The sequence below is a fragment of the Talpa europaea genome, assembly GCF_964194135.1.
Source record: "Talpa europaea genome assembly, chromosome: 6".
In the NCBI taxonomy this organism is placed as follows: Eukaryota; Metazoa; Chordata; class Mammalia; order Eulipotyphla; family Talpidae; genus Talpa; species Talpa europaea.
Genome location: NC_140072.1, coordinates 54,627,771 through 54,699,859, shown reverse-complemented (window position 1 = coordinate 54,699,859; position 72,089 = coordinate 54,627,771). Strand labels below are relative to the sequence as shown.

At 41.6% G+C, this 72,089-nt stretch overlaps 2 protein-coding genes across 2 annotated transcripts; both read left to right on the top strand.

Moving 5' to 3' along the window:
• Window positions 1–6,066: 6,066 nt before the first annotated feature.
• On the top strand, window positions 6,067–13,298 carry LOC311172392 (uncharacterized protein C2orf78; the record flags this gene model as incomplete). Its single annotated transcript, XM_084235773.1, has 3 exons — window positions 6,067–6,163; window positions 9,554–10,315; window positions 11,416–13,298. The coding sequence occupies 3 exons, from the start codon at window positions 6,067–6,069 to the stop codon at window positions 13,296–13,298; spliced, it is 2,742 nt and encodes a 913-aa protein (XP_084091899.1).
• Window positions 13,299–22,861: 9,563 nt separating this feature from the next.
• On the top strand, window positions 22,862–50,339 carry STAMBP (STAM binding protein; the record flags this gene model as incomplete). Its single annotated transcript, XM_084234601.1, has 10 exons — window positions 22,862–22,912; window positions 24,723–24,939; window positions 35,146–35,221; window positions 36,090–36,185; window positions 37,766–38,132; window positions 41,346–41,470; window positions 42,292–42,429; window positions 47,921–48,033; window positions 48,589–48,688; window positions 50,283–50,339. Exons 2-10 carry the CDS (start codon window positions 24,737–24,739, stop codon window positions 50,337–50,339), a joined length of 1,275 nt encoding a protein of 424 aa, XP_084090727.1. The 5' UTR covers window positions 22,862–22,912; window positions 24,723–24,736.
• Between the last annotated feature and the right edge of the window lie 21,750 nt (window positions 50,340–72,089).

The window sequence follows — 72,089 nt, the reverse complement described above, 5'->3', positions numbered from 1 at the left end:
CAGTGGGGTAAACAGAGTCAGAAAAGTCAGAGTTATTGAATGAATTAATTAATGAATGTGTTAAAAGATCATTAGCTTTAACACTTCTGGGGCAGTCAAATTCTAAGTTTGAATACATAAATATTTAGAACACTAAAAATGTCCACATTAATTTAAAAAATGGGTCAATATTAGAGAATTGCTATTTGGAAAAAAGAAAGAACAGTAAAGTTTGTAAACTTATGTACATTCAGATTTGGGGCTTACTCATAAAATATTCTATTGGAATTCCAATAGGTGTGTAGGCCAATAGGCCAAAAAATGCAAATGTTACAAATATCTATAGACACAATATACAAAATGTGCCATAAATCTATTAAATAATGGAAAGGATATGTTGGTCATGCACATCCAATTTGCTATAGAACACAAGCTTCAGGGGAGAACAAAGTAGTTGACACAAGAAAATCCAGACCTAGGCATTACAGGGTTTCCAGAAAGTAAGTGAACTAGCAAAGAATAGGTCTTTCATTCCAAACTTGGGTAAAAGAATGTCTTATAGGTATGCAGTGCCCTGGAATGGAAAGTACAGGAGCAAGGGAGCACCAAATAGCTAAGTAGCTGACACTAACAAAATCTACCAGATTTCATAGGACTCCAGGTACCATGTGGGGGTTTAAGGGTTTCTAGTCTTTAGCAAAATCAAAAAGTTACGAAGGAACAGACTCAGGGAGTAAATAGAGTAGGCACATGATGCCAAGACAAATTCTATCCCCATGGGTACAAAATGAAGGAAATGATCCCTGGTGGATTCCATTCAGCAGGACTGTTCTTCAGGACAGTAGTCATTTATTTCTGTCTGCCTTTTCTCCCATCTAAGTGTGGTCACTTAGGTTGAATGGACACGAGCACCCTGAGGCCCCAAACTATCTTTTAGTTGTGAACTGAAGGCCAACAAAAATTGAGACTTTAAGGTGGTTAATGATGAAAATAAGCACCAGTTATTTTTTTTTAAAGATTTATTTATTTATTTATGCAAGCACTGGGTACAGTCAGAAGCAAGGGAGGGTGTGAGAATTCACCAGAGCCAGAGCGGGGAGCAGAGCAGGCAGAAGGACTGAAGTACACTGCTGAGGGGAGCAGCGAGCGGCAGGAGAGGTCTGCGCGCCATGTGGGACCCTCACCAGGTGGCCGGGAATCGAACCGGTGCTGCAGAGGCTGCGGGCAGCTTCGCAACCCAGCGCTCAACCGCTGAGCCACCGGGGAGGCCCCAGTACCAGTTATTTTTAAGAACAGTCTGTTTAGGGACTGGTGCAAAGGATGAACTGCTTATTGTTGGAGCAGGGGCAAAAAATTAGGAAGGCATCCTATTACAGTAACATTTTCAACTTTGTAACGTGTACAGCCAATAGTTTCCCTTCATGGCTTTGAAATTACACCATCTATGGTCTTACAGTTGAAGTGTGGTTTGGGGCCCATGCATGTTAGTGGATTGCACTAAGTGGAGGAAGATGCAGTCAGAAGATGATGAGAAGGTGGATGTGAAACTCCTAAGTATATCTGGAAGCATTCTGCCTGTGGAAGTGGTAGCTAGTTTCCACAGGAATAAGTAAAACTTGCTGAGGGAGATGATGACGATTTTGATGATGATGGTGAAGAAAAAGCACCAGTAACGAAACCTATGCAACACTACAGCCAAAAATGCACAGAAGTCAAACCAGAATGGAAAAGAATCAAAAACATCAGCACCTGGAACAAAAGGTCGAGAATCCTCAAAAAAAAAAAAAAAAAAAAAACAGGAAAAAACTCTAAAACACCAAAAGAACCTAGTTCTGTAGAAGACATTAAAGCAAAGCTGCAAGTATACAAAAGGTGGTTCTCTTTCCAAAGTGGAAGCCAAGTACATCAATTAGGTAAAAAAGGAAATGTTTCCAGATGACTGATAAGGAGTCATTTCAAGATCTCTGGCAGTGGAGGAAGTCCGTTTAGGAAAGTAGGTGGAACAGTTTGCTAAAATTTTCCATTTTATTTCGTTTCTATAACAGTTTGTATCTGGCTGTCCTTTACATAAGGCAGTGAGAACTTCCTTACCATGTCTGATAAATGTTGTCCAGGTTCCAAAAATGGGTTTTTCAAAATGTGTATTTAGTTTTTAAAGATGGAACACCACTTTTTATTTGGTTTTAAGTATGTATGGAATGTTATGATAGGACAACGTAGTGGTGGTGACCAGAAAAATGGAAGTGGTGGGGAGACAAGAATATACATGTGAAATAAACTCAGTATTTTAATAAAGTAAAAAAAAAAAAAAAGGAAATGGGTCTTCAGGATAAGACAATTACTGCAAAACTAAAGATACAGGTCAGGGGAAGACTTGATGCTAGGTTCCAAAATATTAAACTTCTTTAGGTCCTTCTCCCTACATTTAAGATTCTTTTAGAGGTTAAGGTGTTGCTGAGCCAGCAAGCTAGAATTAAATAGCTGGATGTATGGAAAGAAAAATAGTTATAGAGGCTGGGAACCAGGAAAAGTCTAATTGAATGCTGGAAGTATTCAAAATGTAATATGTAAATATTTTACATATATAAACATTTTACTGCTACCAAAATTTGTTTTAACACAACCCCGCACTTTCATACCACCCAGCCTAGCCTCCAGTGATTAGGGATTCCTTCGATTTCCATGAAACACAGAGAAAAGTGAGCTTGGTCTGGCTTGCAGATATTTAGAATATGTTATCAGACTCACATTACACACAGGAGCTAGCTGGGGTATGAACTTTAAGTAAAAAAAACCTACAACACCCTTCACAATTTATGCTCAGATAAATGTCACTCCCCCATCACTTAAAAATCTCATAATAAGCACTAAAAGCATTATTGGAAGAAATAGGAAACATAGCTCTGTAAAAGAAAAAGATATCTTTGGAGATGCCGTCTATGAACTGTCTTCTTGTGGGCTCTGGGCACCCCTATTCACTGGCGCTAGAAAAGTGTCCAGATGGACTGATCCAGGCAACCCTTTAAAAACTTAACAAAAAAGGGCCTCCCCTGGTGGTGCAGTGGTTGAGCGCTGGGCTGCGAAGCTGCCCGCAGCCTCTGCAGCACCGGTTCAATCCCTGGCCACCAGCGAGGGTCCTACATGGCACGCAGACCACTCCTGCCACGCCCGCTGCTCCCCTCAGCAGTGTATTTCGTCAGTCTGCCTGTTCTGCTTCCTGCTCTGGCTCTGGTGAATCTTCTCACCCTCCCGTGCTTCTGACTGTACCCAGTGCTTGTATAAAAATAAATAAATCTTTAAAAAAAAAAAAACTTAACACTAAATAACCAAATCCATAGATTTTCTCCCCCAAACCAACTTATTCCACATACAAATCATTAGCAACTCAGCCCTAACTCACATTATCACAGAAGAGCAAGAAAAGCAAATTCAGGAGATCAAAACCAGAGCCAATCCAGGAAGATCATGCTGAATGCAGACATTTTTTCCTTATGCTTGGATGCACAGTGTAACTTACCACAGATCTCTTTTTCACAGACTTCTTTTAAGTTTCTTCACAAAATCCATCAAATTAGTTCTTGATGCTTCAAAACAAGCATGAAGAGAAAAAATTGTAATATGTCTAACAATGCTGGTTTCTTTTTCTTTTTTCTTTGTGGGACCCTCGCTGGCGGCCGGGGAACGAACCGGTGCTGCAGAGACTGCCGGCAGCCTCGCAGCCCAGGACTCAACTGCTGAGCCACCAGGGAAGGCCCAACAATGCTGGATTCTTTAAAAATACAACAGGGGAGCCTCCCACGTGGCGCAGGAGTTAAAGACAATGTTATCAAGCTGTCACCAGCCACTGTAGCATGAGTTCAATTTCCTGGTTGGCCAGGGAGGTGACACACATGGCGCAGTAGACCTCTTTTGTCTTGCCCACTGCTCCTCTCAGCAGTATATTTCAGTAGATCTGCCTCTTCTGCTCCCCACTCTGTTTCTGGTGAATCCTCTCACTGCTCCCCCCACACAATGCACCTTTGGTCTACACCCCAGCTCTAGTATGCATAAATAAATCTTTAAAAAATAATAAAAATACAACAGGGAAAAAGCATGTAGATAACCCACAGCATTTCAAAGTGATCTATATTCTATAAATGTGGCAATATGTGATATAAATGAGTTAACATGACATAAAAACAAAATGAGAGGGCCTCCCTGGTGGCGCAGCGGTTGAGCGCTGGGTTGTGAAGCTGCCTGCAGCCTCTGCAGCACTGGTTCGATCCCCAGCCGCCGGCGAGAGTCCCACATGGCACGCAGACCTCTCCTGCCGCCCGCTGCTTCCCTCAGCAGTGTACTTCAGTCCTTCTGCCTGTTCTGCTCCCTGCTCTGGCTCTGGTGAATTCTCTCACCCTCCCATGCTTCTGATGTACCCAGTGCTTGTATAAATAAATAAATCTTTTTAAAAAATGAGAAAAACATGGGCTTCCCCGGTGGCGCGGCGGTTGAGCGCTGGGTTGCGAAGCTGCCTGCGGCCCCTGCAGCGCCGGTTCGATCCCCGGCTGCTCCCCGGCCACCAGAGGAGGGTCCCACATGGCGCGCAGACCTCTCCTGCGGCCCGCTGCTCCCCTCAGCAGTGTACTTCGGTTCTTCTGCCTGCTCTGCTCCCTGCTCTGGCTCTGGTGAATTCTCTCACCCTCCCGCGCTTCTGACTGTACCCTGTGCATGTATAACCAACCAACCAAACAAACAAATAAATAAATAAAGCATGCCTCTATAAAAAAAAAAAAAGAAAAACATGTAATATTATTTTCTTTAGATACAAAATTGGTGGCAAGTTTTATACTACCTAGCTATGTTCACAACATATTTGAATATTTATTCTGTTAATACAAGCTAAAATGTATCAGATTTTTCTCACAGAAACCAAAAAATTCACCTGAATCTCTTTTTTTTTCCTGTACACTTCACCTTGTTTATTCCTATTTGTCACCAATATCCTCTACTTTCTCTGACTATGCTCCTCTTCTTTTGCCTGGTCCTGCACCCAAGAATGGCAGACAGAGAATCCTAGAGGCCCAAGATTCTACAGTGGCTGTTTGCAAGGGGGGAGGAGGCTACAGCAACTGCCATGCTGGATATACTTATAAGAGAAGGAAAAGGGGGAGCATCCTCAATGCCTCTCATGTATAAAAGAACTAACAGAGTGGGGTGGCCAGATGCTTGTGTGGCCCAAGGAGCCAGAGATAGCAGATTATGGACAAAAGAACTACAATCCAAGGCAGGAGGAGAAAAAGTATGCAGTTATTTGTGTCTTCTTGCTCTCTGGTGTTTAATTCCAATGGACAGAGTCCATTCTGTGAAGCAGCAGGCTCTGAAAAGAAGACCCCTGAGGCTGGAAGTAACATCAAGGATTGTTCCAGAAACAATGCCTGTAATGAAAAGGAAAAATGGAGAGCAGAAGAGGGATACAAATTCAACCTGGTTCAGTCCAATTCAGCCCAAGGAAGATAGGATTCAAGGAGAAGAAACCACAAGAGCCGAGGACCACATCATTCCCTGCAAGGTACACTCAAGAACTTCACCGTACTCTTCAACCAAGTTACCAAAGGAGCTGCTTAATCCCTTCCTGTGGTCCTTAATTTAACCAGTCAGAACAACTGTAATTGTTTAACCAAGATGTCTCTTTCCTTCCTCTCTAAGGATATTAACTGTATTTGTATATAATGTTACAAAATATTATATAGGAAACATAAATTGCTATCAATTAATGAACATCTCTAAGAAACTGGGATCATTACCCTAAGAGCCTGGGGAAAGTAAGACTATCCCATCTGTCTTGGAGGATTTTACCTCCCCAGCGCTCAGCCACTGAGGTGGTATTTTAACTCTCTTACACTCTCCATCCATCTTTCTGGGAATCTGACCTCCTTATTGGCTGTTTTGTACCTTTAAACTGCCTGCATTGTGACATCATTCTCCCACCAAACCTACCACCACCTGGTAGAATCTTGGGGTTTCCATGGAGTTGTCAGTAAATAAATTTGGATCATCGCAAGTGACCAGTGACCAGTGACCAGTGTGACCAGTGACTTTCATACTGGACACATGCACTCTTTGGTTTCAGCCACTCAGACATCCTCCAGTGTCGCCTCCTCATCCCTTGTATCTGCAGTCGATGTTTCCTCTTCTTTAACAATGTCAGGTAAGGAAAGAAACTATTAAATGTTTTGCATATATATTTCTTGTCCTTAACTTTAGCATTAGAGTCAAAATAGCATGGAATAATGGGGGAAACTATTGAATTGGAAATCTGGAGACCTACTTTCAGTTTTGACTTTGACTTTGACAGAGATGAGTGATCTTGAACAAGTCATTAACTCTCACGAGATCTGATTTTCCTCTACTGTTACATTAGGATATTGGTTGATCATTCTGATTCCCTTCTTTTCTAATAGTCAGTCTTAATGGCACCTATAAAGATGAAACTGGAGGCTTAGAGTGTTTAAACAGAAACACAGAGAAAACCTAGGTAATGTAGAAAACTACCAAATGTTTAGACGAATATGTTTCAAATAGACGAAAATGTTTCATCTGTAAAGGTCTCCCTCCAACAATATTTCAACTCCATTCTTTACAATTTAATGTGCTGTCCAAGAAGTAACATTTGCCTGTGTTGGAGTTTTCTATCTAAAAAGTAAGAGGACATAGGGGGAGAGGGTGGAGAGTGCTGGGTCATGAGGAAGCAAGTATTCAAAAGTAAGGCAGTTTAGGGTTGTTTTTCATTAAGCACAGGCCCACAAGAACCAAGGAGGAAAAACATATAAGAATGAGGGAGGAGAAAACATAAGAATGAAGAGGAAGAACATGGAGGACTTAACAAGAAAAAATAGGTGGTGTGGGACAGAATGTTGAAGAGAAGGATTTTAAATTAAAACAGAAGAGCTCAGGGTGAAATCTGCTCAGAGCAGGGCAGAGCAAAGTTGATTTTTGCAAATGTTTAAATTAATAGAAAGGAAACTGAGACCAGAATAGGGTATCAATAGGAAAAGCACATAACCAGTAAAGTCATCCTTGGTTGGTTGGTTGTTTTTTTCTGTTACCTCTCAGAGCATAGATGGCACTTAACAGTTTTGAATATAGACATTTTAGAAACATGTTTTAGAAATGGTGTTTACTATAAATAAGAAGCTAGTAAAAGTGGTCATCTGGGGGGCTGGATGAAACAATTTTTAGTGTTTTATTTCATTCTGATTTTTAAAGTATGTAGATGTCTTACCTGTTAAAAATAAAATTAAGTTTAAAAAGTGGTATATCCTAACTGAATCTGAAGGGCTAATCCCTTTGTGTGATAAGTAGATTCCAAGTCAAGGTTAAATGTCATCTTTACAGTTATTTTCTTCCTAATTCAAAGAGCACATTGGTAACAGTCAGATGTGTTTTGAGTAAACAGATCTGTTTTAGTAAAACTCAAGACCCACATCTCTCAATTCCACATGTATGTAAAACAATTTTGTGAAGCCATTGGGTTTTCCTCATAAAAAAAAAATCTTTCTCCAATTGGATTCTAGCAATGATTTCTTCAGGCTTTGGGGATGACATTTTCCTGGATGTTGAAGATGATTTTAATCTATATTTTAAGATAAACATAAAAACCTTCATGATACCCAAGAGTTATTTTCTGCCTACTATGTGTTATATTCATTGATATATATTTTTCTACTAGGCTTAATATCTGTTATTTTCTGAGTAATATTCCAAAAAATATGAATGAGCACACTAATGGAACTCCTTTATACTTATTATTTTGCTCTCTGCTCTCTGTGCCAGTTTTTATTGAAGTATTTATTTACATATATTTTAGCTACTTATAAATTCACATTTTTAAAAAATATTTATGTATTTATGCATATAAGAACTGGGGAACAGGCCAGAGGTGGGGGGGGTGAGAGGATTCAGCAGAGTCAGAGTAGGGAACGGAACGGGCAGACTGACTGAAATACACTGCTGAGGGGAGGAGTAGGTGAGTCAGGATAGGTCTGCTGTGCGATGTGAGTAGCTCCCTGGCTGGCCGGGGATCGAACTCGTGCTGCAGAGACTGCAGATGTCTTCACAGTGCTGTGCTTAAACCCTTGCGCCACCAGGGAGGCCCTAAATTCACATTTATTGCAGTTTGCTGCTTATTATGCAGTTTTTACTGACATATCTCTTCTGCCTATATGTACTGGCGAGAAATTCATTCAAAATTACTTTTCTTTAAAAGATTTATTTATTTATTTATACAAGCACTGGGTACAGTCAGAAGCCCGGGAGGGTGAGAGAATTCACAGAGCCAGAGCAGGGAGCAGAGCAGGCAGAAGGACCGAAGCACACTGCTGAGGGGAACAGCGGGCGGCAGGAGAGGTCTGCGTGCCATGTGGGACCCTCCTCTGGAGGCCGGGGAGCAGCCTGGGATCGAACCGGCACTGCAGAGGCTGCGGGCAGCTTTGCAACCCAGCGCTCAACTGCTGTGCCACCGGGGAGGCCCCAAAATTACTTTTTATTGTGAATTTTGGTTAACAATAGTCACTAAAATAGAGTAGGTAATATTCACTTTCATAATATTGCACATATGACAACAGAACTTTGTTAGTAAATTTATGTTCTGATGCTTGTTACATGCTCTGGTTTTCATTTTTACATATTTCTTTTCAGTTTTGCAACATATGCATTTTTCATGATTTTTCTCTATTTCCAAAATGTATTTTTTTCCTCCATATAAATCATATGTGATGCATTAACTTTATTCACATATGCATCATTACTGTTCTTGTTATACTCACTGTACAGATAAGTAACCTGAAGCTCAGCTTTTTTCTTTCAAAATGTACTCTTTTTTTTTTCCCCCCCAAAAAGTACTTCTTGAGAAAATGACTCTCAGGTAGTCATTTTGAGATAGGATCAGAAACCAGGCTGGATTGAGTTTAATGCGTATGAACTCCACAAGTAAAATCACAGTGGTAATAGCTGAACTGCTTTCTAATTAACCCCCAAATGCCTTATTAAAATCTCTATGTCTCCCAGTTTCTGGCAGTGTGAAGCTCAGAGCAGAGACCTGGCAAGGAAGTGGGGATACCTAGGTTCTGTCACCCAGTAATGAGAGTGACATAATGGGAGAACTTGAACACATTTACCTGACCTCTCTCAGCCACCATTTCCTCACTTGTAAAATTGAATATTAGAACAAGAGTGTTTAAAGGACTTCCCAGCTCTAAAATGCTTTGATTTTAGGAAATAACATATGCACCCATAGTGTACAGGTTCTAGGGAATAACAGGGCAGGAGAAGGTTGCTTCTAATCTAGAGAACAATGAATAAACCAGTACACTTGTGGCTTCTGCATGTCTGTGCCCAAGTTGGGAGCACAATCCCTTAGTACAGAGGAGTACCAAATTGTTCCTGCCTTTACAATCACCGTAAACTGATTTTTGGCATCTCAGCGAGTGTTAGTATTTAGAGGCTTTTTAAGGGCAATGACCTTAAATTAATACTGTTCCTCAGACAAAATGGGAATTTATCAGTCTCACTGATTTTTCATCACTCTTGTTCCCTACAGAAAATTTCCAAAATCTACCTTTACTTGGAACAACAAATTCTCTGCAGCTCTCTCTTCCTGTGGTGAGCAATGCAGCTTCCCTAACAGGAAGTGCCTGCAACTTCTCCAGAGTCTCTACTCCAGCCGTCAGCTCGGCATGGCTTCTACCATCAGCCTCATGTGCCTCTTTTCAGCCACTCATGGGTAGTGCCTACCTTTACCAACATTCTAGCACAAGTATGTTGTCTGGAGTTTCTGGTCAGAGCCAGATTTCCACCTCAACGGCTTCATATCCAAGTGTTTTTGAGTGGGATATCACAGGAAGCACTGAAAAGTGCTCATCTTCACTTGGGGACTTCACCGTGACTGTCATTGACCAGGACACCTCTGTTTCTTCCATGTCAATGGCAGCCCAGTATGATAAAACTTCAGATGCCAGTAATGTAGTCCCTCTGTATCCATCATTTTCTGCCAACCTTGTTCAGGGAACACCATCTCAGATTCCAAATCAGGGACATGGCCTGTCACTCCCCTATCAGGAGGGAAGCCAGGTATATTACTATAATCAAGGCACACTGGGGCCTCTCCTCTCTGGAGAACTTGGCCCTTGCCTACAATCCTATGGCTCAGTGTCATACACAGGAAGTAGAGGTTCCGCACCTCAACCAGAGATGGTGATGGTCCTAAAGGAGGTTCAGCCCACAAATATTCTACCATCAGCCTCTACCTCTGGAATGTACTACTCTGTGTCTGCTCAACCCATCTCAGAAACGAGTTTTCAAGGTGAGTACAAATAGCAAAATAGGATCAAATCTGCACCTGGGAAGTGATGAGTCCACAAATAAGTAGAATTTAATTCCTGATACTTTAATAACCACTACCTCACTCTCACTCATGCTCTCCATCTGAAAAACGGAGAAACAGGTGGGAAGGTGGGATACTGTGATGGCCATCTAGGCTGCATCTGAGAACAGCAAACACATACCAAGGGAGACCACACTTTTCATCAGCTGGTTGATCAGTCCCCCTGTACCTCCTCACTGAAATGAACTCCCTTCCTTGCTCGATTGCTTCAGAACTCTGATTGTGATAGTGCCCGTTTAACCTTCCCTCATTTCCTTAAATTTACACCAGAATTTAAGAACTTGCATTCATAGATTCTGTTCAAAGCAGTCAGGCTCAGAATCTGTCCTTGCTTACATATTTCATGAGGAAGAGCTCCACTTCCTTTCTTGTATGTTCTTATTCTCTCAAGAAAGTAGAGAGAATTGGGTCTCCCCTGTGGCGCAGCGGTTGAGCGCTGGGTTGCGAAGCTGCCCGCAGCCTCCGCAGCACTGGTTCAATCCCCGGCTGCTCCCTGGCCACCGGCGGAGGGTCCCACATGGCGCGCAGACCTCTCCTGCCGCCCGCTGCTCCCCTCAGCTCCCCTCAGCAGTGTACTTCGGTCCTTCTGCCTGCTCTGCTCCCTGCTCTGGCTCTGGTGAATTCTCTCACCCTCCCGCGCTTCTGACTGTACCCAGTGCTTGTATAAATAAATAAATAAATCTTAAAAAAAAAAGAAAGTAGAGAGAATTGAGAGGACACTTTATGAGAATACTATGCTTTAGAAAACAATTCACATTTTGAAAATAATTTTCCTTTTTATTTGACTTATAACAACTATAAAATACAAAAAAAAACAGCAGAAAAAATACCAAGGTCACCAGTAAGAAAGAAATAGAATAGTCCCCTTCTTGCTCCTAGCACAGAGCCTTGTCCATGATCCTTTAGAAAAGCTGGTGGAAATACCTTACCCATTGCTGGAAGGTATATACTTGTTGCACTGGTGTCTGGGAGAGCATCTCACTTACCAGAGACTGACTTCTTCTTTGACTCCTTTGTAGTGATGGAAACTTCACTGGGATTGCAACCTTCAAATCAGACATTTTTTCTGTCACAAACTCCAGAAGTCCCCAAGTCCAGTGGTAGCAGGATCCAGATCCTTGAGAATGACCCACCATTTAATTTGGGGGACATTTCAGTGATCACTCCAGTTCAGAGTTCTAGTAATCTCTTGGCTCTGCCTCCAGCTCCAGACCAAGAACAAACAGAGAGTGAGAATTTGGATGAGATTGAAACCAAGCTTTCAAAACCTCTGGATGCCTATCAGATCACAATAGAAAACCAAGATCCTCCACTACTACCATTAGAAATCCCTGATATTCAACAACTCTTGGCCTGCATTGATCCCCTCGGCCCCGAGAAAGAGACTACCTCTAAAAACACTGATCTGGGAAACAATAGCCTGAGTCTTGAGGACCAAGAGATACTTGACAGTGAGATGGAATCTAACAATAGTTTTGCAGACATTGCTACACTGGTGGAAGATATTCACCTTCCCCAGCTCTTCACTTGCTTGAAAGATCTTGATCAACCCAAAGATTCCAGTGTGATCCAAGTCAAAGATAATGGAGTCATCAATTTGAATCAGCAGCAAGAAAAGTCAAGTGTCATAAAAGGTCCCTCTGATAATGCCAAGAAGAACAAACACAAGGCCTCAGAGCCTATCAGTGGTGCTCCCAAGGCCAAAATCCACGCAAAGAACCCAGAATGCCTGTTAGGGGGAGAAGTTGTTATTTGCAGTGCTGCAGTCAGTAACAGGGCTCCCGTAAACACAGCTAAACACTCTAATAGCAAACCTCAGAAAGCTGCATCCAGCAGGATCAGCAAAGCTAAGAGCCATGGGCAGGAAAAGACCAAAAGGACCAGAGAAAACAACTCCAAGAAAGCTGAAGAAAATAAGCAGGTAGGGAACAAAGTCAAGGCAGAAGAAAAGCCAACCATTCCCAAGATGAAGCGTAAGAAAAATCAACCTGACCTTAGCCAAGAGGCCTTTAAAAAGCCTCGAAGCTGCTTAGGCATGCACATGCTGGAGTCTGTACAGGTCTTTCATGCACTAGGGAAGAAGAGTGATAAGAAAACCGGATTCTCTTCCTCTCGGGCCCTGGGAAACTCAAGAAACCCCAAAGACCCCGAGCCATCCCCAGTGATCAAACCATGGCTAGATACCCCACGAGAAGGAAAAGGTCCTGAGAAAACTCATGTCAAAGCCCAAAAACCAGACAGCAGTGCTGAAAGAGAGTGTCCCTCTCCATCCCAGTATGAGCTACCACCTCCTGGCAAAGTCAAGTTGGTACCTTTGCCTTTTCCAACCTTGGACAAGCCTCCAGCTCGACCTGTATCTCGGAGGCCACAGTCTCTGGCCTCACATCGGCCTGCACGACCTGGTTCTGCTAATTCAGTTCAATCTACTGCAGTCAATGCATCCCGGCCAACGCCTGCAGCTATGACAGGTCCTGCCAGACCACCTCAGCCAATTTCGGTCAACCCGATCCGACCGGGTTTGACCAACCCTACCCGGCCAAGTGTCCCTCAGTCTGCTGCTTCTAGGCCTGCACCCTACAAAACATCATCTTGCACTTCTCTCCAGCAGGAGCCTGTTCCCCCTGCTATCACCAAGCACCAGTCTCCACCTAAGTCTCAAACCCAATATCTACTCCAAGACTTCTGCTTCCAACCAATTCCATGGAGAAAACCCAATGTTCCTGAGCCAGTAATGTCAAAGCCTATCACAAAAGAGCAGAGACCAGAGCGGGAGGCCATGAAGAGGCAGGCTCAGCAGGAACGTGAGAATGCTGCCAAATACACCTCTTTGGGGAAATTGCAGTTTTTCATTCAGAGGGAAAAAGATATGGAAATTGCTCGATACTATGGCTATGCAATATAAGAGTTTCTAGGATTGCTGGTGCAACTTAGGGTACCAGCTTGGTTTTCCATATATAAGTAGATATACATTTCTTTATTTATTTGGGTATTTTTTTAAAACTTAGCAAAATTGAATAAATATATGCAATAGAATTAATAATAAAGTGATCTTTTGAGTTTTGAGATACTGTTAACCGTGGTTTTTCTTTAGTGGGTATGGGAACCAAAGGCTGCATGTGAAAGAAAAAAACTGAAAGTTACATGGGAGAAAGAGGGAAAGGTGGTGAGAACTGAGGAAGGGGGAAAGAACTTGGTCCAAGGCTGGGAGGCCCAAAGGAGAGGTTTTATAGGATCAGAGAATAAGAGGCTGAAGTGGGGGAAATAGCAGGGTCTGAGATAAGGGTCAAAAGAATAAAATTTAGGGTCTTAGATGGCAGATGAAGCTAGGTTTTACAAGAGAAATGTAAAAAACCTTTCATGGAGGTTGGTCTTAAGTCTCAAGACTATCTGATAGGTAGTTTTAAAAACAAGAGATACAAAACACATCTCCCAAAGGTTTGGCTTGCCCTACCATGAAGGATCATAGCTGGGGAAGGTGAATAGAGACCACAGCATCTACCAGATGCTGGTGAGGGCTCAGAGTTATGCAGGGGCAACATTTAACCAGGGCCTAGCCAAATGGACTGCTTGCTGCAGCATGATGTCTGGTCGGGCCGGGCCTGGGTTATAAGTCCCCATTTATTCAGTATCTATACACCAGGCCCGCGAGGCATGCTACTTAATGAAACTTAACACACAAGGTTAGGGTCAAGATGCCACTTTACTAGTAAGCTTCAGCAGTGGGCTGTCGTCACACTGCTTTGGCAGGGGCGAAGCCTCAATGTGAGGAGGCCCATGTGCCTCCAAAATCCTCAGAATTTGCAAGTTCTCATAAGCGGCCAACCTTGCTTTCAGAGCACTGCATCCGGAGTTTACTGGTGAAGATCAAACTGCTGCAGGAGCCTATATTAACTTAAGGGGCGCTCCAGGGCCCCTTCCATAGACGCAGGCGCGTGCCACCTGCTCCAAAAGTCGCCATTAACTGCTGCGCAGGAGAAAAGTCCGCTCAAGTTGTCCTTGGGGGGGCGGGGTGGGGGGCGCAGGCAGAGCGTGCACACCGGTGCTCCTCCTGCGGCAGTTGAGAGACCCTCCTTCCTCCTTGGAAGGTCCTCCGGAGGCAGCTGGATAAACTGGGGGAGGGGGAGGGCTTAAGGGACGGTTGGGAGTCTGGTGGGGGGAGGGGCATGAAAGAGATAAGTAAATCAAATGTGGGGAGAGGAGCGATGGGGTGGCAGATGACAAAAATTAATGTACATTTTAAAAATTATTTTTAATTGAGGTGTAATTCACATGCCATAAAATTAACCTTTTTTCCTTTTTAAAAAAATTTTTTTACATCATTGTTCAATTTTAAACATTACTTGCTTCCCCCCACCCCCTCAGGTGCAGTCCCCACAGAGTTTCCTTTCCCAATGCACCCGTGCACCAGCACCTCAGTCCCCTGTGCTCCTCCCTCCCTCCCTCTGATCCCTCTCCTGCCTCCTCCCCTGCAGGATGTCTCTGATTTATAACTGTCTGTTTTTACTGTGTTTTGTACTGTTATTATTTTCTTACACTGCTGTCTTACTTGGTTCCCCTATATTCCTGCTATAAGTGAAACTATCGATATTTTTCTTTTTACTTTTGGCTTATTTCACTGAGCATAATTCCTTCTAGTTCCATCCACGTTGCTGCAAATGGCATGAGTTTATCTTTTTTTGATTGCTGAATAATATTCCATTGTGTATATATACCACATCTTCTTGATCCAGTCATCTATTTTGGGGCATTTGGGTTGTTTCCAGGTTTTGCCTATTGTAAATAGTGCTGCAATAAACATAGGTGTACAGATGCTCTTTTGAATCAATGTTTTTGTGTCCTTTGGGTAGATCCCTATGAGTGTAATTGCCGGGTCATATGGTAGCTCCATTTTTAGTAGACTGAGGAACTTCCAGACAGCTTTCCATAGTGGTTGGACCAGATTGCACTCCCACCAGCAATGTAGAAGAGTTCCTTTTTTCACCACATCCTTGCCAACATTTGTTGTTGCTTGTTTTTTGTGATATGTGCCATTCTTACTGGTGTAAGGTGGCATCTCAATGTGGTTTTAATTTGCATTTCCCTGATGATAAGGGATGTTGAACATTTTTTCATATGCCTGTTGGCCATTTGCATTTCCTCCTTGGAGAAATGTCTTTTAAGTTCTTCTGCCCATTTCTTGATTGGATTGTTTACTTTGTTTTTGTTGAGTCATGTGAGTTCTTTGTATGTCTTTGTGATCAGTCCCTTATCAGTTGTATGGAGTTCAAAGATTTTTTCCCAATCAGTGGGGTGTCTCTTTGTTTTGGTTAATGTCTCTATTGCTGTATGGAAGCTTTTCAGTTTGATGTAATGCCAGGTGTTTATCTTTTCCTTGACTTTCTTTCCTTTGGGTGGTTGAGTCTTTAAATACGTTTTTGAGATGTGTGTCTTATAGTGTTTTACCTGTATTTTTTTTCTATATATTTTATGGTTTCAGGTTTTATGTCCAGTTCTTTTATCCATTTTGAGTCGATTTTTGTGCACAGTGAGAGGTAGTGGTCTAGTTTCATTTTTTTGCATGTGGTGGTCCAGTTTTCCCAGCACCATTTATTGAACAAACTGTCCGTGTTCCACTGCATATTCTATGCTCCTTTGTCAAAGATCAGTTGTCCATATAAGTGTTAAAATTAATCTTTTGAAACTAAATTCAGTGGCATTTATACATGCACAAACCATCACCACTCTAGCCATCTGTTCTGTTGACCTGTCTTTTTTGTCTGACTTGCTTTCATTGTCTGAGGGGATGTTATTCTGCTACTTATGCCCTTGTTTCTTATGATACCAGGGAGGCCCCTGTGTCCTCTGTTTTTGTGGTAAGCATTATCCATGGCATTGGTTTGCATTGATCTATTTCTATGAAAGGATTTGGGGAGATCCAAAAACTTTGCTGCTACTATCATCTTTCTGAAATTCTGCTCTATTATTTGACATAATTATTTAAAATTGGTGACCCTGTAATTTTTCAGTCTCTAGAAGGAGAGTCCTGTTTGCTCTACCCTCGTTAAGACTCTTAGTCGATGAGGCTTTCTGAGTCTCCTCTAACATGGTTCCTCTGTATATTTGCCGACTCATGTTTTTAAAAAGAAGTCAAAATACTACAACTTTAAGGACTTGTGGGTGGAGGGACACATAGCTGCCATGAGAGCTAGAATCAGACTATGGACAAATGGAAAGTAGAAGCCGGTTCTGGCTAGGAAAGCGGCCTTTTTTCCTTCCCGTTCTTCTCCTCATATGTACAAAATGACTATATTCTTCCCTCTCCCCTGCCTCCTAGTAAAAACTTGGTTGAAGCTTGGTTTTCTTTATATCCATTAAGGTAATGCCATTTTCCTAGTTGCTCAGTCCAGAAACCTTTGGCTCCTTTCTCCCTTTTCCAACTGTATATCCAGAATATCAGCAGATTCACCTGTTCTGCCTTCAAATTCTATCTAGAACTTTATCATTTCTAACCACTTACCTCCGGTTTCCACTCTGCCTCAAGCCCCCATCTTGCCTGGATTATTGCAATAGCCTCCTAACTCAGAGGTTCCCAAACTTTCTAGATTCACAAAACCCTTGGTGTCTCACTCCTAGAAATACTTACCAGTCCCATTAATTATATAGTTAAGCACCAATAACTTAATAAGTATTTATGCCAGGAGTAGGCTAAATAATGGCTACCCAAAGAGTTCCTAATCCCTGACCCTTATAAATGTTACCTTATTTTCAAAAAGTTTTCTTCTTTTCACATCAGAAGGGTAAAGTACCAGCATTATTAACAAGGTTTAAAGGAGGCACATCTCACACAATGGCATGAACACCCAATCATGCTTACGGACCAGAAAAGGATCTAGAAAAAGGCTTTTCTTACGTGTGATTGAATTAACGTTCCAGCAGCGAGGGGATTATCCTGGACTACCATGGTGAGTCCTAAATGCGTTCACATGTGTCCCAATGAAATAGAGGCAGGAGATTGATACAGAAGAGGAGAAGACAATGTGACCATTGCAGCCACCAACCAAGCAACCCTAGCAGCCATCAGAAGCTGGAAGAGGCAGAGACCAAATATCCCCCAAGAGGCTTTGGAGAGAGCATAGCCCTGCTAACACCATAATTTTGTCCCAGTGATACTGATTCAGATCTATTGTTAGGGGGAAAGGATGTCCTGAGCTAATCAGACAAATATTACACTGCGAGTCCTGCAGAACTAGTGCGCTTATGGTGACCAACGCAAGGAATGTTACTTTGGGCTGGTCAACCGCTGGTGTAACTTGGATACCACATTGGGCGCCAAACTGTTGTAGAGCAACCCCGATACAAAACGGGGTGCCTGACTGTGGGTCCTCACCCGCGCGCTTAAAAGGACTTATCAATGCTCTACTGCAGGCACACGCGAAAGGTTAATAAAAGGTTTATTTACAAGGGAAGGGGAAATGAGGAAATGTACAACTCAGGGAGAAAAGTGGGAGACAAAGTTTTAAATGCGTCCTACCCGATCCGCTGATCAGGAATCCCAAAATGGTACCCTGAGAGCTGGCTGCAAGCCAGGAGCCGTGAAGCAGGGAGGCAAGCTATAGCGAGCCAGCCCAAGGCCCACGTGTTTGGTTTTTATATCCAACCTGGCTGCCCAACTCCACCCTCAGGTCCCAGCCACCCTCCCTTTGGTGGTGATGGGATTTGTCTTTCCCAATGTCCTGATGGCTTTAGTCTGGAGTAGGGGTGGAGTCCACAAAGCCTGTATGGGATTAGCTCAGGACATCCTTTCCCCCTAACACTATGGCCTCCAGAACTCTGAAAAAATTAATTTCTGCTTTTTATTTTTTTTTTTAAGTTTTTCTGATCAGCCTATTTATTTCGCTGAAGTACCATTGGTTTGCATCCTTGGTAATGTTTTGGATGTATAGCATTTATTTCTGCCTTTTTTAAGTCAACAGGCTTTGGTGATTTGTTAGCTCAGCCATAGGGAAGATACTCTAATAAGATAATATATTGTACAATAATTCAATGCTCCAGCGACTAAGCAGATGTTGGAAAAAGAATATATGTGTTTTTAAATAGTTTTTTATTTTGCTCTTAAATAGCCACACTTACTTGCTGATGGAATGTGTCTGATTATTGGGCACAGTACAGTAGCTCAAAACTTGGAATTAAAATTGGACACCACCAATTGGCTTCCTGCTCCACAATGATTTTCTAATAGTACTTACTATTTATTACAGCTTCTGCCAAAACCTCCACTTCACAGAGATATGATAGCATTGAGAGGAATGTAGTATGACTTAATGTTGAGACTGTGAGCCACCTAACTAAAAACTCACACAGTATCCAATAATTGTCAAAATCCTTCAAAAATTTAAAAATACTCTGCCACACCTGGGTGAATTTGCCATGACGGACTGGGAGGGAGCACCCCAATAGACCTGGAGAATCATAGTCCTTACTGGGCTCCCGCCCTTCCTCCTCTAAAATTTGGCAGTTTAGCCACCCATAATGATCCTTTGAGAACATGAGTCAGATTCTGTCCCTCTTCTGTTCAGACCTTCCATGTCTTCCCATTTTTCTCACAGTCAAAGCCAACATCCTTATAATAGCCGAAAAGTCCTTACCTATATCAAGAGTTAGCAAACATTTTCTATAAAGAACCAGGTAGTAAATAAGCTAGTCTTTGTGGGCTAGATTATTTCTGTCTAACCAACTCTGCAGCGCAGTAAGAAAGCAGCCACTGAAAATATGTAAACAAATGGGTGTGGCTGTGTTCCAGTAAAACTTTATAAAGACTGGCTGCACTCTAGTTTGCTGCACCCTGCCCTACAGGATCTGCTGCTATTCTCTCTTCCTCACTCCACTCCACTCAGTTGGAGTCCTTGTTGTTCCTTAACTACATCGGTAAGCTCCTGGCTCAGGGTCTCCCTGCACTGGGATGCTCTTCTTACCCATTTCAAGTCTTCACTCAGATCTTTCAATTAGAGTTTATTTGACCACACTATTGAAAATTATAACCACTTCCCTGTACTCCTTTCCTTCAGTCTGATTCCCTTTACTGAGATCCATGTCTCCATAGTACTTAGAGTCTTCTACCATACTATGTAATTGGCTTGTTTATCACAATAATTCATTACTCCCTCACCCATCACTAGAATATAAGATCATTGCAGGTAAGGATTTTTTTTTTTTTTTTTGGTCTGCTTTGTTCACTGGTGTATGCTCAATGGCTTGAACAGTGCTTGGCACATAATAAATAGGTATCAAGAATCTTAGTTTAATGAGTGAATGTTTTTCAGAGTATAAAAATAATGGAATGCAATTCATTCTCTCATTCAAAATTATAGTGCTCAGTTGATACCGTAATTTCAAGTTTTCAGGTCCAGTCTCCCAGCCAGAAATGGATCCCAGGATGCGGGGGCAGCACTGAGCCCCAGCCACTAGGCCACCATGGGTTGGTGTCTCATGAAGCCGCAGCAGAAGCTACGCTGACGCTCAGGCAAGCAAGTGAAAAGAGGCAAATTTGTTTAGAGAAATATATATAAGGAAAGGTTTATTAAGGAGAACAGGAACAGAAATAAAGTGGCATTCCCAGACCTGTGGAACCAGGCAAGGGAGGGACAAGGAAGCAGATGTGGAGTCATGCCCCAGGGAATATACACATTCTTTCCCTGATTATTCTCAAGCTCCCTCAGTCTCTTTGTGATTGGTTAATTCTTAGTGGTCTCACTCTGTCTTACCCAGAATTACATCTTGCATCTCAGCTCTTAGAGTCCTTTTTCTTTCTCATCCCTGTCTGGAAATGTTCTGTTGCTCCTGGGGAGGGTGTTTAATTAATCCCCTTTGAAATTTGTTGCCCTTATCTCTGGAGCCTTCCTTATTCCTCCAAGCCTTTCCTATTCTGTTCTGACCCTAGAAGCTATGACTCACAGTCATATGCCAATATTTTTGCAAAGAAATATATAAGCCAAATGTAAAATGATAAAATCCCTCAAATAGTCCTAAAGTGTCTAATCGCATTTAATTCTTGTTGAAAATGACAACATTGAAAATGATACTCTTACTTTTGTAAGAGGCTTTGAATTATTAGGAAATAAATTATATCACTTATAGCTGACAGATAACCAAGAAAGAAAACAAGTCTAGGGCCTCCCTGGTGGCGCAGCGGTTGAGCGCTGGGCTGCGAAGCTGCCTGCAGCCTCTGCAGCGCCAGTTCGATCCCCAGCCACCGGGGAGGGGTGAGGGTCCCACATGGCTTGCAGACCTCTCCTGCCGCGCCCTCTGCTCCCCTCAGCGGTGTGTGTCTGCCTGTTCTGCTCCCCGCTCTAGCTCTGGTGAGTTCTCTCACCCTCCCGCGCTTCTGACTGTACCCAGTGCTTGTATAAATAAATAAATAAATATTAAAAAAAAGAAAGAAAACATGTCTAAAATAAAATGGACTGCTTATGTACACATTTAACCCTCAACTGTAACAATTCACATACATTAAAGATCTTTCCAAAAACGCATAAAGGACTTATTTTCCCAACTAGTGATTTTTCTTGGAGGTAGGAGATACCAGTTTTCAAACAAACTATAGATGGAGCCCTAAACCTCAGATTCATCTTAATGCCACCAGTTTTACTATAACCTTCTTAAGGAATAACTTCTCCATCATGTAATTCCAACTCTGACAGAAAAGGAACTTAATTTGTATGTATTCATAATATGCAAATGTAAAAGCTTACAGTGCACTAGCTGCAATGTTCTTTTTTTACAATTTATCAGCCTTTTCCTTCTTTTTCAAGTATTTACTTTTCAATGGGTTCACAGGTAAGATTTTATTTTTAAAGATTTATTTATTTTTATACAAGAACTGGGGTACAGGCCAGATATGCGGGAGGGTGAGACTGAGACTGAGCAGGGAACAGAATAGGCAGACGGACCAAAATGCACTGCTGAAGGGAGCAGTGGGAGAGACAGGAGAGGTCTGCCCCACCATGTGGGTATCTCCGCGGCTGGCGGGGCTCAAACCAGCACTACAGTGGCTGCAGACAGCTTCACAGTGCTGCACTCAACCGCCTGTGCCATCAGGGAGGCCCCTCACAGGTAAGATTTTAGTAACATGAATAATTTATCTTTAGTACACAGTGCATTTCTGCTTTCAGATTACTCCCCATCCCAAACTACTTTTAAGATAATCTGTTTTAGTGTCCCAATATATGGAGCTCAACTAACATCTCCCTGAGGAAATGCACTCATCTTTGAAAGACTTTTTTTCCCTTCTGATGGCTCTAAATCCTCATCCATCATAGCTTACACAGAGGAATTGAGTTTTCTTCATTATAGCAGATCCATCACCTGACATAGAGCCATGAGCATGATAGGAACTCAATAACTGCTCAAATAATGCAGGCATCTAGGCTTGGAGGTTTTCTGCTGCTGTTTCCAAATGCCTTCTAAGAAGATTTGACCTAAGAGCATAATGGCCACTGGGGTGTGTGTGTGTGTGTGTGTGTGTGTGTGTTTTCTTATCTTCTTACTTATAACTGTAATCAGATACCAATTCATATAACTCATTTGGGGGAGAGTGAGACCAGCATCATCTAACGACATTTATTGAGGGTTGTCTGGAGTCCCAAGTTGTTCTAGGTGCTGGGGATAAAGCCCTGAGTAAGTTAGAAATAGCTCCAGTTTTCCTGAAGAATATATTCTACTGAGGAATGAGAGATAATAAACAGCCCAGACCATGGCAGATAGTAGTGATAAATATAAAAAGAATTAAAATAGGACCAAGTGGGAATGGGTGACTACTTAGAATAAGAGGTCAGAGAGGTTCTCTAGGAAGGTGACACACGAACTAAGAAAAGAATGAAAGGATAGAATTAGTCAAGTGAAGATCTGGATAAAAGCATCCCAGAAATTGGAAATAGCTGTGCAAGGTCTTGAGTGGAGCATCTGATATTCAGACAGTATGACTGCAGAGTCATTAACAAGGAGGAGAAAATGGGAGGTGAGGTCAGAGAGGCAGCAGGGGTGGGTTTATTCTGTAAACTGAATTTTGGATTTTTATTCCAAGTGCGACAGGAAGTTGTTTGTTTTGTAAAAAGTAACAAGCTGAAAAACGCAGTTTCCCTTCTTCTGGTGTAGAACCTAGCTAGCAATTCCTCCTTGAATGCCGGGTTTGTGTGAGTGTGATGGAGAGGCTACCTGACAGGACCCCCTAAGGCCCTTCGCAAACGCCCCCGCCTCAAAACAAAAACAAAAACCACACCTAAAAACAAGTTAGCTGGGTCACTGGTTCCTTTAACCACTTGATTCCTCCTTTCCGGCTGATTTTCCCTTACCAAGATGTCCGCCGTCAAGCTCTCTCCTCATTGGTCGGTTTTTCCGCAGGTGCTGGTGTTAGCCCCGCCCACCAGCTCCCTAGCCAGTACCTTGAATTCATGGGACTGTAAGTGACAGACTCCGAGAGAGGGCGGGGCGGGCGTCGGATGTGACGTTTCCGGAAGCTTCGAGAGTCGTCCGCGGGAAAAGGTGGGGTAGGGTCCCGGGAAAGTGGTGGGCGGCGGGGCCGCTGAGCTTGGCCGGACTCTGAGGGATGCGGCCGCCGTGAGTGAGCCCGCAGCCCTTCCTCCCCCGCGCCCCTGCCGGGCCCGCCGCGTGAGGCCCAGACGGCTCCGGCCCTCAGCTGGGCCCGGCGCTTCCCCGCCTACCTCACTGGAAAGACCCGAAAACCCTGAATGATTTCGCTGTTACGTATTTGGCTAGAGTGCCTTAAAGAAAGGGGCATCGAGCAGTTGTCACAAAGTTCCTTTCACTGTATATATCCCTCAGCTTGTTCCTGCTGCTTCCTTTCGTCTCCTGGTCTCCCCTCAGTCTTTACGCCACTTTCCCCCGTTGTTTGTGGGCTCTGCATCTCCTCCTTGGAGTGTTGGTTAACCCTGTAGTCCCGGGCACCGCTTGCTGGCCACGGGTGGGGTACCATTCTTGACCCCAAAGACCTTCTGGAAAGTCCGGGAGAGGTGCTGACGTGCAATAAGCATCCTCTGCTTCAGTTAGCTTTCATGGGCTCTGACTGAGTTTACCAATTAGATAATACTTAGGGAGGTTTAATTTTGCTCCTTGCTTTCTGAGCCCAAAAGGCTTTTGGAAGATGGAATGGATACCTCTGCGTCCGTGGTAGTCCTCACAGCTTTTGTATTATTTTAGAGAGGAAACTGGAGAAACTGACCGGGAGAGAGTATTGGCCAAGAGAAGACTGTATTCAAGGGAGGGAGGGAGTGGAAAGCAGAAAAACACAAGTGAAATGGAAATGTGGGAATTTCTGGGCAGAACAAAATACTGACTGAAGTAAAAGATCTCTGTTGGGAATGAGTAAGGTTTAAGATTGAAATGACAAAATGGTGGGGGGGGGGTGGTCGGGGAGAGGAAGGATTAGGGTCAAAATAAGGGGGGGTGCAATTGTATGGGGAATATAACCAAAATGAAAATGCATACATTGTGCAAAAATGAAAAATGATGTAAGAATTATGTAAAAAAATTTTTTTTTAAAAAAAAGACAAACTGGGATCAGTTGATACAGGCCTGGAATGAATTCCTAAATTGTGTATTCTTAAGATACGGTTAGGTTGTGTTTCGAATACCCAATTCTTTTTTGAGATGATGTAGAGTGATACTTGACTGAAAGTTCGAATCTGATTCTAACAGTGACTATCTGTTAAGATTGTAGTATTAATTTTTTTTGCATTCCAAGTTGTCTTTGACCCCTTTTGTTCAAAGAGTGCTTAGTCTGGAAGATAAAATTTTGAGTAACTTGTTTTCAAGATCTAAATTCCTTGTCATGAGATGATGTAGATTGACTGGTGTTTTAGAGCAAAATTAGGATTATGAGCTGTCAGTCCTGGATCAAAGTTAGTTCCCCTAACTAACTTTGTGCTCAAATATGAAAGAGTACAACACAGAAAAACATCAGTTATTGTTAAATTAAATAAAAATTATCAAACCTGAAGAGTTTGATCTGCTAAGAGTCACGAAATTCATCCAGTATTCTCTGCAGGTATAGGGTAGATGGAAGAGGTTGCCAGGAGTAATCATGATATAAAAACATAAAATGCAGTTCCTCCCTCTATAGTGCTCAGGGCAGGGACACCTAATGATAGGGGATGGTTGGCATGAAGGGTAAAAATTCCTTGTACCACCTAATTATGGTAAAAGGATTATGGGTTTTTGAGTGCCAATTCTTTCATCGTTGTGATGTGGACTTCTTTAAGGGTCTCAACTTTCGTGTATGTGCTGGGGTTATGGCATGGTGTTGATGCCATCTTTTTTCTTTTTCCTGTCTCAGAACTTTTGGGCCTGATGACTGACCATGGAGATGTGAGCCTCCCACCCGAAGACCGGGTGAGGGCTCTCTCCCTCATGGGTAGCGCAGTGGAGGTAAACGAAGATATTCCACCCCGTCGGTACTTCCGCTCTGGGATGGAGATCATCCGCATGGCATCCATTTACTCCGAGGAAGGCAACATTGAACATGCCTTCATCCTCTATAACAAGTATATCACGTAAGACACCTCCACTTGCCTTTTTCTTTTCCTGTGACTGATGCCTCACTCATTCTGCTCTTGTGCTCATTTTCTTTGCTCAGAATTGCTTAGAGAACTTTACATCATTAGCATTAATCATTTTTGTTCCCAGTTCCTACATGTTGACTGTCCTTGCCACTCAAAGCATGAGTACTAAAAGTGTTATTCTCATGACTCAGTAATTTCATGAGTAAGAGACCTAGCTCTTTGGCCTGTGCCCACATGGCCCAGCTGTTATATAAAAGAATTGGTGGTTAAACTGTTTTGTATTGGTGAATGTTTTTCCTGTCTTCTCTCTGTTATGGCAGCCAATCATAAGATTATTGTTGAGGTTTAGCAGAGCCAATAGTCCTCACCTCTACTTACCTTGTAGCAAATTGAGTGATTCAGAGAAAAGCTTTTTCTTCTTAACCTTTACCATCATCAGGAAATCATCAAATAAGTATTAACCTCCCACATTTTCTGTGGCTCATCATAATAAAAGTTTTCCTTTGAGTTGCTTAGCATTTTAGGGTAGAAGATTTCAACTCAGTTAACCAGAAACAACTTCTAATGCCCCAGTGACAGTAAAATGATGAGTAAGGAAATGATTTAGCAAGAGGATAATCTTAAGGGGGTTCTAGTCTATAACTTCTAGTCTTTTTCTTTCATAATACCAGGGCCTTTTAGTAGAAAAAATAATTTCAGTGAATTTTGTGTCTCTTAATAGTTTGTAAGGTATTTTCCCTGCATTGTGTCATTGGCTCTTCACAGTTTCGTGTGCGTTGAATAGGGCATACCATCATCCCACCCTGCATATGGGGAACAAGCTCAGGGTTTGGTCATATGCTTTGTTCCACAGTGTGGAGTGACAACACCAGATTTTCTAATTCTTAATTCAGGATTCATTCTATATGATAGGTCCCATTGTTTTTGCTTTCCATTTGGTAATGTTCTATAAGTTAAAAATAGTCTTTTGAGATAATAGTCTTGAGTTATACTGACTATTTTTATTGTTTTTTGAGGTAACACATGGTACAGAACTCAGAAGGCACCAAAGGATATACATATTTAAAAACTAAATCTCCTACCATTCTTCTTTTCCCCCAAGCTCTCAGTTTCCCTTCCCAAGGACAGTGCCTGTTATATGTCCTTTCAGAGATGATTTATGCATATCAGTTTTATAACATTACATTTTTGATCATAAGCTACTCTGAAGCAGGATTTATCAGCCTTGGTGTCATTGACATTTTGGGATAATTCTTTGTTGTGGGCACTGTCCTTGCATTGTAGAACTTTTTTTTTTTAAAAAAATGATTTATTTATTTATGCATAAAAGAGCTGGGGTACAGGCCAAAGATGCGGGAGGTGAGAGGATTCACCAGAGACAGTGGAGAACAGAACAGGCAGACTGACTGAAGCATGCTGCGGAGAGGAGCAGCGGGCAAGTCAGGAGAGGTCCGCTGCACCATCTGGGTTGCTCCCTGGCTGGCCGGGGATCGAACTCGTGCTGCAGAGGCTGCGGATTGCTTCATAGTGTGGTACTTCACCCGTTGTGCCACCAAAGAGCCCCCCCCTTTTTTTAAGATTTATTTATTTATTTATGCATACAAGAGCTGGAGTACAAGCCAGAGATGCGGGGGTGAGAGGATTCACCAGAGACAGTGGGGAACAGAGCAGGCAGACTGACTGAAGCACACTGCTGAGGGGAGCAGCGGGAGCACATTGTAGGATGTTTTGCAGCATCCTTTTCTCTACCCAGTAGATGCCAGGAACATCTTCTCCGGTTGGGACAACCAAAAATGTCTCTGATGTTATCTAATGTTCTCTGAGGGTAGAGTTGTACCTGGTTGAGCACCAATGCTATAAGGAAAGTAGTTGTAAGCGTGGACTGTCTAGGATTTACGTTATGACTAGAGGGTGGAGAAAAGGGACTGCTAGGTTGTTTTGTTTGTTTAAGTTTAGAAATAGCAGTTGTTCCTGGAAGGATCTTGCAAGTCCTTCCATGCCATCATACAGTCATATGGCCTTAGTGTTGATTGTTTTTTAGAATTATAAATACCTTTTCACCCTTTTGCTGTTAGGTTTATTACCAGGCACAGGAGGCAGACTATTTATTGTCCTGAAATGTTTCTTTGGCTATTCTCTTCAGATAATCTGTTTCTGGTAGAAATAGTAGTATTATTTGTAGTAATCTTGTGGTTCATTCTCCCAGAATGAGACCCAGGGGCACAGTTTCTTTGGGGACTCATGGTTGACAGAGGTAAGTAGAATCATGGAATCATTCTACCAGGGAACTTCTGAAGGGTCTTCTAGGTCCTGTCCATCATAGAAAGTGCTGTGAGGGCAAGGACAGTATTCATTCACCAAATGTACTTTGTGTATACCTACTATCTGCTTGACCCTGCTGTAGGTCTTGGATCCATAGGGAGTAAAATGGCTCCTGCCCTTACTGATATATCTTTCTAGTTTTGGGAGAAGATAAATAAATAGGTTAGAAAATAAAGATAAAGTCACAAAATGAGAAAAGCACTATGAAAGGACCAAAGAGAGTGCTGTGACAGAGAATAACGAAGGGTATCTAATAAATGGAGTGGTCAGGAAAGGTCTGCTTGAGAAGATAAGATTTAAACTGAGATTCGAATGATACAAATAGATTTGGTCATTTCAAGAGCAAAGGGCTGAGCATTTAAAACAGATGTAATTAGGGCCTCCCTGGTGGTGCAAGGGGTTAAGACACAACCTATGAAGCAATCCGCAGCCACTGAAGCACGAGTTTGATCCCCGGCCAGGGAGACACCCACATGGTGCAGCAGACCTCTCCTGCCTCGCCTGCTGCTCCCCTCAGCAGTGTATTTCCGTCAGTCTGCCTGTTCTGCTCCCCACTCTGTTTCTGGAGAATCCTCTCACACACACACCTCTGGCCTGTAGCCCCGTTCTTATATGATTAAAAAAATAAACCTTAAAAAAAAAAACAGATGTAATTACACTCAGAAACTTTTAACTAGGAAAGACCCTCCTGTGTTCTGATGGAGGAAGATCATTGGGTTTAGAGTGTAACAAGAGAGGAGGGAGAATGACTGCAGATGAGATCAGAAAGGCAGAGGGACCAAGTCATGAAGCTTATATTTTATCATGAAAGCTTGAGAGCAGTAGATAAAATGCTAGTTTTAAGTCAGGTTTTGACCTACTCTTATAGTTTAAAAATACAAATTTTGGCTACTGTGTGGTAAATGGTAGAGGGAGTCTTAAGAAAAGGCAGGGGATTAATTAGGAAACTTAAACAGTCCAGGAGGGCGGCTGGTGTCTTGAAAGACTATGGCAGCCTAGAAAGAAGCAGATGGATGTGGTATTTTGGAGGTAAAGTCTACAAGACTCAACAGATATAGAATGGGAAAGAATATGGTATAAAGGTTCACCTTAGGTTTCTGCCTAATATAACTTAGGATGCACTGGTCCATTTACTGAGTGGGAAGAATGGTATTGAAAAGGGATTAAATAGGGGGATGATTCTGATTCTGTGAACTGACAAAACCTAGAATTTTCAAAAAAGTTCTAGATAAGTGTTAATCAGTCTGTTTATACCACATTTTTCTTGGTATATATTCCTGTCAGAATGGGTGGTTCACTTTGGCAGTTAGTACCACTGAGGAGTGAGGAAGGGGGAGGGCAGGCATCTCCCCCACCATTCTTCTGCCTTCCCTGCCCCCTCATCAAGAAAGTCATTGGTGTACCCAAATGACCTTTTGAGGCTACTTGAATAGAGGGTTTTAAAGGGCAAGTCCTTTTTCTGGGAGCAGTTCAGGCATCTCCGTGATCTCACGCATATTCCCCCCTCCAAAGTAGGAATGCTTTGCCTTTTGCAGACCCCAGTGTACAGGAAGGATCTTTAGCATATTAAATCAGTACATATTTTCATGATGAGCACGGACAATAATCCAGGCAGTGGATTCTTTTACAGCTTTTTATGGTCATTGAGTAGCTACATAGAAGGGAGTAAGAGTAAGTAGGCAATTCCTGCCTGCTGTGGGAGCCTCCTACAATGTAGGCTTCCTTTCTGAAGCTGCACTGTCACCTGTGTTGAAAATGTTTACCTCTGAGGTTGGGATTTAAAGGTTGTTTTTATCTGTGATCATGCTTGCTCTGCTGATTAACTTTTAAGATTGGGAGAAATGAAATGACATTCCTTAATACATCCATGTTGTAGAATTTCTTTTTTTTTTTTTTTTAAAGATTTATTTTATTTATTTATTATATAAGCACTGGGTACAGTCAGAAGCGTGGGAGGGTGAGAGAATTCACCAGAGCCAGAGCAGGGAGCAGAGCAGGCAGAAGGACCGAAGTACACTGCTGAGCGGAGCAGCGGGCGGCAGGAGAGGTCTGCGCGCCATGCGGGACCCTCCTCCGGTGGCCGGGGAGCAGCCAGGGATCGAACTGCTGCGGAGGCTGTGGGCAGCTTCGCAACCCAGCGCTCAACCGCTGCTCCACCGGGGAGGCCCACATGTTGTAGAATTTCTGCTTGAATTTTGGAATTAGTTATTTCTAGTACACAAAATTAATATTTCTTCTTGATTAAAACCATTTTTTCTGACCTATATGGAAAGGAAGACATTAAACTGAGATGTTGCATCCCAGAGATAATCACTGCTTTTTCATTGTACAAAGAAATATTTATTCCCTATTTATCTTTTTTCCTTAAAGCATGAATGAGATCATATAATAAATTCCATTTTACAACTTGCTTTCTTAACAGTCTTATCTTTCTATGTCAGGACATACCGATCCATCTCATTCTGCCTCATTCTGCTATTTCTTCTGCCTGGAACAGTCTTCCAAATCTCTTTATGGCTCACTTTCTTCCAGTCCTTTCTCAGATACTACCTTCTCAGGGATGCCTTCCTAAAGCCGCCCTATCTAAAATTTCAACCTCTCTCTTCCCTTTTAATTACCTTTTCCTAGCACCTCGAGGGCCTACATGTTTTTTGTTTTGTTGATTTTTCTGTTCCTCCATTGTAATATACACTCCGGGGAGGGTTGGAGAGGAGCGGAATTTTTTGACCCCAGCCTTTAGAACAATGCTGGACCCCATAGTACATGCTCAGTAAATATTTGCTGAGTGAATGAGTATGTTGTTTCCACATTTGGGTATACCATAAGTTATTGAATAATCCCCTGTTGATGGACATTTAGGTTTTCAGTTTTTCCTACTTTTATGAAAAATGCTATATTGAGTAGTCTCATACATTTATCTCTGTACTGTTGTGTGATGATCTCTAGGTTAAATTCCTAGAGGTGGAAATTGTGAGTTTAGAGAATAACCATGTTTTAAATTTTGAGTAGTTGTCTCCTACCTTCCTCCCTCCCCCTAAGGAAAAAAGAATTCTCAATTTACAGTCCTTTTAAGAGCGCATTGAATACGCATCTTCCTGCACCCTTGCCTAGGGGTTATAATCAACCTTCAAGTCTTTGCTAATCTGATAAAAGAAAATGGTATCTCATCTTAATTTAGTTTCTTTCATTTTAAGTACAGTTGAGCACCATTTCATATATTTATTCACTTTTTGTATTTGCTTTTCTTGTATTTCCTTTTTTTCCTTCCATTATTCTGTTAGGTTGTTTTTGCCAGTGAACCTTTGTTTGCTTTGGTGCATTTCTCTCCAGACTGTGTGTAACTAGATATAACCTCAGAGAACAGTATACATCTGGGCCACAGCTATTCTATACCTATAATGTTTCTAGCTCTGATGTTAGTATCTTTATCTCTTCTTGCTCACATTTTTTTGTTTATTCGTTAGTAACAAAAAATCTTAATCATGTAACAGATGCTGGCTATGCGCTAAGCTCTGTGCTAGCTCTTTATTATTACTTTTTAAATCTCTTTTAGCATCCCAGTAGCCCTATTAGGTCTTATTATATATAATTTATACATATATAAATTTTTATATATGTATAAATTATATATATAAATTTATATATAAATACATACATATAATTTATATGTATGTATTTATATATAAATTTATATATATAATTTATATATTTATACATATATAAAGATATTTATATTTATACATATATAAAGATACTGGGGGTGTTATAGGACAGGGAGAGGGGCAGCCCAAGCCCCGCAAACCTGCCTATTCTAAATGGGTTCTGCCATCCGCTGCATCAACACAAAACATAGGAGACTTTAATGGGAAGGAACTTTAATTAGGAAACAATACAGGTAAGGCAAAGAATCTAGTTTCTAAATGAAGCACCCAAAGTTACCCATCCCCTCGTGGGTAAAAGTCCATCCAAATGGGACTGGCCCAGAGCAAGGCCCCAAAGCCTGCCACAAGTCTAAAGCATCTTCCAGTGGGGACCCACAGAAAAGGGCCAGAAACAACCAGACAAGCCCGGAAGGAAAGGAGCAAAATCAACATCAAGATAAAAGCTGCCATTGTCACCTCCCCACGGGTCTCACCCACATCTGTGTCACCTAGTCCATGACCAAAAGACAAGCGCAGTTTCTTCACATGTCTCTAGGCTCCATGCGCCTCCTCCAGGTCTCCTTCTGGCTCCATCCTGCTCCTTCCTCAGTCTCTTCTGCAGCTTCTCCTCTTCCTGCTCAGCTCCACCCTCCCTTGGGTGGGGCAGGGAACCTCCCCCTTTCCTGGGGACCACCCTGTTACAGGGGGTGGGGAAGATACGATGAAATTACTTGCCCCAGCTCACACAGTTAGTCAATGACCAAACTGGGATTTGAGCCCAACCAGGTGACTCCAGTGCCTCACTTTGAACCACCACACGTATGGGCAAGGGGTTATGTTACCCATTCTCTGCTTTTAGAAGACCCTTTTTTCCATGTGTCCCCATGCAGAGAATTGACCAAAGTTGCTGAAGCAAGGGAAAGGTATTCATGTACAGGTCTGGAAGTTGTATCTTTTCTTATAAACTAGATTCTATTCTAGTAAAGTCTAAATAATTTAAAAGGGTATCTGGCAAAAAGTTACACTCCCATTCTTGTCTCATCTACCCTATTTTCTCTACCCTTTACTTTTATTAATTTCCATATATGCTTGTTTTGGTTTTTTATATGCGAGTAAGCAAAATATTTACGTTTTTACTTTTGTATAAATTAGCCAATTCGATAAACTTTTTTTGCTTTGTCATTTTTTTAACTCAGCTCATCCAAAGGTTTCAAGACATTTTATTGAGTGCCCCTTTATACAAGGAATAGTAAGGCTTTCAAGGAGTATTCAAAGAAGCATGAGACATAGAACTCTCTGGCCTCAGGGACTTTATATAGGTTGAAAGCAGAAGCAAACAAAGTGTGGTGTTTATATGACATGATATTTTCTTGAGTGATTAATGCTTCAGTACAAAACACATCAGCCTACTGAAACATGTACTGTGGTTTTTAGAGCCAGCATGAGACAGCTTCTGCTTTATAAGTCTCTTGTTCACAAGAACTATGTCTTATTTATCTTAATATTCTCTTCAGGACTTTATGGTTAAAGAAGTGAATCTGTACTTCTTTTATTTATTTTAAAAGATTTATTTATTTATTTATTTATTTATACAAGAACTGGGGTACAGGCCAGATGCGCGGGAGGGTGAGAAGCTTCACCAGAGACAGAGCAGGGAGCAGAACAGGCAGACAGACCAAAGACACTGCTGAGGGGAGCAGCAGGCGAGGCAGGAGAGGTCTGCTGCGCCATGTGGGTTGCTTCGCAGCTACCGGGGATCGAACCAGCACTGCAGAGGCTCTGGACAGCTTCACAGTGCCGTGTTCAACCACCTGCACCACCAGGGAAGGCCCACTGTACTTGTTTTAAATACAGACTTAAAGGAAGCTTTTTTTTATCTTTTTCATGAGCCCAAAGGGAAGATTTTTAGAATCACTTTGGTTTTTTTGGTTAAAGATTTATTTATTTATGCATACAAGAGCTGGGGTACAGCCCAGAAATGTGGGGTGTGAGAGGACTCACCAGAGACAGAGTTGTAACAGAACAGGCAGATTGACTGAAACACACTGCTGAGGGAAGCAGCAGGTGACAGGAGAGGTCTGCTTTGCCATGTGGGTTGCTCCCTGGCCAGCCGGGGATCGAACTCGTGCTGCAGAGGCTGCAGTTGCTTAATAATGCGGTGCTTAACCCCTTGTGCCACCAGGGAGGCCCTGTTTTGTGGGTGGTTTTTTTTTTAAAGATTTATTTATGCATATAAGAACTGGGGTACAGGCCAGCGGTGTGGGGGATGAGAGGATTCACCAGAGACAGAGTGGAGACAGAACAGGCAGACTGACTGAAATACACTGCTGAGGGAAGTAGCGGGCGAGCCAGGAGAGGTCTGCTGCGCCATGTGGGTCACCGCCCTGGCCAGGGATCGAACTCCTGCTGCAGTGACTGTGGATAGCTTCATAGGTTGCGTCTTAACCCCTTGTGCCACCAGGGAGGCCCTACAATCACTTTGACTTTAGAATTTATCTGTGCCCCAGGGGCCTTGTCAAATTGGATTGAAATGAAATTTTCATGTACCTAGTATGGAAGTAAAGGAGAAGGGCTCATCTACAAAGGGTTTGTTTTGGTGGACAGTGCCCTCTTTTCCCCGTGCTGGGCTTTCTGCTCCATTTACTCATACCCATGGACAGAAAGTAGCAAAGAGTTAGTTTATCCCAACTACAGTATAGTATTTTCGGACTGTTGGCAAGCTACCCTCAATTTATTTATTGCCACTTAATTCTGTTAAAAAACATCTTTGTTCAGAATCCTCCAACAATTCTACACATTCCAGGAGCCATGTGGAGGTAGTATGGTATAGTGGCTTAAAAAGTAGACTCTTAAGCCAGTCTCCTGGCATTGAAAATCTGATTCTGTCACTTTGGACTGTGACAAGTTACTGAATTCCTGTTTGTTTTCACTGTTCCCTCAGATAATCATAAATGTTAGAAGTCTATGAATTGATTCAGTTTATGTTTCCCTCTGGGCTTTACAACCAAGAACAAGAACTGAAAGAGAAAAATCTATCATATATTTCTCTAAGAACTTTTCATCAAAGATCATAATGCACATTATACATGTAACCAGCATGTATTCTACATATACAATGTATGCACTATCTTAGCATCTCAATGTTTGGTATGATGTACAGAATATTTTCCTTTGAAGGAACATGATTCCCACAGGGGAAAAATAATCCAAAGTTACACTGGTTCTAGGGGTAGTAAGGAAACATGACTTTTCTCTTAGCCTCTTGCACTTGGTCCCCGAACTCTTCTCTGGAGAGTTTTGTGACTAGGACCTTTCCTTTGAAAATCTATCACATCACAACCAGAAAATATTTAAAATAGTTATATCATGCAGCAGTTCCACTCCTTGGTATTTATCCAAAGAATGCAAAAACTCTTAATTTGACAGACTATGCATTCCTGTGTTCATGGAGTGTTATTTATAATACCAGGTTATGGAAACAACCTAAGCACCCAACAACAGATGAGGAGATAAACAAGGTGTGGTATATAAAGACAATAGAATACTACTCAGCTGTAAAGAGAGATGATATCTTGCCAGTTGCAACAACATGGATGGAACTAGAGGGGATTATGCTTAGTGAAATGCATTAGAAGAAGAAAGACAAACACTGGATTATATGTTCATACATGGAGTGTGGAGTATAGAGAAACAAAACAAAGAAACAGACAAAGCTAAACCAAAACAAACCCAGAATTATGACTGAAGAATTGAGGCTACTAGAAGGGAGGTAGGGTGGGAACAATGAGAGTGGGGGCCCAATGGTCTATGGTGGAGGACTGTGGGTACTTTAGTGGTATGTGTTGTGTGGTAACAGATCTGAAGAGGTGTGAACCTAGTCTTCTAAGTCCCATATAGTATTGAAAACCAATGATACCTCAATAAATAATTTAAAAAAGAATCTCTTTGGAAGTACATTTCTGGGCACAGAATAGGCATTTTCCCACCCATCTTTTTTGTTTTAGGAATCTGGTGCTTACTGCTGCACACCTGATTTGGGAGGTGAAGGATATACTCTTTTGTTCTTTACAGGGAAAAGGATGGGTGGGAAACATGATCTTCCCACTTTGTCTGTTACCTCTCCCTGCAAGTACAGAAACCCAGTACACAGGTGTGGCAGTTTAAGAGAGTTGCATTATTTCAGAGTCTTTTTTGGAAATTTTCTTTGCATTATCATTTTGATCTGTTCTCTTAGGCTCTTTATTGAGAAACTACCAAAGCATCGAGATTACAAATCTGCTGTCATTCCAGAAAAGAAAGACACAGTAAAGGTGGGTCTTCATTTTCACTGTTGCCTATCTGAGAGCTTCAGAGAAGCACAAACTGACTTAAAGGTAAAAGTAGTGGTGTGTACACCCAAGCAGTAGGAGACAGGCCTTTTTACAGGACCCATTACAGAGTAGGTGTGGTATAGTAGGGGGTTTTGTTTTTTTGTTTGTTTTTTGTTTATTATTTATTTATTTATTTTTTTAAATAGAGGCATGTTATTTATTTGTTTGTTTGTTTGTTTGTTTTCTTGTTTATACATGCACTGGGTACAGTCAGAAGCGCGGGAGGGTGAGAGAATTCACCAGAGCCAGAGCGGGGAGCAGAGCAGGCAGAAGGACCGAAGTACACTGCTGAGGGGAGCAGCGGGCGGCAGGAGAGGTCTGCGCGCCATGTGGGACCCTCCTCCGGTGGCCGGGAAGCAGCCGGGGATTGAACCGGCACTGCAGAGGCTGCGGGCAGCTTCGCAAGCCAGCGCTCAACCGCTGCGCCACTGGGGAGGCCCCTGTTTGTTTGTTTTGTTTTGTTTTTTCTGTGTAGAAGGACTGGGGTGTAAGCCAGAGGTGTGGGGGTGGGGGATGAGAGGATTCACCAGAGACAGAGTGCAGAGCACTCTGAACAGGCAGATTTGCTGAAATACGGGAAGCAGTGGGTGACACAGGAGAGGTCTGCTGTGCCATGTGGGTTACTGGCCAGGGATGGAACTCAGTGTGGAGTGGCCAGGGATGGAACTCAGTGGGAGGCCCTATAAGGGGTATTTTAAATCAATTTTGGAAACATTGTCTTCATGACCAACTTGATTGAAGTCTTTTTACTTCTCTACTTATTAGCTGACACTTATTCTAATTCTCAGTTTTTTGTTTTGGGTCTCAGAAATTAAAGGAGATTGCATTTCCCAAAGCAGAAGAGCTAAAGGCAGAACTGTTAAAACGATATACCAAAGAATATGCAGAATATAATGAAGAAAAGGTGAGTAGACAACAGTTTAAAAAAAAAAGGAGAGATTATTTATTTTTATTTTTTTTTAAAGAAAGATTTATTTATTTATGCATGCAAGAACTGGTGTGTAAGCCAGAAGTGCGGAGGGTGAGAGGATTTACCAGAGACAGAGTGGGGGGAACAGAACAGGCGAATTGACTGAAATACACTGCAAAGGGGAGCAGTGGGCGAGTCAGGAGAGGTCTGCTGCGCCATGTGGGTAGCTCCCTGGCCTACCAGGGATTGAACTCATGCTGCAGTGGCTGGCAATAGCACTGTCTTTAACCCCTGCACCACCAGGGAGGCCTGAGATTATTTTTAGTTTCTTAGACTGTGCCTTGGAATTGCAATATGACATTTCACTATTTTATGTGAATTTTTACCACACAAAGTCCAGAAATTCAAAGTAGAACATAGTTGTTTATATAGAAAATTCCAACACAGATTTAGCCCGCTTGTCCTGGAGGATGACTTAAGGGACAGAAAAATCTATTGCTATTATATGTAGAACAATAACATCAGAACAATGAAACAGATTATGTCTGTTTATGACAATTGGATTTTTTCTCTAGCTGGTTTTAAGTGGTGTCTTGTTGGAAGAATCTGAAACATGGGAAAACTCCCAAAGTACTAGTGATAGTCTGCATCAGATGTGAAATACACTACAGATTCTTCCACTGGTTTGTGGCTGTCTGCTAAGTTCTGTTCTGGACCCTAATGTTGAAAGACAAGAGAGGGTGAACTATGAAGTATATATTTCTAAAGCACTGAGTGAGGGAAAATCTTAATAAAGGTTATTACTTGATAGTCAGTAGTTTGAAATGTCACTCTATTGAACTGATCACCAGAAAAATGTTAAAGTCTTCATTTTGGTTAAAATGCAATAAAGATCCCCAACATATAAGGTATAGTTTGGATTTGGTTCTGTTTTATGGCCTTACTTGGGATACAGATTATACATGGCACAGAGAATAAAAACATGTATTATATAACGTACAAATAATACATTGCAGCAGGATTTCAGTAAAGAAATGTGTTAGTGTCATGGGGATGGTGTGAGAGGATTGGGACTTTGCCAGTCTTTGCAGAACAAGTATAAGGTGGCAACATAGCACCTTATACCTGTTCAATATCCCATGGGTATAGAGCTACCCAGGACATCATGGATTCAGTTTTGGGCAATCAGTTCAGAGCACAAGTAAATTTTGGAAGATATCCCTGCTGAAAAACCTTGTTCTGGGCCTCTCTGGCAGGGCGCAGCGCTGTGAAGCTGTCCGCAGCCTCTGCAGTGCCAGTTTGATCCCCACCGGCCACGGAGATACCCACATGGTGTGACAGACCTCTCCTGTCTCGCCTGCTGCTCCCCTCAGCAGTGTATTTCTTCAATCTACCTGTTCTGTTCCCCGCTCTGTCTCTGGTGAATCCTCTCACCCTCCCTCATATCTGGCCTATACCCTTGTATAAATAAATAAATCTTAAAAAAAAAAAAAGAAAAGAAAAACCATGTTCCATTGAGGCATGAAGTCACATGAGTGTCATGTGTTGGCCTAACTCCTATTCTTTCTTTGTAGAAGAAGGAAGCAGAAGAATTTGCCCGGAACATGGCCATCCAACAGGAGCTGGAAAAGGAAAAACAGAGGATAGCCCAACAAAAGCAGCAGCAGTTGGAGCAGGAACAGTTCCATGCCTTCGAGGAGATGATTAGGAACCAGGAGCTAGAAAAAGAGCGACTGAAAATTGTACAGGAGTTTGGGAAGGTGGATCCTGGCCTAGGTGGCCCACTGGTGCCTGACTTGGAGAAACCCTCCCCAGAGGCATTCCCCATGGTACATGCCTCATCCATACAGCCTTCAGATAATAATACAACTGTAAGGCCTGTCAAGCCACCTGTGGTGGACAGGTCCTTGAAACCTGGAGCATTGAGCAACTCAGAAAGTAGTAAGTCCATTTGCTTCTGTTCCCTCCCATCTCACCTGCAGCCCAACAGAGTGTCTTTCTGGGGGATTCAACTTAAGATTGCCACCATGATCCTACCCATTGGGCAATGGTCAAGGAAACCCATTTGATTAGTATTGCCACTCTGTTCTCTCACACAGGCTATGTTGTGAAAGTGACCTATACTTAACCATATAAGTTACCTGAGACCAGGCCAGTGTTCTGAAATGCTAATTATAACCTGAAACTGAGACCCCCCCCCCAGCTTTTATTTTTTTTTAAAGATTTCTTTATTTATGCATACAAGAACTGGGGTACAGGCTGGAGGTGTGGGAAGTGAGAGGATACACCAGAGACAGAGTGGGGAACAGAACAGGCAGATTGACTAAAATATACTGCTGAGGGAGCAGCGGGCAAGACAGGAGAGGTCTGTTGTACCATGTGGGTAGCTCCCTGGCTGGGCATCGAAATCGTGCTGCAGTGGCTGTGGATAGCTTCATAGTGCTGAGACTTAATCCCTTGCTCCACCAGGGAGGCCTGCCCCCAGCTTTTAAGGGTTATACAGACATTTAAAGTGTTCAGTGAATTAGATACTGCTTTTATAAAGGTCTTCCTTTGTAAAGGAAATTTGAAATTTATAATACCACATTGCAATTCAACAATTCACTTTTTAAAAATATTTAAAAGGAGCTGTGAATTGTGCTTGCCCTGAAAGCATTCCTAATCTGGAAGATGCTTAATTAAGATCTGTGGGGGACCTCTCTAGTGGTGCACGGGGTTAAGATACAGCCTGTAAAGCTGTCTGCAGCATGGGTTCAATTCCCAGCTGGCCAGGGAGCAACCCACATGGCACAGCAAACCTCTCCTGGCTCACCTGCTGCTCCCCTCAGCAGTGAACTTTGGTTGATCTGAATGTTCTATTCCCCACTCTGTCTCTGGTGAATTCTCTCACCCACAGCACCTCTGGCCTATATCCCAGCCCTTGTATAAATAAATAAATAAATCTTAAAAAAAAAAATCTATGGGGACTACACCTGGGGGGAGTGGGGGAAGGGGGGGGCAAACATTATTTAAAAGTGAACAATGAGGGCCTCCCTTGGTGGCGCAGGCGGTTGAGTGCAGCGCTGTGAAGCTGTCCACAGCCTCTGCAGTGTGGGTTTGATCCTGGCCGGCCGGAGAGGGTCCCACATGGCGCAGCAGACCTCTCCAGTCTCGCCCTCTGCTCTCCTCAGCAGTGTATTTCATTAGTCTGCCTGTTCTGTTCCCCGCTCTCTCTCTGATGACTCCTCTCACCCTCCCACGCATCTGGCCTGTACCCCGGTTCTTGTATAAATAAATAAATCTTTATATAAAAATAAAATAAATAAATAAAAATGAACAACCATGTCAAAAATACATATTTAAAAAAGATAAAGCTATATATAGTTAGTGATAATTCACCATAGCCATAAAAACTATTGACAATGTTTCCTCCTCTCGCCCATAAATGGTTATCTGAGAAAACAGTAATAGCAGCGATAATGATGAGTATACCTTCATCATTAAAATAGGTTGGGGTTTTTTTTGGTGGGGAGTTTGGGGTATAGGAATGGGTTTTCAAGTTGTCATTAAAGGTAGTCAGCTTTGCAGAGGATCCACATGAAAAAACAATGTAAGAGTGGCAAAGGTCCTGGACTCTGAAGCCTGACCCTTAGGATTTTTTCCACCTGTACTTGACTTGTCTCTCAGTACTGTTCCTTCTTAAATAGTCTATCTTCTGGTCAAATTGGCCTCTCATGTTCCCAATACAGTCCCAGGACTAGCTTACCCAAAGAGCTTTGTTAAAATTTGTCCTGGACCAAAATTCTTCTTTCTCTATCTCAGCCTTCCCTGCTTTTCTTGGAAATTTTCCAGACCCCTCTTTCTTTTGTCAGATTGATTCTCATCTCCTTAAGACTCCCAGAGCTCTTAGTATCTAAAATACAGTTGAGATAATTTACTTGATAGTGTAGTCACTTGATAATAACTAAAGTTTAATTTCCTGTAGGTTAGGGCTTGAGTCTTACTCATTTTTGTGTTCCCAATGGGCTGAGCCCACTGTCTAGTTAGTATATGTTCTGTAAGTGATTATTGAATTAGGAGGAAAGGTCTGTGCCAAACCTTAACTCAGAATCCTCAGATGCTGTCATCAGGCTGCAAGTCCACATCATTCCTCCTGTGACTTTGTTACCTCCACAGCAGTTCAGATCTTGCTGCCAGGTGTGCAGAAGCAGAAAATCCCCTCTCACTTTTTTTTTCCCCATGAAAATGTAACTCTGAAAGATCCACACTAATGTCAGCCTGTTGGCACTCTCATCAGGTTTCTCCCTAGTGTTCAAGGACTAGTCTGTTCTTGGCAATCTGAAGCTGACTCATGAGCTACTTTGTTCATGCATGCTGTTTTTGAGACCCAGAATATGTTTTTTGTTGTTTTGTTTGGCATCTTAACTTTATTATAAATGAGTAGGTTCAGAAATAGTTACCCATATTATTCTCTGCTACCTAGAATATATACCAGTGTATTTTTTTGAAAGTCATACTTTCTGAAATTCTTATCTGAGATAAAAGAAATAGAAGAAGTAAAAGTTCAGTTAAAAGAGGAGGTTATATTTTAGTACTTTGTATTAGATTTTTTTTAAAGATTGATTTATTTATGCATTCAAGAACTGGGATACAGGCCAGAGATGTGGGGGGTGAGAGGATTCACCAGAGACAGTGGGGGGAACAGAACAGGTGGATTGACTGAAATACACTGCTGAGGGGAGCAGGGGGCGAGTCAGGAGGTCTACTGTGCCATTTGGGCAGCTCCCTGGCTGGCTGTAGTGGCTGTGAATAGCTTGATAGGTTGTGTCTTAACCCCTTGCACCACCAGGGAGGCCCCCTTTGTATTAGATTGGGACAGAGAACTATTGAGTAACTTAGAAACTTTCTTTTAAGTAGTTGTTTAGTCTTGTCTTAACTTCAATGATTAATCCTTGTTCTATTCTTAAAAGAATGTACACCGATTGCTATGGCCAGAGGTTGGAGAGGAGACTTCCATCCTTTTTGTTCTGCCATTAGAGTGAGATCCCCATTCACTGCCTGAAGTTGGGGGGACCCCTGTGATTTGGCATTGCTCTCTCAGCACAGCCAACTCTGAGGTCTATTTGGGGAGGCTCCTTCCCAAATGGCCTTAGACTTTTCCCTTCTTCATTGTAGTTCCTACAATTGATGGGCTGCGTCACGTGGTTGTACCTGAAAGGCTCTGCCCTCAGTTTCTCCAGTTAGCCAGTGCCAACACTGCCCGGGGAGTGGAGACCTGTGGAATTCTCTGTGGAAAACTGGTAAAACTCAAACTCTTTCCTGAGCTGACACCATTTCTTCCCCTTTTGGTCTCCGATGATGCTCAGAGAAGAATTCCAGATTCAGTTACTCTGTCCAGATCCCTCTACAGAAGGAACTAGTGTCATTTTAAATTTGGAAACCCTTTATTTGATTTTTTCAGAGTGCCTTAGATTGAATTGATTGATTGGATGCTAGTAGTAAGAAATACCTAATTCTTAATTTGGAGGGAAAAGCCAGTCATTCCCTGTATATCCTTTTTTGAACACCTGCTTTATGAGTAGGACCTGGGACCATAAAATATGTAAGGCATGTTGCATGTACCCACAAAACATATATCAAAGCATTTGCGAAAAATGAGAGATATACACCAAGAAATAAATAGCATGCAAAATAATAGGTACAATATGAGTACTAGGAATTTTGAGAAGGAAAGATCTTTGACTGGAGACATTTATAGAAGCCGTTACTAAAAGGATGAAAATAACTTAGAGAAACAGCGAGAGGGAAATTACTTTCCGCAAGAGCAGGGGAAAACAAATGGTATATCTGGAAGTTCTCAAGAACCAAATTGGCTGTAGCAGGAAATTCCCACAGGGCTGTGGGCATCTACTGCTTTGTATTGTGCCCTAGGCAGTCTGCGTGAGCAGCCAAGGTTGGGAACCACTGAGGTGAGGGACTCTGGGAGCAGCAGATGACTCAGTAATCCCTTGGAGTGGGAAGGGCCTCCAATTGTATAGGTGTTTTAAATTTCCACTACCAAGATAGAGTGCGGTTGCATAAGTGCCAGGGAATTATCACAAGCTGTTTTCTTCTTTGACAGATGAGGAATGAATTTACCATTACCCACGTTCTCGTCCCCAAGCAAAGTGCTGGATCTGACTATTGCAACACCGAAAATGAAGAAGAACTTTTTCTCATACAGGATCAGCAGGGCCTCATCACATTGGGTTGGATTCATGTAAGCAATTCAAGCTCTCAGAGGACTAGCCTCCTCTTCTCTCATGATGTGTTCAACTCAATGCTCTTTCTGTCTCTTGGCAAAGTGAATTGTATCCAGATTATTTCCATAATTGTTTTTCCCACCATTGAATGCATGCTTGACTTGCCTAGCCTATTTGACTCCTTGTATTCCAGTATTGATATCTGAGAAGTACTTAGTGCTTTTTTTTTTTAAATAAAAACAAACCTGTTTCCCTAAAGTCCCAATTTCCCTATGAATATGAATAGTGATGGGATGCTGGCCTAGATTATATGTGGACATTGTTATAGAAACTGTGCCTAAAAGGAATATAAATCAAAGTATTTTAAATGAACCACAGACATTAAGATCCTTGCATTTGGCCTTTATTAAAGCAGGATACTCCTTAATTCAAACCAAAGGGTGGCTAATATAGGTGATTTTCAAGAATCTGCATATCTTATTGCAATTTTCTGCTAATATTTAGGTAAAATATAATTCCATTCCTGAAGATTATTTCTATTCTTCAATCCCTCACTGATAGACCAAGCTGCTTTTCATGTTGTGTGACAGGGTTACCTACAAAGAGGTCAGCTCATTTCTGGTTTGGGAAGGTGACACATATTTGTATGTTAGAATTTGGGAAGTATTGACCTATGAGGCAGTCCCATGTGACTTTTTTCAGAGCAATTATAGATAAATACTTGTCTTTTATTGTATAGCTCCCATTGTAATATATGGGGATATAAAATGTGTCCTTTATCTGCCAAGAGATACAAATTTGGATAAAATATGATTTTAGTGTCATAAGGGGGATTGGGCAAGTAGACAAGTAGTAACCCTTCACATGAGGCGAAACATGCAAACGCTTTAGAGGTACAAACTGTGGGATTCAGAGGAGAGAAGGCTCACAGTTAGTATGATTTGCTATCATTTGGACAAAATGGGCCAAGGGAAAGTCCCATCTGGAGGGTACAACTTTGGGATAGGTGGACTATGTTCCTGGAGGCTTGAGTAGTCCAATTTCCTGGGGTTTATGGTTCATATCAGGAAATAGTGGTCGATAAGCTTTTGAGCCGTGTTCTGGAGGATCTTGGGTAGACAGGCAGAATAGTTCTGCTTTTTAGTAATTGGAGATCTCCTAAGGGTTATTGTAATAGAACAGTGACATGATCAAAGTCATACTTCAGAAAATTTACCCTAGAGATAGATTTAAGATAGGGTTGAGCCAGGGAGACCACTTAAGACATTAGGGTAGTTATAAAATCTAATGCTTAAGAGAGTTAGGGCGATGGCAATGCATCTGGGAATAAGACAAATATGGGAAAGTAAATAAGAGAAGAAGATGAGTAAAAGTCAGTGATGACTTAGAGATTTAGGGCCTGACTCATGGGGATGTCAGTAATCATCTCATGAATAGAAACAGACTCCAGGGAGAACTTCCTTTGGAAGAGAGGCAAAGGTGTGCTCGGGTCTGAGCATGTTGAATTTAAGGTACTGGTGGGACATTAAATCAGTGAGGTAGTTATTAGGCAGTTGGAAATATGGCTGGATCTTGGAAGCAAGGTTATTGTAAGAAAGAGATTGGGGAGTCCTCTGCATTGAGCTTACCCTGGAAGCTTTGGAACTGAGCGAGAGAGGAAAGCAAGAAGAGATTTACCAGTAGCTTGGCGAGCAGGCTACCTAGGAGAGCATAGTCAGTAATGAAGCAGAGATATCAGAGAAAGAAGAGGATAGTGTAAGGCATAGAAGCCAATGGAAGAGGAAGGTTTTAAGAAGAAATTTCAGGATGTTAACCATGCCACACATTGGAGAGAGCTCTGAAGTGATAACTTGAACTAGCCTGTTGGATTTGATGAGGTCATTGATGACCTTGATTGAGGAGTTGTAGTGGTAAGAGTACATTATAAGGATTTAAGAAATAGTGGGGTTAGAGATTGTGATATAGTTAAATGTATACTAACCCTTTGAAGAGCCTAGCTCTACAGGAAAGGAAAGGAATGGGTGGTGGCTTAAGGAGTAGCTGCATTGAGAGAATGTTTGCTTGACTATTTAGTATGAGAGGCTTGAACGTATGTTTTGTTTTGATTTTGTTTTCTCAAAACCTTTATATTTGAAATATGACATACATAAGAAAGTACATAAACTAAAAGTACTCTTAATGAATCATTAAGCAAATTTCTACATGTACACAGAACATAGTCAAGAAACAGAACCTTACCAGAAGCATGCTTCCCCCACACCACCACACTCTTGCCCAATCTCACGTCCTCCCAGGTACAGGCAGTCCCTTTCCTAACTTTTCTGGAATTCCTTTTCATTCTTTATAGTTTTGCTATCAGGCATCCCTAAACTCAGTAGTTCATTTTGCCTGGTTTTGAAAAAGCAAATGCATATGCTCAAGCACAAAAGAAGAAAGATGAGGCAGAGGTCCAAGTAAACTGAGAACTATGCACCCATGGAACCCACAGGAGCAGAAATAAGGAAAGCTGGAGGCCTGGAGCGCTGGTACAGATTGTTAGGCTGTGTTCTATCTAGAAGTTGTCTCGATAGATTTAGGCATTCATCACCATCAGATCGCTGTGACCACCTTTGAGAGATCTACCTTGCTGACACCAAAACAGTCCTTTTTGATTCTACAAACTGGACCTGCAGTCAAATGCTCTATCCCCTCGACCTGGACCTGTGACATTCTGGACTAGTTCTGTTCTTAGTTATGACTGAATGTAATAATGTACAATAAATCACCCCTATTGTGTCTTAGCTGAAAGAAAAAAAAAAAAGCAGATCATAAAGTTTGCTCAGATCATAAAATTAGCAAGAGAATACAAACAGATTAATTCTTTCTACAGCATGTTTCCTGTGACCACTCTGCTCCTGTCCAGGTGCCCAGGCTGCCTTCAGCATTCACTCTCCTTGCTCCTTTTCACTCCCTTAGTATATCGCTTTCTCTTCATAAAAATAACCTTCCTGTCTCCCCAGCATGATGGACACAGTGGACATAACCATTCTTTTAAAAAACTCAACTGAGAAGGAAAGGGGAAGATGTTCTGTACAGTAGTTATAAGGGAGCAGAGGCTCAAGGGAATTTTTTTATTCACTTTAACAATTATTTATTGATCTCCTGCTGTGTGTCTCTCTGTTAAGTTTTTCTAGCTAACCCAACCTGAGATCAGAGGCCTTGATGGATTTGTGTTAGGCCTCTTCTCTTCCTAGTTGGAATTCTCAGCAGAACCATGAGGTGAAAAGTGTTTGTACAAACCTTTACTCCCTGGTAGCCTATAGGATCATATTATGAACAAGCAGAAACTCTTTTTCTCAAAATGTCATCCGGGTTCCTACATGGCCCCTGAGGACCTGTGCATGTATGTGCTTCCAACACTTGGCTGATGTGTCCCTGTGTAACAGATCTCTCCCCAAGTGAGCTGGTCACAGCATTTATAGAGGGGTGCTTCGCAGATGAAACTGCACATAATCAGTTAATCAGCTTAAAAAAGAAGAAAAAGAAAACTCCTTCTCTAGACTGCTATTTCTGGGACTGGGCCACAAGACCCTGTGCTTTTTTTTTTTTTTTTTTTTTTTTTAAAGATTTATTTATTTATTTATACAAGCACTGGGTACAGTCAGAAGCGCAGGAGGGTGAGAGAATTCACGAGCCAGAGCGGGGAGCAGAGCAGGCAGAAGGACTGAGGTACACTGCTGAGGGGAGCAGCGGGCGGCAGATGTTTGCGCGCCATGTGGGACTCTCCTCCGATGGCCGGGGAGCAGCCGGGAATCAAACCGGCACTGCAGAAGCTGCTGGCAGCTTCGCAACCCAGCGCTCAACCACTGCGCCACCTGGGAGGCCCAAGACCCTGTGCTTTTGACAAACTCCTCAGGAGCTTTATTTCTTTCTTTCTTTCTTTTTTTTTTTTTTTTGTATAGCAGGTTTAAAAACACTAGTCAAGTATACTTATTTATATATTTTCTGTGCATTTCTGTCAGTGAGGTTGGAGGTCTTTTGTTTTAGGTTTGGGTTATTTGTTTTATGTTCATGTTACCTAAGATCATACCCCCTTTAAAATGAACATGAGTCATTACATAGTTTTGCACATTTGTATACAAATAATGTGCTCAATAAAACATAGAATAATTGGAAACAAACTAGGTAAGCTGAATGCACATTTAGATGATGCTTTAGTTGTTTACCCTCAAATTTAAGTATCTTCAGCATTTCCCAAGCAAAACAGGGTCCTTTGTGAGATTTAACTGCCCACTGAAATCCCAGTCAGCCTCTGCTTCTTATATCTTCGGGTGACATGCTTTACTATAGGACAGCTTTAACCTTTTGCTGGTAAACTTTTTGCTATAGAGCTCCAGACTCATGGTTCACATTTTATTTATTTTTTTAAAGATTTATTTATTTATGCATACAAGAACCGGGTACAGGCCAGTGGTGCGGGGGCAGGGGTGAGAGGATTCACCAGAGACAAGAGTGGGGAACAGAACAGGTGAGTTGACTAAAATACACTGCTGAGGGGAGCAGCGGGCAAACAGGAGAGGTCTACTGTTCCATCTGCAGTGGCTACAGATAGCTTCATAGTGCTGCGACTTAACCCCTTCACCACCAGGGAGGCCCCTCATGGTTGACTTTTTTTTTTTTTTGTGGGACCCTCGCCGGTGGCCAGGGATCGAACTGGCACTGCAGAGGCTGCAGGCAGCCTCGCAACCCAGTGCTCAACTGCTGTGCCACCAGGGGAGGCCCCCCTCATGGTTGACATTTTAACACCTCTGTCAGCAAGAAAAGTCATTCATATAACTGTCATTTGTTAAGTCCTTGACTTCTACCATGCTGAAGTATTATACCATCAGCAGGTACCACCTATACCAGAATGGGTGACTCCCCATTGTATAAAGACAGCTTGTGAGGGGCCTCCCCGGTGGCGCAGCGGTTGAGTGCTGGGTTGCGAAGCTGCCCGCGGCCTCTGCGGCGCCGGTTCGATCCCCGGCTGCTCCCCGGCCACCGGAGGAGGATCCCACATGGTGCGCAGACCTCTCCTGCCACCCGCTGCTCCCCTCAGCAGTGTACTTCAGTCCTTCTGCCTGCTCTGCTCCCCACTCTGGCTCTGGTGAATTCTCTCACCCTCCCACGCTTCTGACTGTACCCAGTGCATGTATAAACAAACAAACAAATATAATAAATAAATAAATAAAAACATGCCTCTATAAAAAAAAAAAAAAAAGACAGCTTGTGAGGAGTCAAAATGTCTTGGTCAGTTAGAAATTATAAGACTTCATATACTCATGTTAAACTATACTTGTTAAAATACTGGAAGGGAAGTTCACTGGTTATTGTGAACTTCTGGCTTACTCCACATGGCTAAAACTGGTTTTGTATTTGAAAAGGAGGTTGTGACTAGCTATTGAATGCTATTTGGCTCTGTCTCCCTTCGTGGGCCAGGACGACTGTGATCCCTTATAAAGGGGTCGCTGACTTTCTTTCTCTTCTCAGACTCATCCCACTCAGACTGCCTTTCTCTCCAGTGTTGACCTGCACACTCACTGCTCCTACCAGATGATGTTGCCAGAGTCTATAGCTATTGTTTGCTCCCCCAAGTTCCAGGAGTAAGTACATGGCAAGTGGTTCTAAGGGTTACAAGGAGAAAGTGGGGGAGGCGTGTCAAAGGAAAAGGTCTCAATCCTCCGGCTCTCTATAAAATATATAAATTGCTGGTCTTAATTGGCTGTTGCATAAGTCTTCCATTTAGGCACCATATCCTGTGCTTATTCAGAAATATATCTAAGCCATGACTTAGATGCTTCTCTAAGGATGGGACATAAGAAATTTGAAATGTTTGACTTGAAGCAGTAGGAATTTCTGTAAGTTGGTGACAGGTTAGAGACTTTCAAAATTAAGTAGATTATCTCAGAGTATTCTTTTTCATTCCAAATCCTGATATTTACTATGAATCCTCCCAGCAAAACTAGTGTGGCAATGGTGAGTCATTCTCTAATGATTCTCTCTAATCTGATTCATTCACCAAGAGGAGCCTATGAACCAGCATACTTTTGAAGCTGTCTCAGAATGAGCTCTGCCCTGGTGTGTGTGTGTGTGTGTGTGTTGGGGGTTGGTAGGGGGATATCTTTGCTTGATTCTAGGCCTACCTTTTCTTATTTCAGAACTGGGTTCTTTAAACTAACTGACCATGGACTAGAGGAGATTTCTTCCTGTCGCCAGAAAGGATTTCATCCACACAGCAAGGATCCACCTCTGTTCTGTGTATGTATCTGTGTAGAAGAAATCAGGGCTGTGTCTTAAGCCAGGAGGACAGTCAGAACTGAGGAGGTGCCATGTCCACATAGAAGATGAAACTTGTCAGTTACCTTTTCAAATCTTCCTAATAAGGATATATATGGGAAGCAGTATGGGATAGGAATGGATTTAAGTCTTAGCCTTGCCATTTAATGTCTATGCTTTGTTCAGACTATTTAACCATACTAAGCCTCAGCATTCTCATCTGTAAATGGGGTTGATAATTAAAAAAATGTAAGCAATAATATCTATTTTTAGGGTTATTGAGAGAATTAAATGAGTTAATGTGCAGTAGCTGGGTTATTAAATGTTGGTTTTCTTCATCAACTTCAGTTTGCCAAGCCTGTGCTTCAACAAGAGGTTTGAATTCAAAGATTTCACTTTAGATAAAATATATTTGATTCTTGAATTTTGCTTAGATAATAAAGATTTTATGACCTTAAGAAGTTGTTTTTTCCCCTAAGTTGTATTTTGTGAATAAAAAAGTTTCAGTGACTGATAAGATCAGTATGTCTCAGTGTGCCCCTTAAATCTAATGTAATCTGATGCTGGCCATGGAGGTTTTTTTGTACGGCAGGGGGAGGAGGCTTCATGGAAAAAGGACTCAGAATCTTGTCACATAAAAGGAACTAGGGATGTTTAGAAGAGAAATTTAAGAATTAGAAGAGAAATCCGAGAATCAGAGACAATCTGAGAACTGACTTTAAGGATTGCTGCATACAAGGGAATGGGGTATATTTCATGAGGCTCTCCAGAATTAAAACTCAGGCTCAGGGAGTAACAATTTTCTGCTGAGTTTGAGAAAGAACTTTCTGACAGATCTGTTCAAGTTAGTCTTCATTGGAATGTAATAAATGTCTAAGTGCCAGTATGTTGAAACAGAGAATGCACAATTCCCCCCAAATGCCCAGGTTTTCAGTGATAAAGATTCCTTTTCATGCCCAGAGTGAGCATTTCCATGTGAGAGAAGGTGTACTTTATTATCTGGTTGACATAATAACCCCAAAAGCTGTAATGAATGCAGCAATTCTTTTAAATAAATGTATATTTTATGAATCATGCTAGGATATAATACATTTGAAAAATAAAGCTATATAGGCTGATGTAGCTTCAGGCTACAGGTAGTAATTTTTGGAAGTAATGAGTCCCAGGCCCCAAACCATAATGCCATTTAAGTAGCAGCCCGGCTTCCAAGCTGGGAACTACTAGCCAGAATGAGCTTTTTTTCCCCCCCAGAATGAACATTTTAATCAAGGAGTTGTGTTTTATTTTAATTTATGATTTAGGGTGTAACCCAGAGGTGCAGGGGGTAAGAGGATTCACCAGAGACGCAGTGCAGGGCAGAACAGGCAGATCTACTGAAATACACTGCCGAGGGGAGCAGCGGGTGAGAGACAGGAGAGGTCTGCTGTGCCATGTGGGATTGAGCTGCTGTGGCCGTGGATAGCTTCATAGTGCTGAGACTTAACCCCTTGCTCCAGCAGGGAGGCCCTATAAGGAGTTTTTTTAAAAGACTGTGGAATTTTCCAGGACTTTCACTTTCTTTTTTTTTCTGTTGCAGAGCTGCAGCCACGTGACTGTCGTGGAAAGAGCAGTGACCATCACAGACCTCCGATGAGAGTTTGACTCCAAGAACTATAAAACCGTATCAGTGTACTGTAGCCCCTTAATTTAAATATTCCAAAAAGCTCTGGAAACTTTTTTACACAGACTAGAAAGTGAGTATCACCTTGCGGGGAGAACTGATTTTTCTGTTTCTGGTTTGAAAAGAAATAATTGAATATATTTTTAGGCAAGTCTCAAAAATAGCATCATCACACTACAGTAACTTTTTAGTGTGCCTGTGATTAAGAAATAAGTTGAAAGTGAACACGCATATGCCCTCCATGCTAGAATCACCAGTTGTTAATGTGTTTTTCCTCTCGGCTGTCCTTCTCATTTTTCTCCCAACTTGTTTGTTTACCTTTGGACTAATTAAGGGCATCTATGCAGAACTTTGGAAGCCATTTAGAAAATCTTTGGGTTTTCCCATGGTTGATGGCAATATTAATGAAGCTTATTACAAGGGTGAGGAACACATATCTGACTAGAAGATGACAGTTGAAAACCCTGAAGAATGATCTTGTCAGGAATTATTGTTACTTAACAAATATTTCAGGATATTTTTTTCCACCACAATAAAATTTAAAATAACGTGTGTGTGTGTGTGTGTGTGTGTAAGTGTGCTCACGCGTGCGTGCATGCGCTCTAGAATCATCTCTTAGAGCAAGAATTGTCTAAACAGGCTAACTGAAAGGTCTGGTTGTTTGGAGAAAGGTGAGGATATAATGGAATTGGAGATGTACTGACATTGAACTATGTCCCAGTTCACTTTTAATCGTCTAATGTTTTTTGTCTGCCTGTTGCTGTCTTCTGGGGGTGTGAAGTCATCTCTATTCCTTTGGTGCTGTCTCAAGTGGGTCATTCCATTCACTTCCTCCGTAGGCCCTAAAAACTTTCAACTGAACATAAGAGAGTATTTGAAGTGTCAGGTTATACTCCAAATAAATCATTACAGTCCCTAGCTGTCACTACACCCTATTAATTTTATTGTATTGGCTTTTCTTTTCTGACTTAAGCACATCTAGGAAGGTATTTGAAGCTGCAACTGCTTCTGTATTTTTCTTTCTATCAACTGAGCTTAGTGTTCTAATGTGGCCTAGAAATAATGGTATTGTTTATGACACCTGGACTGAGATCAGGAGAGTAATGCCTTGGATAAAAGAGAACAATGATTTTATAGCAAAGTTTTATGGGGGAGAGGGAGAAATCTGAATGTATGAAGTTTGGCTTCAGTTTTAGATTTATGTTGAATATATTCACTCTTTATTGCTTAGGTTAGTGGCCTTTGAACTTTTCCTGAAAGGACCATGTCTGTATTTTTCTCTTAAGTTCTTTTTTTTTTTTTTTTAAGATTTATTATTTATTTATTTATACAAGCACTGGGTACAGTCAGAAGCGCAGGAGGGTGAGAGAATTCACCAGAGCCAGAGTGGGGAACAGAACAGGCAGACTGATGAAAATACACTGCTGAGGGGAGCAGCGGGCAGCAGGAAAGGTCTGCGCACCCTGTGGGACCCTTGCCGGTGGCCGGGGATCGAACCGGCGCTGCAGAGACTGCGGGCAGCTTCGCAGCACAGCACTCAACCGCTGCGCCACCAGGGGAGGCCCTCTCTTGAGTTCTTAACTCCTAAGATGTCAGAAAATTTTTATTCTGCAGTTTTGATAAGGTGGGACTATGAGGCCAAGTGGGTGTGGATATCCAGAGCTGTTCAAGTACCATGCTTACCTGCTGGGCTGAGTGGGGAAAGAGAGGAAACCATTGACTGCATCCCATCTAGCTTCAGAGGCACAGATCCTCCAAAGTGCCACTGCCAGGTACAGAGAATGGTGATGCCCCTTAGCTGAGGGGCAGGGCAGGGCTGCATTTTTTCATATAATCACTTTCATCTAATCCTACTTAAGTGCAACCAAAGAGAAAGAAGAGACCATTATGCCTTTATAGTGCTCTCTCAGGCTCCAGACCCTGTAAGGCAGCATGGAGAAACATTCTCTAATGGGGCCAGTGTTGTGGTGGATATGTGTTGTTTGAGAGGCCAGTGTTTCATCTTTCATTTTGGCATCCCAAAATTTAAAATCACAATGCATATCCCCTTTGACTGTTTATCACTTCTGGGTTTCAGTTACCCTGGTGGAAGGAGAAATTTTTCATGTGGAGATTAAGAGGAAGGAGACAGTTGAGGGTAAAAATCTAATCAAGAAGGTACAGTGACTCCTGGTCTATTTCACATAGATTTTGAGGACAGTTTTAGGACCAGACCACTAGACATTGTTCCCCAGAAAACAGTTTGTCAATTGTTGGTATTGTGCGTCCTGACACACACCCCCAACCCCCATATCTCCGTGTTGGGTTTGGAGAACAGTTTGTCCAGGGATCTTTCAAGCCCATTAACTCAGAGTGGAACTTCTTAAGCAAAGGTTCATTTGTTTTTGTGAGGAGCTTTTCTTGAGGCACTGAGAAGACCTGTTTGGATTAGGACAATTGGAACATCATCCTCCCAAGAAAAAATGCCAGGTTGAACATTTAAGACTTTGCTCCTTCACCTAGCTGTTCACTCACTAGCATGTCACTTAAATTCTCAAATTTCTTTAAATGGGGTAATTCTAATATGCCTACCTCGAATGAGGGCAGAGTGAATCCTTATACAACTATGAGAATTATAAGATGCCTAAACCTTGAGGTATTTGTTTGCTGTATCTCTTGAACTGTTAGAGCTGAGGAGCCATTTTGTCAGCATACAGACCTCTACCCTATCCAGCTTCTAGCTAAAGAACTTTCAGGCAGGTTCATATTCTTATAATTAGCTGGGCCCCAACTCCAAATATAGAGAAAAGGGGGATCTGTTGGCGCCTTACCTCGTGGCATCAGGATACTCCCCCTTTCTCTGATTGGCTGTGCTTCTTTTGGCCCAGTGCGCATGACGACCTCCTGCGCACCAAATAAGGGCATGTGCTCTTCCGGGATTAGCCTCTTTTGGCCCAGTGCGCATGACGGCTTTGGCCTGCTTCTTCCGCTTCCGGTCCCCAGCTATAAAGCCCCGCCGAAACCGAAAGTAAACGAGACCTGCGATAGCTGAACGAAGAGTGCACGTGTCTCCCTCCGGTGTACCCCTGTTCTTCAGGTCGCTGCTCTCCCCTCGAGAACCTCCTTGACCAGTCCGCGGGCTCGGACATTCTAGTCTGCCTTGATGTTCTGAGCCAGAAACTGAGAACCTCAAGAAGCAGAAGAACCATCTCAAATTTCTATTCTTTTTCCTAAATCCTAGTGCAGAGCAACAAACTAGAGATTGAACCTAAAGAGATTGCATCTAAAGAGATCGCACCATCTCACTGAGCCTTTGTCTCTACCCCAGTTTTGTTGTTCTTTTTCTTGATATGAAAAAAGAAGAAAAGAACTTTGACCCTCTTCACAGTCCTCTTGAGGAAGGTTTCTTAAGAAAGTCCTCATTCACTCTTCTGCACTATTGGTGGGAGTGCAAACTGGTCCAACCACTATGGAGAGCTGTGTGGAGATTTCTGGACCTACTAAACATAGAGCTTCCATATGATCCAGCAATTCCACTCCTAGGTATTTACCCAAAGGACACAGAAACATCAATTCCAAAGAGCACCTGCACCCCTATGTTTATAGCAGCACTATTTACAATAGCTAAGCTTTGGAAACAACCCAAATGCCCAAAAATAGATGACTGGATCAAGAAGATGTGGTACATATATACCATGGAATATTACTCAGCATTCAAAAAAGATAAACACATGCAATTAGCAGCAACATGGATGGCGCTGGAAGGGATCATGCTCAGCGAAATAAGCCAAAAAGAAAAAGAAAAATACCGGATGGTCTCACTCATAGCAGGAATCTAGAAAACTTAAATAAGGGACCAGGAAAATGAATAGCTATAAGAAAGTGAAAATCAAAATCAACAAAAAACTATGAACCAGAGACACTCTTTGGGGGGTGGGGGGCGGGAGGGGAGGGATTGGGGTCAGAATGGGGGGGTTGCAATTGTATGGGGAATATAAAAATAAAATTTATTATTAAAAAAAAAAAAGGAAAAAGAACGAAGAAAGACTTTAAAAAAAAAAAGTCCTTATTCCTTAATTCAGGGTTGCATTTTGGTTAACCTTAGCCTACTTGGGTTAGAAACAGGGCCTTATGTTGATAACATGTGCCCAATATCATGCATTGTGCTTGTTAGATCCAGAATCCATTCTATCACTGCATAACCATGGGATCTTATGTCATTTAGGGCTTGCTTCAAGTTCTTCGTCCCCTTGTGGTGTTCTCTCACTGATATCTTCACTCCAAGAGCTTCCTTCTATGGCATTTATGGCCGGTTTCCCTCAATTTTGTGTGTGAAGGTGTGCAGGTTGTTTTCCATTTTTCTGTGTTTTCTTATTATGTAAGTCTGAACTATCATGTAAACTCTAAGGGTGTGGATTGTGTTTGTTTTCTAGCACTGTGTTGAGTGCTTTTCAGTCAGTTTAGCACTTCCTTCTTCCTTTTGCTTAGCCCTTTCTTGAAACAGTGTCCGTGGTGTTGAATCATATGTTAGGGAGCCAACTGGACAATAACTCTTTGACTTAGACATTGTATCTTTGACCTGTGCTGCCATCCTCGTGTCACCCAGTACCAAAGGTCTTCATATGAGCATGTTATGGACAAGTGCTTTCAACAATGGGAGTCAAATTTGAGCTTCTCTTCCAGCTGCCTGGACAGATGGTCGAGTGTCAGCAAGGTGTTGGGTGGTCAGGGAAGATGTGCCACCAATGAAGTCTGAAAGGGGGAGATCAGAGAGTGGAGAGGAGATCAGAGGATAGTGAAACCACTATCTTACACAGAAGCCCTAGGAGGCAGCAATGTAAAGCGGAGGTGGATTGTACCAAATGACTCAGAAGAGAATTTCTAGGCTAAGGACCAGTGTGAGTCCAGGGGATCTGGCAGTTAGCAGAAGTTTCCCTGATTCCCTGACAATTCCATCTAAAACAACTCCACCAAACTCCACAACATCTTTCTTCTTTACTGTCTGAATAGTATTATCATTAGTTAAAATTGTCCTGTTTGTTTTTTCCTAGTTTATGTAAACTATACTTCTTGAGAACAGCATTTTGTTTACGCTTGTGCTCTCAGCTCCCAGAATAGTGCCTGACATTTGATAGGATAGAAGTAAGTGTATAGATGTGTCCAAAACCATTCAGCTAGGAAGTGAAAAAGCTTTTCTTAGGGAGAGGGAAGGGAGGGACAGAAAACAGAGCAGTAAATGTACATAAATTCTGAATAATGATTTTAAAGATTATACAATTTTAAATTTAACAAGTTAATCATAGGAGGTTGCTTCTTAGGTCAGGGAAAAAAAGCATATTAAAAAAACTGTATACATTTGTCTTCTGTTTATTTTTTTAATATTTATTTATTTATGCATACAAGAGCTGGGGTACAGGCCAGAGGTGCCCGGGGTGAGAGGATTCACCAGAGACAGAGTGAGGAACAGAACAGGCAGATTGACTGAAGTACACTGCTGAGGGGAGTAGCAGGCAAGGCAGGAGAGGTCTGCTGAGCCATGTAGGTTTCTCCCTGGCCGGCTGGAAATTGAACTCATGCTGCAGAGGCTGTGGGTTGCTTCATATTGCCGTGCTTAACCCCCTGCGCCACCAGGGAGGCCCCATTTGTCTTCTATTTAGAGATGAATAATAATGCAGCATCACAAATTAAAACTTCTGGCTAGCCTAGAGAAAAGGAAATTAGAACCTTGAATGCTTTAGTTATTTAATAAAAAAGAATCAAAAGATGTGAATTAAACACTTGACTCTAATTAAAATAAAAAATAACAAAATATGCTAGGAAAACCCGGAGGAAAGAAAAATATTAATGCAGAAATCACTGAACTTAACAGGAAAATTGGCCATTACATTCATAATGTTATGCTCTGAAAAAGCAATAAAATAGCCAAAGAGGAAAAGAAAATCATGCAAATTAGAAATGAAAAGGGGGATATAAAATGTACATTATAAGAAAGTCCTGTATATAACTAGGCTAATTAATTGCTATTCAATGAAATAGATGATGTTCTGATGAAAAATTTAAACGTGAATGAAACCAAAATAATCTTCCGATAAATGGAAGACTTGAAAGGCGAATAATTAAAAAAAGATGTGGAAAAAGTACATTATCTCCATATACTTTTATGAATGAGCTCTTTCACTTTCATGAAACAGATTCTCATGCCTTTTGTTATTGTGATAAAATAAATCATGTAACAAAATTTACTGCCATTTTTAAGTGTACAGTGCAGTAGTGTACTCACATTGTAAAACAGATCTTCAGAACTTATGTGACACTCTACCCATTGCACATCTCCCCTTTCCACCAACTCCCAGCCTCTGGCAAGCACCCTTCTAGTAGTGTTTCTGAATTTGACTTCTTAGATACCACATATAAACAGAATCTACAATATTTTTCTTTTTGTGACTGGCTTATTTTACTTAGCATAATATGCTCAAGGTTCATCCATACTGTAATATGTAACAGGGTTTGTTTCCTTTGTAAGATTGGATAATATGCCATATGTATGTGCCACATTTTGTTTTCCCATTCATCAGTTGATTGACACTTGGGTAGCCTCTACTTACTTGGCTATTATAAATAATGCTGTGGACATAGGTATGCAGATATGTCTTGCTGTTTTAACTGTTGTGGAGCATAGGAAAATAACACCACTTAATTCATTTTTGCAAACACAACCTAATAAATTGTGAACACGTACATACACACTGCACACCAATCTCTGTTAGATAAGGCAAAGATCCTTTTTAAAAAGCACTAAAAAATTCATCAGTATATTAAAAGAATAATATGTGACAACTTGCAGAATTTATTTTGCATTCCCATTTAGAACTGGTCCATAAACAGTGGTGGACTGGCATGGCAGCCTAGGTTTGCCTGACTCCAGAGCCCACGATTCATTTGGTAGATTTCAAGATGATGATGGCCCCATAAAATCAGTCCACTGATACCTACTGTGAAATTACAGAAGTAGGTCAAAGTAAAAAAATCAAGGAGTCATAAATAATGATAAAGTATTGGAGGATGAAAATCAACATTTATTCTTTATTTTGAAAACTTCCCAATGAATTAAGAAAGAAGATAGTTTCATTAACATGGTAAAATGTGTCTTCCGAAACAACACCCAGCATCATCCTTATATAACATTTTCAGGGACAAGAAATACCCATTACTGTTTGTCTAACGCAAGTAGTATCGAACTTCTCCCTTAGGCCCAGGAAAAAGACAGACATAGTCTCAGCTGTTGTGGGAATTCTTTCTGGGGAGGGTGAGATTGGGGAAAGAAATCCTGGGAAACAAATCCTATTTCTAGCTACTATTATTGAAGAGTATCCTGAAAAGATAATCTAGCCAATGTAATGAAACAGGATAAAGTGTTTCCTGTTAGAAAGGAGGGACAGTTTTGGCTGCAAACTACTTAGAAATCTGAAAATGATCCTAAAATTGGTTAGAACTGTAAGAAAGTGCAGCTAAGTTGCTAAAAGCTATACATATGACATATCTTTATAAATTTTTGTTTTTCTAAAATAACTTTTTGTACAGGTAATAACCAGTTGTGATTGGGATAAAAATCTCATTCATCTGAGCCCATAAAATGGCCTTCAAAACCTATAAAATACCTTGGAACAAAGTTAGCAGGAATTGTATAAGTTTTATATGATGAAAACTTCTACGTTTTACAGAGGGACATGAAGAAAATAAATGAAAAGACAGATATACTGTATTCCCCATGAGTGGAAGATAATCCTTTAAAGATAGCTAATTCTCCTTTAATTAATTCATAAATTTAAATGCAAGTGTACACAAAATCTCATTTTTTTAACCTGAAAAGTTTCTAAATTTAATATGGAATAAGAGAAATGTGCATTTTTTTATTTTTTATTTTATTTTATTTTTTAAATTTTTTTTTTTTCGAGTCAGGCTCTCGCTATGTTGCCCAGGCTAAAGTGCAGTGGCTATTCACAGGCGCGACCCCACTACTGATCAGCACGGGAGTTTTGACCTGCTCCGTTTCCGACCTGGGCCGGCTCACCCCTCCTTAGGCAACCTGGTGGTCCCCCGCTCCCGGGAGGTCACCATATTGAGGCCAAACTTAGTGCGGACACCCGATCGGCATAGCGCACTGCAGCCCAGAACTCCTGGACTCAAGCGATCCTCCTGCCTCTGCCTCCCGAGTAGCTGGGACTACAGGCGCGCACCACCACGCCCGGCTGTGCATTTTTTTAATTGAAAGAACAGTGAGGAAAATTGTATTACCAGATAATTATTAGTATAAACCTTTAAGTTAAAATAATATCAAACTGAAGGAGGATTAGATTAAGAATTAGCAAGCTTTATTATTGAAGGAGGTAAGAGAGGAAGTTGCTGGAAGGCCATAGTGTGTGGTGTCAGACTTCCAAACCCACAGTCAACCACAATGAAATACAGCCTTTCTAAAATATACAGATACGGGCCTCCCTGGTGGTGCAGGTGGATGAGCGCTGCACTGTGAAGCTCTCTGCAGTCTCTGCAGTGCGTTTGATCCCAGCTGGCTGGGGAAAATCCCACATGGTGAAGCAAACCTCTCCTGTCTCACCCGCAGTTCCCCTCAGCAGTGTATTTCTTCAGTCTGCCTGTTCTGTTCCACGCTCTGTCTCCAGTGAATTCTCTCACCCTCACACACATCTAGCCTGTACCCTGGTTCTTGCATAAAATAAAATAAAATTGCATAAAAATAAATAAATCTTTAAAAAAATAAATAAAATATAAAGATACATGTGTGCTTAAAAACAGAAGGAAATATAATAAAATACTAGAGTTAGTTATTATTAGGTGATGTAATTAAAGAATATTGTTCTTTTTTCCCCTTCTGTACATTCTTAAACTTTTGCAAATATTCTACAAAGAACATGTATTGCTTTTATAATTGACAGAAAAGATAATGCCTACTATATTCAGAAACCAAAGCTCCACTGCCCCTTCAATGTGGGAATTCAGCCAAGATCGTATTCTTGGACAGCATTAGTGAAAGAGACTAGGGAACACTCTTGGGTGCAGCAGCAGAACATGTCATATATGGAAACCTTCCACGAGGATGATCTCAGCATTGGAACCAATTCAACATAAACCTTGCTTGCAAGAGTTAGAGATCTTTGGACAAAACCTGGAGGGTGGAGAGCCAAAAAAGAACTGACCTAAGGAAGAGAGAACTGCTGGGCTTAAGGCCTGAAGAACTTTTGTCTATCCGCCTGGGCTTAACAGGTCTCTTAGATCAGTTTCTAGGGCAGGATTTCTTTCCCCAATCTCACCCTCTCCAGAAAGAATTCCCACAACAGCCAGGGTTATGTCTTTTTCCTGGGCCTGAGTGAGAAGTGTGATATTACTTGTGTTGGACAAACAGTAATGGGTATTCGTGGATGAAAGAAGTGGAAACATAATGTGCAATAAAATAAGTCTATTCTTAGATAATCCTCAGTCCTTATGTATAGTTAGTTTCCTTACCCCAGCAGTCTTCACCTCACTTTGCCTTAAAAAAAAAAAAAAAAAAAAAAAGTCAAAAGGCATCATACTAAAGCACAATTGCATCAAAATATTGCCAATGCCAGCTACAGTATTAACCACTCTGCAACATTGAACAGCTCTCAACACCTCTACCTGCCATGCTTAGACATCCATGTCTAGAACTTCTCTCACCTACTTTTCTCCACCTTTTCCATGATTCAGGAGTGTTTAAATTATTTTTAATTGCATCATGGAAGACTCAATAAATTCACACAAATATATTAATTCCCAGCCCTCATGTTACTCTGTAAACACAAGGCGTCTGATTATGGCCCTTGGAACTTCAGCATGACCTACAAAGAGCCCATATAATGAGAATAGAATCTTGTTTTAGTTTGACTGTCTTTCATTGCACTAACAAAACTCAATTCCAACTGCTGTTCAGGTACAGTTGGATCCAGTGCCTATTGTCATAAAGACTCATTTTGTAGTCCTCTATTGGCTCATATACTCAGTATTTGTTCATTTGTTTTTTTCAAATATGATAGCTTTAATGGTTGTAGCTTTATATCCAGCAGGAAAAAGAATTTCTGTGTCCAACAGTTCCAACAGAAGTCCAGGAATTAAGTCATTGAGCCATGTCTTTGTCATAAGTTCATCTTTGGATCAGTCACGGTGGCCACAGGAATGTAATGCTCTGATTGGCCAGCCCTGGGTCATATGTCTATATCTCCCAACTGAACCATAGGCACTGAGAGTAGGGGAGCATCCATTCTCCCAAGAAAAATGATGGGGTTAGCAATAGAAAGGGAGTGGATGCTGGGCAGGCAAAAGCAATAGATGTCTATAGTAGGTAACAAAACTAGTGCCTACCTTCATCGCTGTGGACAATGAACAGGCTAATAAAATAAAGGGGAACCACTGGTTTTAGATAATAGCGTCCACACTATGAGGTAGTAACCCTTTCATTTCCAGAAAGGTGGGTCAATACCTCATTTATTCCCAGTTTTGGGCAATTCATTTAATTAGCATCCCAGAATGGGTCATTATTCCATTTAGTTTGCATTTATAAAGCGCCTGTACTGTACAGAACAATGATTAAAGTACACAGGAAGTAGACACTATGTTCTTTGTTTTCAAGGAACAAATCGTGGAGTAAGATAAAGGAGTCAGATTCCCATGAAATAGCCCAAGAGCAATTCCTTCATAATTGATGAGTACACACAGGATGAGCACCAACTACGCACGGCTGTTGAGGGAACACAAGTAAGGGAGAAGTGAATGTTTTCATTTTAATGTATTTATACTCCACCTGTATAATTTAATTATCCTCTGTAAGTTATTTGTACTCCACATTTAAGTCCTTCAACAAGTATTTACTCTGCTTATTAAATGCCAAACCCAACACACTGGAGTCTGAATGCCTAATAGAAAGGTTTTCCAGGATATATAAAATATTACAAAGAGAAAATAAATTGATCATGGGAGCAAAGGAATATAGGAATACAGGATGCAACAAAATGGATCCAGTAATAGAGCAAAATATGTAATCTGATCATTTACAGGCCCATCATAAATGGGCTATGTGACATGTGATGTCATAAATACTTTAAACATCTGTACAATGAACTCAAGCAGCACAAAGAAGGTCAAGTTTTCCATATAAAAGATAGCATCTCATGTAGTACAAGTAAAGCACAACATGTAGTACAAGTAATTCTGCTGGAACTTGGATGGGTAGGGGGTGGGGCGGTATAGTGCAGCTTAACCTAGGAATATATTCACCTTATCTGTGCACTCAGACAGCATGGATTTAAAACAACTCTGAGTTTTTCTTTGGTGTCATTTTAATAAATATTTATAACAGTGAACTTGGAATTATAATTTTTGGCAAGTTCCTGGGTTACAGCTGCCATTCGTTTCCAGTGGCTAAGTAAAAACACTCAGCTTCCAAACTGGTTTTGTTTTGACTTAACACAGCTCACTAAGGTGGGGCCGGAGAACTCATGGCCCACTTATATACAACCATTCCCACTTTACAGCAGAAAAGGGACTTGCAGGAGCCAAAAGGGTATCTGTAAAAAATTCAGGGAACCAAGTTTTAGAGAGCGTGGTTATGCTCTTCTATATAAATTTGGGGAAAATTCAGGCACATCTACCTAGGTTTAGCACTACAGTGTCCCATTAGTAGCCCTTCTTTCTGTCTGTAATTAGGTAGTCAGATTTGTTGTATATAGACCATTCCTTGTCCAGAAAAATAAAGAAAAAAAGATCTCTCTTTTTCTTATAGCAAAGGGCTATGCAACCACCTCATCCAAAGATAGTATCACATTTTTTTTTTTAATGAGTGGAAAAGTACTGGTGTTAGAGCTCAGCCCAGATCAGCCCTCAGGAAAGCTGTTCATCCCTCCCCCATCCCCACACCGCCCCTTCTGGCTCAGGAAGTAGAATGGCAGTGCCAAATTAATTCATCCATGGCCCAGACTGAGGAAAGGTTAAAAACAGTTGCAAATAATTTGATAGAATTCTTGCCACTGTAGGACAAAACTGATCACAGTCTACCTGTGGTAAAATTGTTGTTTTAAGCCCATCTGGTCCTTATGTCAAATGCTGATCTAAGAATTTTGGGTTTGCACAACTTGTTGAACAACTGGCATAGAATTTGAGTAGAATAACCAATAAAAAAAAATAGAGTTAATTTGAGTTAGAGGAGGCACAGATTGTCCTTATACAAGAAGATAAACTGGACTCTGGGTCTAATCATACAGAGCTAATTCCAAAGAGTAAATAAATAGATGATAAGCACAATCAACACATAAAACGCAGGACTGCAGCCATCATTAGAGAGACCCATGAGTAACTCCAGAAACAAAAAAGTCTTTCATGGGTGCTTCACTTAACTCAAAATTTTAAACTCTCTGGGCACTGATGGACCGTAACTGGGTTCTAGTTGAAGACTGGTCTCATATTGATAAAAATTGGGGCAACTGACTTATTTTCCTGAGAGCTGGAGAACGTGAACTTCCTAGTTGTTTTTCTGCATTGATCTCACACAAACTCACTTTCCAGGACAATAGCTCAGAAACCTCTTCTGGAGTCTGCCATAGATGTCAGACTCCATTGTCATTACAAAGTGTTAGTGAAATATTTTGAAGACAGTGAAAAATGTGTTCTTTTAAAATTTTTTTTAAAGATTTATTTATGCATGCAAGAACTGGGGTATAAGTCAGAGATGTGGGGGGGGGGTGAGAGGATTCACCAGAGACAGAATGGAGAACAGAACAGGTGGATGACTGAAATACACTGCTGAGGGGAGCAGCACACGAGACTGGAGAGGTCTGCTGCGCCATGTGGGTTAGCTCCCTGGCCAAGGGATGGAACTCAAACTAGCTTCATAGTGCTGCGATTTAACCCCTTGCGCCATCAGGGAGGCCCCTGAAAAACGAGCTCTCAACTTTAATTTTTTTTTAAGATTTATTTATTTGTTTGTTTGTTTGTTTATACAAGCATTGGGTACAGTCAGAAGCACAAGAGGGTGAGAGAATTCACCAGCGCCAGAGCGGGGAACAGAACAGGCAGACCTACGAAACACACTGCTGAGGGGAGTAGTGGGCGCGGCAGGAGAGGTCTGTCGAGCCATGTGGGACCCTCGCCTGCGGCCAGGGTCGAACCGGCGCTGCAGAGGCTGCGGGCAGCTTCGCAACCCAGCACTCAACCGCTGCGCCACCAGGGGAGGCCCTCTAAACTTTAATTTTTATGAATTCCTGAGTGACTTCTTCCTATCTTCGTTTTTCCAAACAGCTTCATTAGATGCGTTAAAAGTTATTTTGACCACCCAAGAATCCTTAAACCAAATGTAGGTTAAGTAGGACCTGCATTTGCAGTAACATTTTGAAATTAAGACTGATCTAGGGCCTCCCTGGTGTTGCAAGGGGTTATGAAGCTATCCATGGCCACTGCAGCATGAGTTCAATCCCCTGCCAAGGAGCTAACCCACATGGCACAGCAGACCTCTCCTGGCTTGCCCGCTGCTCCCTCAGCAGTGTGTTTCAGTCGGTCCACCTGTTCTGTTCCCCACTCTGTCTCTGGTGAATCCTCTCACCCCCCACACGTCTGGCCTATACCCCAGTTCTTATATGCATAAATAAGTAGATCTTTTTTAAAAAAAAAAAGACTGATTCTAAATTATTTGCATTACTATGGGAGAACTTCACCTTCAGAACACTAATACCAGCTAATACCAAGTTGCAAATATATTTTTTCCCTCAGCACTAGGAAAGGGCGTAATGCTGAGGTTACTAATGGACTCTAGGGCTAGATAGTCCTGGGGTGGATTCCAGACATCCTCATTTACTTCCTCCTTTACCAGCTATGTCATTTCAGTAAGTGTCTTACTCTCCCTACCTTCAAAGTCCTCTAGTCTATAAAATGTGGAAAATAGATTAAATAAAAGAATTCATATACAGAGCTTAATACAATCTGTGGCATGTGGACACAACTCCATAAATGGCAGCAATAAATAATAATAATAATAATAATAATGGTGATTATTGTTATTAAGGCCTTGTCAGCAGTTTGTTCTAAATTACCCTTTTTGCGAAGATGGTGCTGAAGGCAAAGAAAGAAGCTCCTACTCTCAAAACTGAAACCAAAGCAAAACCTTAGAAGTCCAAGAAAGCAGTGCTGAAATGTGTCCATGACCACACAAAAGATCTGCACATCACCCACCTTCTAACTGCCCAACACACTCACCAAAGGCAGCTCAAGTATACTCAGAGGAGCACCTCCCAGAGAAACAAGCTATGCCATCGTCAAGTTCCTTTTGACCTCTTTGTTAGCCATGAAGAAGCCTGAGAGTAATAACACACTTGCATTCATTGTGGATGTCAAGGCCAACAAGCACCAGATCAAACAGGCTGTAGAGAAGCTCTATGACGTTGACATGGGCAAGGTCAACACCCTGATTCAGACCTAATGGAGAGAAGGCACATGTTCAGCTGACTCCTAAAGAGGATGCTTTGGATGTTGCCAACAAAATTGGAATGCTCTAAAATGAGTCCAGCTGATTAATTCTGAGTATAATTTTTTTCACCATAAAAATAGCCTTTGGGGACTCTAGTCCTACAGGGGAACATCCTTGTTTGTCTATAGAGATGAGCAGAGGATCCTAACAGCCCGCGCACAACTGAGTCCCTGCATGCTGAGCCCTTTTCCAGGGAAGCTGCAGCCCCTAATCACAAAAGGAGGGGAAACTGTCTTTCATTTAAAAGTCACTCTTCTGGGTAGCAGACCTGAGTGTCAGGTGTAGCTTGAATTCTAAAAGAACCATCCAGCAAGTAGGCTACCACCCTATTTTTAAACTCCCCCAGTTTTTCCCCCCAAACATTCCCACCCCAGACTTTCCTGTCTCCTGGGATGAGACTAGGGAGTAGGGTTTGCTGGGAAGGAATGTGTGGGGGTGGGAGGAGGGAGCTGCCTGATAGTAAATAAGGGAAGGAGCTTATTCAGAGAGGCAAGATCCTGAAGCTTCTCCAGGCCAGCCCAACGCTCAGGGCACTTGAAAAGTGAAGAGTGATGTGGTCTCTTTCTAGCTCCTCCACAGTTGAGGGCTGGACAGGTTTGGGGAGGAGAGGAAATGGGGGAGAACCTGTGGTGTGTCTTTGTACTTGGCTGGTAGGTTTCACTACTTACCAGTCAGTCACTACAATTGTCAATTCTCCATTTAGCACTCCTGTCCAAGTGTTGGCCTTCACGCAGTGATCGCATAGAGGGTTTTCTTGGGTCCTGTGCAAACTACACGCCTCCCATTTGTCCCCAAGCCACACACTTCCTTTTCCTCTTTTTTTCAGGTTTTATTTTACTTTATTTTTATTTTCTTACACACATTTCCTTGATATGAGAAATCTGGTCTAATTCAACGCTTGTCCCCACCTCCTCCAGGGTTATATCCACAGCCTTTCTCCTGGCAGGGCATTGGCAGGAATACTCAAGACCAACTACCTTCCCTGTGCCCATTGCACCTGTGAACCACCCTAAATCGGGGGTGGCCAGTGTGCTCCACAAACATCTCCATTTTCTGATTGTCTTTCTACACCTTCCCCCACCACTCTCAGGTATTCAGGGAAGATCAGTACCAGAGAGTGAGAACCATTGTGGACACCTGAATCTTCAAGTGGGCCTCCTAGAATCCTACCTAACTTGGCTGTGGAGGATAGCCCTTCCCTCCTCACAGAGAAAGAAGAGCACTCCCTCACCATAACCTGCTCTTTCCACAAAGCTGAGGAATCTGGCTGGGAAGACCCAGTCTTCTCTCTCCAGCTTTCTTACATAGAAACCTAGGGGAGGGGAGCAACCACTGCTCCCCAGAAGTAAAGCCTGTTTAGCTGCCTCTCAGTAAGTCTCAGGGGAGGCGTTGGGTTCCATTTTTGGCCATCTTCTAGAGCTGTTTTTGCAATGGGGGGGCATAGCAACAATTTCAGGGAAACAGGAAAATGTTCACTCAACATTCTGAACATAGACAAGATGGAATCCTGTGGTTCCAATCTTCTATGTCCTTCCTGATCTTTTTGGCTCCTTCTTCTATCAGCTACTGAGAAAGGTGTGTTAAAAATTTCCTAGTATGTTTGCAAATTTATTTGCTTCTCCTTTTTGTTTCATATATATGTACTATTAGGTACACATTAGATGAAATTGTTACATTCTCTGGTGGATTGGCCCCTGTATTATAAAACATCTCTTTATCTTTAGGGCTGCTCCTTGCCTTAAAATCTATTTTGTCTGATATTGGTATAATTTTCTTTGATTAGTAAAGTTCAAATTTTTGTGTAAGGTATATCTCTTGATTTAATATCATCAAATAACCAGTGCAACAATCACTATCTTTAAATAGAAATAGTAACAGTGTAATTGCTGATGTATTTGGGTATATGTTTACCATCTTGTAATTTGTTTTTCTTCCCTTTTTTTCCCAAGTTTCAGATATGTTTTTAATCAGTGTAAACCCCAACGCAATACACCAACATGATTACTTGCATTTATAGGGGAGATATTTCCTAGTTAAGTAGAAAATTCTTTGGATGCCTTCTGGAAGACCTTCATTTTAAATAGTGTTATAGTCAAATATTTCATTTAGAAGTCTGGACCTTCTTTTTTCAATTTGCTGTAATCTACATTCACTGAGTAGAACTTGTATTGATCATTGGGATCCAGTTTGTTCTAAGGTTCTAGGTTATTCTTTCCATTCCAACTGACATCTGGAGTGAATAAAGCCAGAAGCACTGCTCTAGTCCTTCCAGTTCCAGTAAATACAAAAAGGGGCATCAGGCTAGGATGCTTCTTGACCTGGCTGAGGATCTGGTGGAGCATGGTTGTGGGAGAGGCCTTGGGCTGCAAAGGAAAGAAAAAAATCTGTAAAGCCCAGGACTAAGTCTGTAATTTGTTCTGCTTTTCCCATCTGTATCTGGTTTTTTCTCTCCTTTGTTAATTTCATTTGGATTAATCAAGTATTGTTATTATTCTAGTTGTTTTCTCCTCTGTTAACCTATTACACATTTTTTTGTTTTAGCTATTATCCTAGCTATTATAACATTCCTCCCACCTAACATGGCTAAGGGATGCAACCCCTCCCCACCTCACGTATTTAACATTTCATGTAAAACAGTAACTTTTCTTATTCCAAGACAATGCAGGAATCTTAGAATGCCTTAACTCCATTTATTCCCCTCTTGTCTTTAGTGTTACTCTTACTATGTATTATAATTATACATATATTTTAAACACCATAAGACAGCATAGCTTTTGGTTTTTTTGTTTTGTTTTTAGATTAGATTTTTTTTTTAATTGTATAGAGGCATGTTTATTTATTTATTTGTTTGTTTGTTTGTTTGTTTTGTTTACACATGCACTGGGTACAGCCAGAAGCACGGGAGGGTGAGAGAATTCACCAGAGCCAGACAGGGAGCAGAGCAGGCAGAAGGACCGAAGTACACTGCTGAGGGGAGCAGCGGGCGGCAGGAGAGGTCTGCGCGCCATGTGGGACCCTCCTCCGGTGGCCGGGGAGCAGCCGGGGATCGAACCGGCGCCGTAGAGGCCGCGGGCAGGTTCGCAACCCAGCGCTCAACCGCTGCACCACCGGGGAGGCCCAATTTTTTGTTTTGTTTTTAAAGATTTATTTATGCATACAAGAGCTGGGGTACAGGCCAGAGGTGTGGGGTGGGGGTGAGAGGATTCACCAGAGACAGAGTGGGGAACAGAACAGGCAGATTGATTGAAGTACACAGCTGAGGGGAGCAGCGGGCAAGTCAGGAGAGGTCTGCTGCGCCATGTGGGTTGCTCCCTGGCTGGGGACCAAACTCATGCTGCAGTGGCTGCCGACAGCATCATAGGTTGCGTCTTAACCCCTTGTGCCACCAGGGAGGACCCAGAATAGCTTTGTTTAGTATATTTAATAGTCATGCAGATTTGTGCACATATTAACCCTTTCCATGGTTCTTTATTACTTTCTGAATTTCTGTGCTTCTCACTGGAATAATTTTCCTATGCTAAAGAATTCACCTAATACAAGTCAACAAGTGATGAAATATCACTGTGTTAGCTTCTCTGAAAATCTCTTTACCATCTTCATTTTTAAGGATATTTCCACAGGGTAGATAGTTATAAGTCTGTTCTCACTGAGTAGGTAGAGATCACCTTATACCAATTTGTAATGAACTTGTTCAAAGTTAGATTTAGTATTGTAAAGTATGGACTATTTCTGGCTTGCCTTCATTCCTAAAACAGTTTGCTTTTTTTGTTTTTGTTTTGTTTTGTTTTTTTAAGGAAACTGATAGTCAAGGTTGTCCAAAGAAACAGAAAAATTGAGCGTGCGTGTGTGTGCATCTGTGCACCAGCATGTACAGTCAGTAGGCTGGAGACCCAGGGAAGAGTTGCAATTTGAGTCCAAAAGAAGTTGACTGGCACAATTCCTTCTTCTTCCAGGAAGAGTAGTTATTTTTCTATTAAAGTCTACTGCTTGGTCAAGACCCACCAACATTTTGGGATTAATTTGCTTTACTCAAATTCAACTGATTCAAATATTAATACCATCTAAAAAATACCTTGTAGACTAATACTTGATCAAATATCTGGGTACTGTGGCCTCAATATAAAGTTAACTATCACAGATCCCAGTGGAAAACCTAGAATGTTTAACAGTGCTCCTCCACAGTGTTCTCTGAACTCCAGTATTTTTCTATGTAGTCCCAGAAATCAGCCAAAAACTCTGATAAGCCTCTCAGTCTCATTTACTGATTCTTTCTCAATTTCTTGGCCTCTGCCCTGCGCTGCATAAACATTGAAGGATGTTCAGAGAAAAATGGCATAAGATGTCAGAGTTCTCCAAAGGAGTTTTCTCTCTCTGGAAGCCAGGGTTCTCATGTTCTGTCTGTTTTGATAGTTCTCTCATGTCTTCAAACAATTATTTCTTTTTAAATATTTTATCATAGAGGGAGGGTTATTGAAATGCTATAAAGACTTTTTATTAAATTCAACTCCCAATCAATAACTCTTAATAAACCTAGAATCAAGTAATACTTCTTTAATATGAAAAATAATGTGTATCATACTGAAATGCTGTGATTTATAAGCAATACATATTTTGGTCAAACAACCAAGAAATATATTTCTCGTATATATTTGACTCATCCACAATTCTGCCTCATAGTTCCCAAAACCTTTGACATTTCCTTAGTGTTGAGAGCGATAAAGACATCTCTTGTTATGTTAATGAAGTTAACTTTTGGAAAACACCTGAAGATGAGGGTAGTGGTTTCCAGGGAAACCAATGAGAATAGAGGTTGGAACTTCCAATCCAGCCTCCAGACCCCTGGGAGAGGAGGGAGGGACTAGAGGGTGAGTTTAATTGCCAGTGCCCAATGATTTAATTAGTCATGTCTATGTAATGAAACATCCATAAATATCCAAGAGAGGGGCTTTAGAAAGCTGGGTTGGTAACATGTGGAGGTCCTGGGAAAGTAGAATACCTGGAGAGGAAAGTTCCATGTCCTTTCCCCATACCTCTCACTATGTTTTTCTTCATCTGGCTGTTGATTTGCATCCTTTGTAATAAATTGGGGTTATAGTCATAAACAGTTTTCTTAAATTCTGTGTAAACTTCTAACAAATTAATCAAACCTGAGGTGGAGGTTGTAGAACCTCTAATTTATAGCCTTTCCTGTAGCTGATGTCTGAAATGACTAGCATCTGAAGTCTTGGGAGACTGAGTCTTTAACCTGTGCATTCCAGTGCAATCTCTAGGAAGATAGTGTCAGCATTGAACTGAATTAAGTTGAATCTCAGATACCCTGGTAGTGTCTGAAAATTGTTGATATGGGGAAGCCTCCCACACATTAGAATTGGGTCCAGGAACCCAAGTCTAAATAATATGTAATAGAAAAACACTATAAGGATTCTCAGTGGTGTGTTGGGAAACAGTGAACGAAATGAATTTTTTTACATTAAAGATAAGTACACAGATGCAAATCAAAACTGCAATGATGTGAAATAACAGGAACTCTCATTCCTTGAAGGTGGGAATGCAAAATGCCACTTTGGAAGGCAGTTTGGACGTTTCTTACAAAACTAGACATGCTTTCACCAGATGACCCAGCAAGCACATTCCTTGGTATTTATTCAAATGAGTTAAAAAAACCAATGCATATAAAAACCTGCTCAAGGATATTTAGAGAAGTTTTATTCATAATGACAAAGCTTTGAAGCCTCTAAGATAATCTTCAATAGAAGAATGAATAAATTATGGTACAGTCAAAGGATGGAATATTATTTAGCACTAAAAAGAAATGAACTATCAAAACATTTAAAAAGGCAGAACTTTATTTTTTTTAAAGAGTTATTTATTTTTACAAGAACTGGAGTACAGGCCAGACGTGCGGGAGGGTGAGAGGATTCACCAGAGACAGAGCGGGGAGCAGAACAGGCAGACTGACGAAATACACTGCTGAGGGGAGCAGCAGGCATGACAGGAGAGGTCTGCCACGCCATGTGGGTTTCTCCCTGGCCGGCTCAGATCCAACCCAGCTGCGGACAGCTTCACACTGCGGCGCTCAACCACCTGCGCCACCAGGGAGGCCCCAAATGAGTATGACGAAGTTAAGAAGCCATTCTAAAAGGGCTTCTTAATGTACAATGCTCGCTACATACCATTCTGAAAAGGGCAAAACTATGGAAATAAAAAGATCAGTGATTGCCAAGGGTTGGTTGGGAGAGAGGAATGAATAGGTGTAGCACAGATGGTAAAACTACCCTGTATGCTACTTATAATGATAAATACACTTCATTATACAGTTGTCAACATCTAAGAATATGCAACATCAAAACTTTAATGTAATCTGTAGGTTTGAGATAGTAATCATATGTCAAATGTAATTTCATCAGTTGTAACAAATGTACCACTCTGGTTGGGGATACTGACAGTGAGGGAGACTATGCATGTGTAGAGATAGGGAGTACATGGGAAATCTTTTGTGCTTTGTGCTCATTTTTTCCATAAACCTAAAACAGTTTCTTAAAGACCCTATTTAAATGTTAAAAAACAAACAAACAAACAATGAAGTACTGTCTCACACACGAGTGTAGCCACTATCATAAAGTGTTGGTGAGGATGGGGAGAAATTTGAACCCTGTGCACTGTTGATGGGAGTGTGAAAGTATGTGCCTGCTGTGGAAAACAAAATGGCAGTTCCTGAAAATATTAAAAATAGAATTACCATCTAGTCAGCAATTCAACTTCTGAGTGTATACCCCAAAGAATTGAAAGCAGGATCTTGAAGAAGTATTTCTATATCCATGTTCATAGCAACATTATTCACAGTAGCCAAGAGTTGGAAATAACCCAAGTGTCTCCCAAGGAATGAATGGATAAACAAAATGTGGTATATACATACAATGGAATATTATTCAACCATAAAAAGGATGGAAATTCTGACACATGCTATAACAAAGCCTATGCTTGAAGACATTATGCTAAATGAAATAAGTCAGTCATAAAAACCAAATATTGTATGATTCCACTTATATGAGGTATCAAACTCATAGAGACAGAACGTAGCAGGAGGATCCCTGGGGGTGTGGGAGGAGTTGTTGTCTAACAGATCAAGTGTCTCACCTTTGCAAGATAAAAATATTCTAGAGGCTGTACAATAAAGTGAATATACTTAACATTGTTAAACT